This window comes from Nuphar pumila, chromosome 17 (genome assembly GCF_984573655.1).
Source record: "Nuphar pumila chromosome 17, dmNupPumi1.hap1.1, whole genome shotgun sequence".
In the NCBI taxonomy this organism is placed as follows: Eukaryota; Viridiplantae; Streptophyta; class Magnoliopsida; order Nymphaeales; family Nymphaeaceae; genus Nuphar; species Nuphar pumila.
In genome coordinates this window covers 9,462,940-9,535,028 of record NC_143265.1, presented here as the reverse complement: position 1 = coordinate 9,535,028, position 72,089 = coordinate 9,462,940, and the positions used below count along the sequence as shown (strand labels likewise).

The window sequence follows — 72,089 nt, the reverse complement described above, 5'->3', positions numbered from 1 at the left end:
TGGTCATCATGCATAAAACTCCGAGGCTAAGACCCCTGCCCTGAGGCCTATGCTACGCACACCCATGAGAATCAAACCTTAAGTGTCCGTCTAGCAGCCAAGGCCCCACCCCCCTTGGGGCATGCAGTGTGAAGGTTTGGAAAGGATCCACAGGGATCTGTAACCTTAACCTTGTCTCTGTGTTTAATAATAACGAGGTGTCCTGTGGTTATAAACTAATTGAAGCTTGTTTTTGAATATTTTGTTTATCATGCTCGAGCATATTCATGTTCTTCTTTTGGGAAGACCCACTTCAATTATTGAAGTATGGCAACGGCTAAGCATTGTGAAGAACAAAAAGAAAGGAAAAGAAAAACTGAAGGAGCAGTAAACCGGTATTTATTCTTTGTTTTCATTTGAAGCTGCCTTGTTTGATGAGAACTCTCTCATGTTAGGCACCAATTCCACACCCAAGAAATACATTATACCTTGCGGATGATGCACTTACTTCATACTAATTCTACGCGGAATAAAGCATCAGAATAATGACGATCATGCAAAAGTTGCAAAATTTGAATCAAAGGAGTTTGTTGTAGTGGGATGGGACCTAGGCCGCTAGGCAGGTGATCTAGGTTCAAATCTCATGGGCATCAATCCTTCTGCAAGTCGAAGTGTGGCGACTCCCTAGGAGCAAGGGGTAAGCCCACGGACGGCGACCGTATGTCATTCCGAGCCAGCGCTGCCAAGTCTCTGATCCTGAGAGCGGTTTCTCTGTATAAATATCAAAAAAAGTAAAAGAAAGAGGAGGAAAGTGTCCTAATTGTTTCATTAAAATTAGGGATGCAAACGGATGAGATTTGGATAAGATAAATACATAAGAAAATAAGATCCGGATCGGAAAATAAGTGATTCTCGTTTAATATATCTTGGTTTAACCAAATGGTTGCCTCATTGCCCTCCTACTGTGTGGTAACATCCAGTCACGAGGAATGATAAGCCACTTTTCCAAGCAGGCCTTGTCCAGATAAACTAGGTTCTTGGTAGCATCACTGAGAAGTGGATCCAAAACTTTCTGGTTCCCAATGATAATAGTAAATATAGTGTTTGGATTGACCTTGAGATGCTCCCCAAATAACGAAACACAACATTGGATACTAGAAAGAATCTCTAAAAACTGTAAAATGAAGTGCAGAAATACTTCCATGTCAGGAAACATGCAAGAGAGAAATTAGCTATAGGTAAACACACACTATAACTATTTATTATATTTCACTCCGATGCTTTTCCATGCATACAAACCTGTCAAGTTATTCTTGGCAAACAAGATGGACTCTTGGAAAGACAGTGACACGGTTACTGTTGCTTGGAATTGGCATCTCAAGACATGATTCATTGTGCTAGACACTAGAAAACCTCAAAAGTGTTTTAGGAATTAAAAGAAGATAAAGGAGATTTTGTAGGGAAAAAGCTGTTCATCTGTACATGTAGCGGCAAGCACATTCAGCTTTGCTTTTGATACAGTATAAAGGAGTATGGTAATCATTTTCTTTTCTTTTAGCAAACACACTTCTCCATTGCTTCAGGAAAAGTGTTATTAAGAATGAGAAGACTGTAACCTGTCTGACCAAGTATTGCTTGTATTACAAATTACCCAGAAAAAAAAAGGCTCTTTGATTGTCTTAGTAAAACGCTCACAACACTTTTAATATTAATAATATGTATATTACCCTTAGCAGCCAAAGATTTGGGAGTTCCCAAAAGAAAAATTGCTCCAGTTCTGGCTTGCATTTCACCCTCAGCAGGGGCTGAACAGTAGACAGGCTTGGAACAATTTCCAGAAAAAAAAAAAGAGCGCTAGAGATCAGCATAGTCTAAACCTCAATTATTCTTGATATTAATAATATGTATATTGTATAATGTGACTATAATAAAAGGCATAATATATAATAGTAATATTTGCTTATATGGACATGACCATCCAATGAATATGGAAATCATGGGGTACAAGCCAGATCAACTCAATCTGACCCCAAAGTTGTGTTCAGCATAGTTAATTTTCTCTCTTTCTTTTTTTCTTTTTTTTTATGTTTTTTTTTTTTGCAAGGGATGGTACCTTGGATGGAGACCTGACATCAAGAAAGCATGATATTCTCAGTTGTAAATTTTTGGTATATTGTGGACACATCTTATACTAAATAAACCATGTAGATCACGTCTTCATGTCTGACATTCCACAAAGGATTTTCCAACAGTATAAAAATAGTGTTTATATATATTCTATATGATGAGCGTACATCATCGTATACATCCCATATGGGAAAATATTAACCTTAAGGGCACGTTTGGAAGTAAGAAAATTTCTCACAAGATTTTTTTTTTTTTTTTGCCTATGATAAGTTTTGATATGCTAACGTTTTTAAATGAAGATTTTTCACTTGTTTGTTTAGCATGAGAAAAATAGAATGAAAAATGAGAGAGAAAGGGGGAGGGGGGTTGAGCTTTCCATGCTGGGTGGAAAGGTCACAATGTCAGGGTGGCCCTGGTTCTTGTTGATGATGAAGTTCTTGGCATAAACAAGGATATTGATGAGCAGGTTGGCATAGTTGTTGATGGGCTCAGACACTTGCGGGAGATGTGGTTGAGGCAGAGGTCGAGCTCATAGAAAGTGAGGTGCTTCTGGGGGTCGATGGCTGCCCGACTGAAAGGGTTTTGATCAGCCTCGGATTAGTCAAGCTCAATGGCAGCGAATACGGAGTTGTAGAAGCTGAAATCGAATGCAGTGATGGAGTGGATGAGCTTTTGCTTTTTGCAGGTGCCGACCATGATGGTCCGGCCCTTGGGGTCAAGGGCGAGGAACTGGCCAGGGATGATGTGGCAGCAGTGGCCCTAATGCAAAATTTTCTTTTGATAAGAAAAATTCCTCCACCCCTCGTGAAGGAATTTTTCTTATGAAAAATCATACTTTTTAGAAAAAACTTTATGTAACTAGTGGTAATAAACAGTGACTAATTCTTGAATATGTAACATATATATTTTACAAGATCACTTTCTTGTATTATTGTTGGTGTGGCCCCATGTCTGTTGTCCACCATGATATCCAAGCGCAGTTCTATTCTATCTATATACCAAGAAAAGAGCAAATTTTAACCATCTAAATCTTGGGGAAGTGGGAATCTTGTGTTAAAAGTTAATCATGATGATGATGAATGTGACTGATTGGTATAGTTTCATGTTCTTAATATCCCTGTGGACATGTTCTTTAGAATTGATTAATAAACTAATTAAAACACTTTGCTTAAGAAAATTACTGTGCTTAACACGATGAAGATGGATAAAAAGAATATTGCTCGAATGTGATAGCTAGTCCAGAGATCCACTGCCTTAAATCAATGGCTCTCTTTTGATATCTGAATAAAAACTCCAAGATTCTTAGAATGGCTATTTAAGATAAAGCTACACAGCGGGGTCGCCCGCGTGGCCAGCGGGGGCGTTGTGAAGGTGTTGAGTTGAAGACCCGGGATCAAACTACGCTGGCGCATGGGTATGTATGTCCGTAGCTTTCAGAGGTGGGCGATGGGGTTTTCTCTCGCTTCGGCGAGGGTTCTTCGTCATAGAAAAAAAAAGGATAGAGCTACAGATTTTGACATTTTGGGTCAATTTTCAGTTTTTGGTTTTCCCTTTCCAACTTATGCATGTAAAGTTTTGCTAAATTGTTAAGTTTATTACTTTGGGTCATGTAAGGCCTTTAGTAGCGTCTTGATTGAAAATCATGGGTTTTAGATAGGGGTGTCAAGGGGTCGGGTTTGGTTCGGACTCAGGTGGAACTAGACTTGGAACAAATTTTAGGGTATGGTATCGGGTCTGAACCCAGGTTTAATCGAGTTCAATATAAGAAAAACCATACCCGGACCCGATAAGAACTACATGAACCAAACCCGGACCATACCTGATAAAACCACATTTTTATCATTTTTACATTGAAAATTTGTGGGTCTTAATCGAAACTCGGGTAGGGTCCGAGTCTTGTATAAAAGTTCACAAGTACCCGACTCCATGTATTAATCAGACCTTCGGGTCCGCACCCGGGTCTTCTTATTTATCACTATACCCGTACCCTATAGGGTTTGGTTTGGGTCGGGTCGGGTCCGGGTAAACCCGGGCTGTTGACACCCCTAGTTTTAGAGTGTCTTTATTAATTAGCATTTTCTTAATCAAAACTTCAAGTCTATAAATAGGGATAAGATTATCATCATCATTATTGTTATTACTATCATTTATGTTATAATAATACTAATAATATATTATTATTATTAGTAGTAGTAGTAGTAGAAATGAGGTTCATAAATCTTTTTGCAGGTCTTCCTACCTTAAGGGCCTGTTTGGTTAGACCCAGTTATCCGGATAAAAAGAGGATATTAAAAAAATCAAAACATAGAAATTTTATTTCTTGGTGTTTGGCTAGAAAATCAGGTTTGTTTGAAAACCCTGAAAAAAGAAAATCAAACTGCTACCTTGATTTATAGAAAATGGAAAATTTTCCAGATTTTTTTTTACCTTAAAATTAACCCGGGCATGACCCGCTGTACAGCTTTGCCTATACCCTAGTCCTGCCCTCTCTCTCTCTCTCAGGTTTCATTGTTACAGCCAGGAGATGCCCTTTGAGTGGCATGGCATACAATTTATTGGCAGTCACAAGCAAATGTCAAGAAGTTCAAAAACCAACCAAACATGCAAAAACTGGAAGCTGGATAATTCTTCCAGATTTTGAAGTACATCCAAACACTATAATTTTTCAGAACCAAAAAGATCATGTTTTACCACAGATGTGGTATCTCATGTGGTAAGCGGGGTCCTGTGCCAAGCTGAAAGCCCAGGTTCGAATCCCTCTGCTACATGAGGCTTAAGAGATATCTGGTAGGGGTCTGCCTAACACTAGCTTGCCTTTCAAAAAAAACAAAAGACCAAGTTTTGAAAAATCTGTATAAATATGAAACTAGAAAATTGATTTTCTTGATTTGCAACCAAACAGGCCCTAAGGGCTCAAAGTCATCTTCAAGGCTTGTTTTTTGTTAAGAAGAGGACATGCTCTTCTTTTTTCTACTCTTCTACTATATGACAAAATGTAGAGGCTATCAACCTGCTTGGGTGTGGATTTGGGGTGAGCATCCGCGGGCGGGCCCAGGCCCATTTAGAGCTCGACCCATTGGGTTTTAATTGTGATTGGCTTGAAGATGGCCAGCTCATTTACTAATTGGCTGGGTTTTGTCTCAGTTCCTTAATGGGATCAGGTTTGAAGAGCAGCACATGACCCGGCCCATTGGCCTAATGGGGCAATGTTTAGTGGGTCATTCCAGCCCCTCCCAAACTCACAAGTTATTTTTGAACGTCAGCAACCCTGATTCTTAAATAAACCAATAGTCCCATGCACCCAACCAATTATCTTTGTATTTCTTATAAAATTAATGCAACTAATTAGATAAATAGTAATAATCAACAACTTGTCATGTATCCAACTGATTATGTTTCTAGTTTGCATAAAACTAATGTAACTAATTAGGTAAATGATAATAGTTACCAAGTTACTATGTAGCCAGCTAATTTCTTTTATTTTCATATTACTAATAAATTAATTAGTTAGCTTAGGCTCATCGGGACGGCCTTGTAGCTCGTGGGCCGACCCAGCCCTGGCTCATGTATATAATGGGTCGGATTTCAGTTCAGTAGCTAATTAACGGGTTAGGACCTAAACCTTGACCCAAACCTGGCTCATGATGGGCCAGGTTGGGTTGGCCCACTGGGCTGCCCGGCCCATTGTCCACCCCTACTGATGATAGGGCCTTGGTTACACACTAAATCATTTCTTTCAAGTTGTTAGTGGGATGGGGTTTTTGTCGCTAGGCAGGCGGTCTAAGTTCAAATTTCATGAGCATCATCTCTTGCACAAGCAGAAGCATGGTGGCTCCCTCGGGGCAATTGGTAAGCCCATAGAGTTTTACGCTGCCAGGATAGTGATTGTAGGTACGACTTGCAGAGCCAGCGCAGCTAGGCCTCTTATCTTGGGGCAGACTTCTCCGTGTAAATATCCAAAAAAAAAAAGTTGTTATTAGCCCTTTAGGAGTTAGGAGATGACCTCCTCATGAGAGGACATTTGGATGCACCCACTTACAAAATGGACTACCCTTTTCTTCATATGAGTGAGTGAAACCAAACACACCCTAATGGAGCAAGAAGGTTTCTTTAGACCCAATTGTAAGACACTCACCATGGTTTGTTCATGCACAAAAGGTCTTCACTAATTGAAGCATATGAAAACCTGCCTTTTAATAGGGAAAGTTGATTTTGGAATGTTCAACCCTATCACTAAAAGTTGGATAATGTTAGCACTTGGTTAATTGGGATTCCTTTAAGATCAAGGACACTAGCACTCAAATGAATCATGATCATTAGCAAAGGAATGGAAATGGTACCTAGAAAATGGGGGAATTAGAACTATCATGCATATGCATGGTCCACTTTAGTTCTATAAAATGGGGCACTTAAAAACAATTCCCAAATTTTTAAATCCAGCTGCAGGAATCTATGCCCTAACGCAACCTAGAATTCTCTAGGGGGGTGTCCATTTTCTAAACATGCAATAAGATGTGATGGATCTTTACATTAGTTTATTAACCATGAGAATCAAGGAACAAAATGTTCATTATGTAGCAAGATTAATAGAAGACTTGCCAATAGTGATCAGGGAGAGGATGCCCTATTGTTAATTTTTCTTTTTTCTTTTTTTCAATTCCGATGGTTTGAAAAGGTTGTGATTAGGGGTGTCAACGAGTTGGGTTTGGTTCGGAGCAGGTAAAACAAGACTTTGACCTGATTTGAGATGCTTGTACCGAGTCCAAACCAGGTCCAATCGAATACACCATAAGAGAAACCATACCTGTAAACTACAAGGATTACATGAACTATACCAGGCAAAATAATGTTGTTTATCCTTTTTACATTGAAAAATAGTGGATCTTAGTCGGAACTCGGGTCAGATCCAGGTTTGGTATCAAATTTTGCAAACCATACCCGGCATCATATATTAATCGGACCTTCTAGGTTCGACCTGGCTTCTAATCAGACCTTATTTATCATCAAACCCTGACCCTTAAGGATTTTATAAGGATCGGATCCGGGTCAAACCTAACCCATTGACACCCATAGTTGTGATACACAATGCAGCCATTATGAAAGCATATCACTTTAGATTGTAGAATATCATCAATTAATATTCAATCCCCACCACACATCTCACTTGAGAACTGCAAGAGTGGGCACACACATCTGCATCAAAATGAGATGTGCGGTTGGCCGGATTAAATATTTTTGATGAATCCCATGACATTGATTTATCTTTCTGAGGAATAATTAATTACTAAAATTTTAAGTCCGCATCAGATCCAAATCCAATTAACTCCCTACCCTTTCTTCTGGATCAAGATTTACACATAAAACAAGTTGAACGGATATAGATAGTCACCAAGTTTTCTTTTAGATCTCTACTTTTATTGAAAGAAATGAGTGCCAGCTTGCTTCTTTATTGTGAAAGACAAACCAGCAGATTATAGCATTGTTACAACTCCCTAAGGACTTGTGTGTCGGTTACCTCACATGGAGATTATCCACTTTGGCTGAGAATTTCATCTATATATATATATATATATATATATATATATATATATATATATATATATATATATAATGAAAACCTATCCACTTAAAAACATATCAAACATACACATCACAGGTTTTATTGTTTTTTGGTATTTTTTCATAATTCCGACCCTACAGATGTGATCTATATTCTTGTTATCAGTTTTTAGAGCATTTGATTCCGATGCATGGATAGGTTTTTATAAGTTTTAAAATTATTAGCGTACAATTTTTATAAATTTTTGAGCCTCAAAATACCATTTTTATTATCCAAAATTTATGATCCAAGTGTGATTTTTAGTAAATCAATCGTTCTGAACACATCTCTAGGGTCATAATTTTGAAAAAAAATACCAATTTTTTTTCATTGGGGCATATTTTTTTAGTGGGTAGGTTTTCATTTTCTTATATATATATATATATATATATATATATATATATATATATATATATATATATATATATATATATATATATATATATATATATATATATATATATATAATGGGTAACTGCATTGCGCAGATACCAGCCCGAAAAATCAGGGTTGTCCATTGCGGCCTTGATGAACAACCTGCGAAAAACAGGCAAAAAATGCACAAAAACATTGTTTTTGCACTTTTTGCCTTTAAAGGCGGAAGGTCCCAGCAAAAACTAGGGGTGGCAATCGGGTCGGGTTGGTGGGTCGGGTCGGCGGGTTGGCAGATCAGCATACCTCAACACGAACCCGACCCGTTTATTAAACGGGTCGGCTGTGGCAAAACACGAACCCGACCCATTTATTAAATGAGTAACCCGACATGACCCGCCTAACCCATTTAATAAATGGGTCGGGTCGGGTAAATGGGTTGGGGAGAGCACTCCAAATACCTTGGGCGTGACGATGGTTCCTGCCCTCACGGAGAGTCTCCCGAAGGCCGGCTTCTCCAGTGCTAGACCACCGTGGCTGAGGGATGAAACCCTAACCCGCGAGGGCCTTAGGCTTTCGAATGACGCCAGAGCGGCGGAAGAGGAGGCGAACGGGACGGTGGCCATGGCCTACGGAGAGAGGTGGTTGCTGCCCTCATGGAGAGTCTCCCAGAGGCTGGCTTCTCCAGCGCTAGACCGCCGTGGCTGAGGGACGAAACCCTAACCCGTGAGGACCTCAGGCCTTCGAATGGTGCCAGAGCGGCGGAAAAGGAGGCGAATGGGACGGTGGCCACTGGCCATGGCCTACGGAGAGAGGCGGGTCCTGCACACAGAGAAGAAGGAGAGAGGGGTAGAGGATTAGGGCGTGAATTAGGGCAAGAAGAAGAGCAAAGTGAAGGACTTGAATTAGGGTAAAGAGGCGACCCCGACCCCGACCCATTTATTAAACGGGTCAGCCGGGTTGGCGTACCCCTAACACGAACCCGACCCGTTTAATAAACGGGTTAGGCGGCTCAACCCGTTTATTAAACGGGTTAGTTTAAGCTAAACCCGAACCCGCCTAAGGGTCGGGTTGGCGGGTCGTGTCAGGTTTTGCCACCCCTAGCGAAAACTAAGACTTTTAGCAATGGTCAAAAATATATCATTAAAGGCCTCACTTTTTGATGAAGCCTTTAATGACAAACTTTTGACAGCTGTTAAAAGTCTTAGTTTCTGTTGGGACCTTACCACTAATTGTAAAAAAGACAAAAATGTGTGCATTTTTTTTGTGGCCATCCATGCCTGTGATGGACGACCAAATGAGTTAGTCTCGTAGTTGCTTTCCTAAGGGTTGCGCAGTTAAGCATTAGTCTCTCTTTATATATATATATAAGAGAATGAAAACCTCCTGTATGGAAACCCTATCAAACCTTTCAATGAAATATTTTTGTTGGTTTTTTTCAAAATTCTGACCAGATGTCTTGAGGATGATTTATTTACTATAAATCAACACTTGGATCATAAATTTTGGATAGAAAAATTGGTATTTTGAGCCTAAATTTTTTATGGAAATTGTAGAAAGCTATTCATGCATAGGAATCAAATGCTCCAAAGAGCTGATTCACATGAAAACAAGCTTATAATCACATATGTAATCATTACTATATATATATTGCGTAATGTCGTTAGCTCTTAGCGTCGGACTGTCATCATACTTGTGCTGGCCGTCCTACGTAAAATCAAAGCGTCAGCTCTAGGACTGTGGTTTTATTTTTAAATATTTTTTATTTATATTTTCTTGAAAAAAAAATTATTGTTTACATTTATTTTTTATTGCAAAGATTTTACCAAAAATACAAAAATTTTAAAACAAATTAAAATTCTCACGAGTTTTTAAGTGCCGATATTTTGGGAGTTTTTACTTTTGTCACTATGGATCTGCCAAATCACTTTGAGAAAGTGATTTGACATCCTCACGGTTCATTGTGGTGATAAATGGTCATTATTTTGACTACCAATGATGACATCATCATTAGCTTTTTTGTGGGGCCCACAACTTGCACAAGGGACCCGTGGGGATGTCAAATTCACTTTCTCTGATATGCCCTCGAAGATTTGGATATGGGTAGGGCTGGTAAACTTGGCTTGTTTTTGTGATGATTCCAGCTGAGCTAGAGCTCATGACGAACCCAAGCTCAACTAACTGAGTTTGAGCTCGCTCGTTCCTTAAACGTAGGCTATTTCAAAGTTGAAATTAATAGATTTTGAACTCTAGACCAATTGGCTTAAGATGGTTCTTTTGCATAGAAAATACTTATATCTCAAAACTAGAAGCAATGTGAATTTTTACTTTAAACTATCGCTTTGAAGCCAAATACTCCAACTACTAATTCCACCCTATATGGAAAACACTCCCTTCTCATTCCTTTTGGAGTAACTGAGCATGTTCTTGTTTGACTTACTGCACTTATTTTACATGTCTTAAGAAGTTGTTCACTAGCGTCTCGGCTCATCTCGTTTCTCAGCCTTAGAACGGGGCACCCAAATTCTTGTTTCCTACCAACAAAGTATGTATGTGTGTTTATATGAAAATTGGAATAAGTTTACCAACCAAATATGTTTGTTGGTATGAAAGATTTTCATAGACTTTTTAAAAAAAAAATCACGGTACAGATGTGATCTAAACGCTTGGTTTTATAGAAACGGACTCTTGGATCATCCAATTACTATGTATAAAAATGATCTTTTAAGAGTTGATAATTAATGGCTTAGAATTTTCATAAATATTCAAGGACAATAAAATTGCATTTGTTGATCTAATTACGATGTTCTAACAATCAATTCCTAGCAAATGGATCAAGCTGAATGTATCTACAGGGTTAGATTTACAAAAAAAATAGTAAATATATTTGGTTTGTAAACATATTTTAGTTACATTATATATATATATATATATATATATATATATATATATATATATATATATATATATACACACACACACGAGGAATGAAAACCTCCCCAATGAAAACGGTTTCAAAGTTATGCAATGAAATTCTTTTGATATTTTTTTCAAAATTCTGATGGTACAGATGTGTTAATCATGATTGATTTACTAAAAATCAACACTTGAATCATGAATTTTGGATAGAAAAAATGGTATTTGGAGCCTCAAAAAATTATGAAAATTGTACATAGTTGATTTTGAAACTTATAAAAGCCTATTCATGCATTAGAATCAAATGCTCCAAAAACTGATTCCTATAAAAGCAAGCATGTAGATCACATCTCTACGGTTGAAATTTTGAAAAAAATAACAAAAATCCAATAAAATGTATATTGGGTGGGTTTAGTAGGGTTTTCCATTTGGTAGGTTTTGATTCCTTTATATATATATATATATATATATATATATATATATATATATATATATATATATATATATATATATTTATATATATATATATTTATATATATATATATATATATATGTGTGTGTGTGTGTGAGAAATGAAAACCTACAAAATACAAAACCTATTAAAAATGAAACATGATAGTGGATTCTTGTTTTTTTTTTTTAAATTGTGACTCATGGATATGTTCAGCACTATTGATTTAATAGAAATCGACACTTGAATCATACATTTTGGATTAAAAATAGTATTAAATTTAAGAAAATTCTAGGTTGTTGGTTTTTGAAACCTCAAAAAACCTATTTATGCATCGAAATCAAATGTTAGAAGAGGTGATTTTTTATAAAAACAATCACACAGATCACATCAAATTTCAAAAAAACACTAAAAAATCATGAAAATCTAAATAACGTTTTATTTAATAGGTTTTGTATTTTGTAGGTCTATATATATATATATATATAAAAGAGTTAAAGAGAGAGTTGACTTACGAACAGAGCTCTGCTTGTCTGGTATTGCATGTCACCTTGTGTTGGTACGTTCCTGGTGGTTCAAAACCCAATGGTATAGTTGTATAACTGATAGCGGTCTGCCTAACCTCAGCTTGCCTTTAAAAAAAGAAAAAAAATGTGATAAATTCGACGTGAGCTGTGATATGATATTGGAGGTACAAATGAATCGTCGTTTCTCACCAACCATATCCACAAAATTATTCTGAATCAAATCGGTGGCTGTGAACAACTGAAGGGCACAGAGTTGTACACCCGTGATTCTGTGCATGTCAGCCTCCCTCCCTCTCCACCACAACCCACTCAGCGCCAAAACCTACTACACTCACGGGCCTAAACATAACACCTCTCCCTTTGATTATTTAAAGCCACGTTGAGGCCACCCATTGAGCAGAGCCAGTGTGAAAGTGAGTTCAGCACACAGTCTCATCTCATCAACAATGGAGGCCAAGGTGATGATCATGGTGCTGCTGGTGGCAGTGACCCTGAGTGCAGCAGCTGGGTTCGGTCTGGGTCCCCTAGGAGGTACCCAACCAGCAGCAGGCCTGTGCAACATGAGCCAAGATGGGCTCATGGCTTGCAAGCCATGGGTCACTGGGCCTACATCCCCGGTAGCAGACCCATCTGCAGCCTGCTGCGCCGCTCTCGCTGCAGCGGACATGGTCTGCCTCTGCTCGTACCGCAACTCCATGGTGCTGCCTGCTCTTGGGATTGACCCCAAGCTGGCCATGCAGCTCCCTAAGAAGTGCAACGTCATCCCACCACCTCAATGCTAAGGTGTCAATTCGTCTGTGCATTGTGCTGCATTTTTTGCCAAGTTTTGTGCATTTCGACTTCTACAACAAGATGAAGAGGAAGGATAGGTGCTATGTAATTGCACACTTTTATTGTGCTGCTGCACCTAATCACCAGCCTGTCAGCGGACAGTGGGTGATAAGTGCAGCAGCACACAATCACATTGCACCTGATTTGATCACACGAATGAACCACATCCAACACCTCTATGGTCTGACCTAGTCTGGTCTGATCACATAATCCATAAGATCAACCCTAAAAAGTACTTGCATAATAAAAGTGAGGCATGCTAGACTCAAGTGATGGGCAGTCTTGGTTCAAATACCATGAGCAACACCCCTAAGTGTGTCAACAGGTCGTGTTTGGTTCAGACCTAAGTGGAACCAGACTTAGAACTGTTTTTCTAGTATGGTATCAGTTCCGGAGTCGGGTCTAATAGGATTCATTATAAGAAAACCATACCCAATAAAACCATATTTTTTATCATTTTTACATTTAAAAATTGTGGGCCTTAATCGAAACTCGGGTCGGGTATAAAATTTTACAAACTATACTCGGGTCCATATATTAATCGGTCTGAACCCAGTTCTTATTATTTATTACCATACACAGACCCTATACGTTTTTGTTTGGGTCCGATCCGAGTAAACCCGACCCATTGACGCCCCTAATTACTCCCTGTGTAAGCCGAAGTTTGGTGACTCCCTGGGTCGAGTGGTAAACCCTAAGAGTTTTACATCGACATAGACCATAAGTACGGCAGGCTGAGCCAGCGCAGCTAAGCCTCCACGCCTGTGGCGAGACATATACATTTATCAGCTAGCCCATAGGCTCATAGTAATCGAACCCACATGTGAATCACCACACTTGGAGCAGAAACAAAGGTTCACACCATGGGCTCATATAAGCAGGCCAAATTAAACTTGATGGAGAGATATTTTGCAATTATCAAGAACTTATTTAATATTTTTACTTTATTTTCTTTTATTGCAGGGGATTATCATCAAGTGCATGGCTGAGCAACTGGAGAGAGCAATAGGTGTATGAACTAGTTCATCTCCCTAGCTATGACTTTATTGTACTTTTCCCTTGGGCTGTTTCATGTTATCTAAGATCAGACTTGGTTTGGTGGTTTTATATTTTCTGTGAAATGGAAAATATATGTTGATCCTTCCATACTCTTTTTCATATTTTCTGTTTGGATTTGGACATCTGAGTGCTGACCCCACGTGGTTGGGATAAGGCTTGATGATGATGATCAGGGCCTTCCGGTAATGCTTATATATATATATGGGCAGGTCTGGGTCAACCTTGACCTGACTCGTTGAGAGCTAACCCATAACACCGTTATGTCTATGGTCTTTGTCTCTTCTCTTTGTAAACCCTTAAAAAAACTAGAGAGGACCATAGCCCTATCGTCACATCATTTTTCTTTTTTTTTCAAATTTTTAATGCCCAAGGGAATCACCCTCTACATAACCACAAGAATCATATCCGTTCCTCCTTTCTTTTTTGATAATCCAAGGGATAAAACCCCGTCACTAACTTACATTGGCTGGCCTTCGGTTGGTAAACCCTTGAGGTCTCTCCTGCTGGGGAGTACACCCAACTTCGACCTTGCAGCAAGCAGGGGCGTAGCTAGGATTCATGTGAGAGGGGGGGGGCAAACAGGGGTGTAGCAAAACTAAATAAATTTGGTGTGATAGTCTGGGGTTCGGAGGCAGCAACCCAAAAAAAAATTGAGATAAAATAAAAAATGGCTACAATTATTAATAAAAATCTATTTCATATGGACAAATCAAACTATTTGCTCCAGTCTTTCTCAACCTCAACGGAAAGTTCTTAAACATTATCTAATGGCAATATATAACACTGGTGCGATAACTTGAACTTCATAAAAATACATAAATTTTATTTATGACAAAATAAATCAAAATACAAAAGTACCAACTAAAATGGACCCCGACGGTTACCCGCAGCATAAAATTCATCTATAAGAGAATCTATAACTAATTAAAGTCATAGTATATTCTCGTTCGATGTACAATGTGATACAGTCAGCAAGAAAACCGTCGTCCATTTTGTTACGAATTTTCGTCTTCACATGCTTCATCACTAAAAATGTTTGTTCTGTAGTGGTCGTAGAAACTGGTAATGTCAATACAAAATGAAATAATCTAGTTAGCATGACATAACTTTCTGACCTTCCACTTGCAACCAACTTTTGATACAAATCAGGTAGAGTAGGTACTTGAAATCGAGGATCAAAAACCACATCAATCTGATAATATTATAACTTTGCTTTCAAGTAAAATATATCTTGTTGTATAAAATCTTGAAGAGAGAACTTCTCTGCAAGCTTGCAAATATCAGCTATATTAAAGGATTCAAATGAGTTTCTAGGATCCAATGTCGCACTGAGTGAAAGAAGTTCGACTAAAGCTCAGAAAAGGGCTATTATCAAGAAAAAGAAAGCAATAAAAATAACATGCTTTATCTTCTGTCGAAGAATACTCTAGCCAACGAAATGTATCATACCAATGTTCTTGACATCGACGCACTTGTTTACCACATTGTCTACTTGGGTATTGTGCAAGTTTTGGTTGAAAATGTCTCGCCCTCAGATAAGCCCGTCTAATTCGATCTATTTTATTAACAGGGTGATCACACATACGCTTTCTTTTACCTTGATCTCTTTCATTATAAAAATCAAATTCTGAAGTTGGATTCAGAGATGGAATATACTCAAGTGATGAAGGAATGGTTGGAGTAGGACTTGGAGTTTCCTCGACTTGTCCATCTGAAGAGTTGTCTAACTTAAAAAAAAATGATAACAAGTTTTTTCTTTTCTTAGTGCTTGAAGATTGTCCTCTTTCCATTTCAAATTCTACAAATAAATAAGATACTACATGAGCATAGCTTTGACTGTTTCAACTTACAGAAGTATTATTTTAATTGTTCAACCTAACAATTATACATAAGTACACCGAAACAGATATAATTACTGATTGGTGATAAATAAAAAAATAATAATTGAATAACATCATATTAAGGTTGTGAAAAAAACTAGAAAAAAACAAGTATAAATTTTTCACCGAATCAGATACAATTAGTGATTGATAATAAAATTATTAATCAAACACGTAAACTATCAATAATCTACATAATTAATCATTACAATTCTACACAAATACACTGAATCAGATACAGTTACTGATTGGTGATAAAATTATTAATCAAATACATAAACTATCAATAATTTACACAATTAATCATTACAATTCTACACAAGTACACTGAATCAAATACAGTTACTGATTGGTGATAAAATTATTAATCAAACACGTAAACTATCAATAATCTACATAATTAATCATTACAATTCTACACAAGTACATTGAATCAGATACAGTTACTAATTGGTGATAAATGACAGAAAAATACCAATATAACATTATGAGTCTATACCAATTAACAAATTAACACTATAACAATTAACACTTAACAACTATAACAAACTAATAATCGTGTATAGGGTATGAATCAGGACAAATAACAACAATAAATTTGTAAATTGCAACTATATAAGAGTTAAACATATACTCACAAGTCATTAGGAGAGTAACTAGATAAGAGTTAGCACCGCTGAAACGATATTCACTAATTCACAATCTGCAAATATATATTTTTGTCATTCAAATAAATTCACTAATTCACAACATTCTCCTACTGTCCAAAGATAATTAATTTAGATATCAAAATATTAAAACACAAGTTAGAAGTCAGGACTTTTCTATCATTCTATATAATTTGAGTAGATAAAGTAGATAATTGATTCTATAATTCAGAAATCGGGATTTATTCTAAAATTCAGAAGTCACTTATTCACAACCTTCTCCTAGCTTTGTTCTAACTAAAATGAGTAGATAAAGTAGAATTATTGCACCAAAAAACATAAATTATCATCAACAGTCAACAGTCATCTTCCACTTTAATTTAATTTGTGAGTCAAACAATTAACATGAGATAAAAGACTAAGAGACATATATATATATATATATATATATATATATATAAGATCTCATTCAGGAACAAAAAATAGGATTTATCCCCAAAATGGGTAAATTATTTTTCATTTTAAATAAAATTTTATAAAAAATAAATGCAGTGAATTGTTTCAGGTCAGGATCAACCCTACTTTGGAGTTGATTTGATTAAATCCAGTCCAATTCACTCTAATCCACCTATAATTTGATTAAATCAAACTATCACATATTTGATTAGTCAAATTACCCAAAAGATCAGTGTCTCGTCGTTATGCTCGGTCAGTATCTCATCATCTCGCTCACTTAGGAGCATGGGAGCAACGCCAGAGGCTTCGAGGAGAAGCGTGGTCGGCCGGCGTCAGAGGAGAAGCTTGGTCGATGGGCGGTTGGGCGACGTTGGATCGATCGTCGAGAGTCAGGGGATTTGGGGAAAGACGAGGGCAAGGGCTAGGTCACTCAAAATCAAGATCGAAAAAGAAGAGTGGCTGAGGGGTAATAAGTTAAACGGGTCGGATCCAGCATGGGCGGGTGCCCACCCTTGCCAGGTGCTGGATCCCACCCGAGAATCAGGGCTGGGCTTTTAAAAAAAAATTAACTGGGCCGGGAGGCAGGACTGGGCTACAGCCCTCACCAAAATGCACCAGCGTTTATTGTTTGAAATGACGCACATGCACTCCTTGTTGAACAAAGGTAGACTGCAGCAAAAAAAAAATTAACTAGGCCAGGAGGTAGGACTGGGCTACAGCCCAGCCTGCACCCCCTCCCAGCTTCCACCTATGTAATCTGTGGGTCGGATTTGACCTATGATTATTTTTGGAGTCCTGACCCATGTATTTTCTATATATTTTTAGAAACATTCAAATTACATGGGTTGAGCCCAAACATGACCAGACATAACCCTAACCCGGCTAGGGATGTAAACGATTTGGAGACAGGTTGGATGTGGCCAATACCATATTTGACTAATCGAATGTTGGCTAAACGGATTCAAGTTCGGATCCATACTCAGATGGTGAACAACTCACACCAAACCCGCTTTTATACATGCAAATGGATTCAAATATCCATCAAATTCGGATATTTGTGGGATTCAGTAGCAAAAAGTCAAAACCCTATCCACATCCTGTAACAAACAGATATGGTTTTGTCTTGCCAAATTCAACTAAACATAATCAAATTCGGTCGGATATTGAATAAAATCTGATTTATTGACATCCTTAAACCCAACGACTTGTCATTTGGGCGGGTTCAGGTGCACCTTGCCGGATTAGATACCCAACTCATTGACAGCTTTGAGTGCACTTGGGCACGAAGAGATTTTGAACAACTAAAAATCCTTCAGTTTCATTTGAGCCAGGGGTACCGCATCTAGCTTAGGCTTGTCTTGTTATAGTCAGCAATTTATCGTGAAAAAAGTAAATTTACAGCCGAAAGTATGTAGTACCAAAGACTAGGGGTGTCAACCGGTCAGGTTTGGTTCGGACCTAGGTGAAACCAAACCCAGTCTAGACTCGGGTCCAATCAGACCCACCATAAGAGAAACCATACATGGGTCCTATATGGATTACATGAACCAGACCCAGACCATACATGATAAAATAATCGAAACTCAGGTTGGGCTCGGGTTTGGAATGAAATTTCACAAACCATACCTGGCTCCATATATTAATTAGACCCTTCGGGTCTAACCCGAATTCTAATTGGACCTTCTTATTTGTCACCAAACCCTGACCCTTTAGGGTTTGGTATGGGTTGGGTCTGTGTCAAACCCAACCTATTGACACCCCTACTAAAGACATCCTAAAAAATCAATCTCAATGTGGCAACTGAATCCATCAGTTTTTGAAGAATGGCATTTTAGTGTGAAACCTATGGGTTTTGAATTTTAGGTTTTCTGCTCAATTACATCTCCGTTAATAAAATGGCTAATTATCTTTTCTTTCCCTTCACACACCAAAAAAAAGAAAAGGACTAACCAAAGAGGGAAAAAAGCCACCTTGGAGGCTTATCCTTTTCAACCTACTAATCAGCTATTACAAGGAGTCCATGCGTGAAATGATTATAAGTTAATTGGAATATATTATAAGTAATGGGTAGGTACAAAATGATAGGTGCTAAATGAGTTTTTCAGGGTATTTTTGTTTTATTTTTAAATTCTGACCGTACAGATGTGATCTATGTACTTGATTTTAGAGGGATCAACTCTTGGAAGTGTTTTGTTCCGACACATTTCAAAAAACCAATGCTCCAAAATCTTTGTAAATTTTGGAGGCTCCGAATATCATGTTTTCATCAAGAACACATGATCCAGGTGTAGGTGTAGATTCCTCATAAATCGACCATGCCCAACACATTTATGGGGTCGTAACTGAAAAAAAAGCACCCGAAAGACAGAAAAACTCATTTAGCACATATCATTTAGCACGTATCAATTTCACACCTGCCCATTACTCATATATTATTATTAACTCCCATCATGTACTTATGCTTCTAACCTCTCACAGAAGCAAATTTTCAAATCTAATTTCTTTGATAAAAAATCATTTCAAGGAATGAATATGACCAACATGAACAAACAATATCTTCCATAATTTTTACGGATATATATATATATACTGCTTTCCGCAATTATACAACTTGCATACTATTGGAAACTACACCATGAATACTTCTTTAAAAAACTAGAAAGATGCCTGATCATTTTTAAATTGATCATCACATCTAACTTTTGCATCTTGTAAAATATAAACAAATTTGTAACTCATCTTGAGAGCCACAAGTATCATGTTGCTCCTGTTAAAAGACAAACACAGGCAATTTGTGGTAACAAGTTTTAGATCATTTTATATTGATTATAACTGAACCATCAACATATGAGCCACATGTTTTAGCATATCGATACTATATTCTATTACTAAATAAACCAAGGGCTCATATCTTATCCAGTTAAGACCAAATTATTCCTAACCCACATGGTTAGTGTCTACCCCGTGAGCAAGGCAAGCATGAGTCCAATTTGGTGTCACGGGCCTTAAACCTCTACAAAGGCTATTTAAGGCCATATGGGATCCACAACGTTGAACATAGTGAGCTAAGTGGTAATTAAGCAGGGTAGAAATGGAGATTAAGCTCAGGGTGATAGCTGTGGCTGTAACCATGTTGGTTGTGGTGCTGAGCACATGCACTGCAGCTCGAACACAGGGCTTGTGCAACATGACTGACCAGGGGTTTGCAGCTTGCAAGCCTGCGGTCACTAGCACCGGTCCGGCATCACCGCCAGAGCCTTCGGCAGTTTGTTGCACAGCTCTAGCTGGAGCTGACATGCCTTGCCTTTGCTCCTACAAGAACTCCAGGATCTTGCCTGCTATGGGGATCAACCCTCAGCTTGCTATGGAGCTTCCCAAGAAGTGTGGAATGCCCCTGCCATACCCATGTTAAGCTTTCCAAGTAGGTATATTTTATGCATGAGTCCATGCATGTTTTTCATGAGTTTGTTTTAATTTCTTTGTTCAAGCACAGTTTATGTTTGCCCCAAAAGGGGTTAGCCTAGTTGGAGCGGCGCTCGGCTGTCATACAGGCAGTCGGGGTTCGATTCCCATGGGAACTTCCCCTTTGCGTGAGTCGACGCCCAGCAAGGGCCTGGGGGCAAGGGTCCTAGCCTCGGAGTTTTATGCCACTGGCTTTCTCTGGGTTATAAGAAAAAAAAAGTTTATGCTTTCAGTAATTTGTTTTCTTCATCTTGTGTTTATAGATTTGACATGGGATTCTTCAAGCTTTGGATCTGAAAAGGCTCAATTGAGCTGACCCAAGTCGAGGACAAGCCTATGTCAAGTTGGTCAATTCTGAAGTGTATATGGTTCAACTAACTGACCCATGTAATTTTTTATTGCAGAACCATGCAGCCGGAGGCTTGCACCGACCAATCAAGCTTTAGTTTGTGGACTCTTTCAGGCTGACTTAGTTGAGTGATAGAGCCAGTGTTTTGTTGTGCTTCATTTGAAGTGTAGGTTTTTTCAGGATTAGGGTACTGCTTACTAATGTTTGTCATAGAGTGTGATCGTTGTTAGTCTAGTCTACTGAATGCCAAGTGTTATTTTGCCTTGTAGAAGAACACATGTAACGGTGTTAATTAAGTTAGCAGTTAGTTCTCAGCTTCTATTATGCATTTTGGTTATCTGTTGTGCCTTGGGTTAAGGATTTGATGAAATAATATCCACATGGAACAACCTTACTAGACTGCCTTCTATCTAATGGAATTCATCACTAAGATCAAAATTTATGCCTTCACGTAAAACCGTGTACATCATATTCAAAACATATATAAATGAAAGTATATGATGAATGTTGTAAAATACACTCCAAAGGCTTTGGATGAAGACTTGAACCTTCAATCCTTTGAAATTGCACCGGCTGTACGTGATTCTTGATGCATGACTCAAATGTACTTTGTGGCCCTTCTTAAGTATGACTTAAAATAAATACTTGAAGTGAAATAATCGGACAATGACATAGATGTCCCTAATTTTTAGCACAATACCATAACTGACCGTGAACCAGAAAAAATAACAAACTTGGCCAATTTGCTTTTTTTTTTTTTACTTTTTCTCTTTTTTTAGTCAAAATCTTGGCACATAATTTTTTTAAGCGACAACTTACATGGCACCATAGTGACAAATATCGTGAGATTTATGAAAACCTTGCGATAATATTGCGTGAAAGTTTAAAACAGCAATTTCTCATGAGATTTTTAAAATATCATGAGATTTGTGAAAAAAATATAAATACCACGATTTAGACGCGATATTTACGTTTTAAACGGCTATTTATCATGAAAAAACATGTATTTTTATTAATATTTTCTTATAAAAACTAATTTTAAATTTTTTTTTATGGCTGAGATTTTGCGGAAAAAAATGCGAGATTTATGAAAAAAATTCAATTTCTCACTAGTTTTTGAAATACAAGATTTTGGAGATAAAAGCATTTGTCACTATGCATGGAGCATAATTTTTCCAGACAAGTACAACTTACATGGCACCTGATTTTTTCAGGTCACAACTTAGACAAGTGGTTTGAGCAAGACGCCTAATTTTTCAGGTGACAAAAGGGTTAAACCATCAAGAAAAAAACCAATTAGCCAGATTTGTCATATTTTGAGCTGTGAATTGGCTATGTTTGTCGTGTTTTTTGGGGTCATGATAGAATGGTGCCAAACCTGTATTGAAGATCCAGATTCTGTTAAAGGTTTTACGCCAGCACAGTTGCCTCTTACGGCTCAAGATCATCATAAACAGGATATACATCCTAATCCCAACGAATCATTCACCTCTGTCAATGAGGATAACGATAAGAGATTTGGGAAAGGATATACATAGAAAGATATCATGCCTCTTTGTATATAAATATGCTATCTAATGCATATTCCCATGTATCAAGTTTTCTGTGTGTTCAATAGAAGGAGGATAAACGTGTTCTACCGTGGACGTAGGTTCTATTCCAGAACCGAACCACGTAAATAGTTTCTTGTGTGGTATTGTTGTTTCTTCATGGTATCAAAGCCACAACAGTGATTTTTTTTTCACTGTTCATTCCAGATCCTAGAGTCGTCCTTCTTGAGACACCTCTGGTTTGTGTGTCATCTCAGGCTTACGCAATGGCTCAGCTTCCTCCAACTTCATCATATCCATATCCTGCTGCTCTGAACATCTCCAACTTTGTCTCATTGAGGCTTAACCATTCAAATTTTCTGCTGTGGCGTACCCAGATCCTTGCGTTGATCGAAAGCCAAGACATGCAAGGATTCGTCAATGGAGAGTTGCCGTCACCAAATCCTGTCATAGAAGGGCCTGAAAAGCAGGCTATCGTTAATCCTTCTTATGTGCTTTGGAAGAAATCTGACCGCTTACTTAAAGGTTGGATCACTGCCACTTTATCTGAGTCAGTTCTTGGCCTCGTCGTAGGTCTTGAAACTTCAAAAGAATTGTGGGAAATGTTGATCACCTCCTTTGCTCAAGATTTGCAAGAGAGGGAGTTCTGTTTAATACAACAACTATCCACTGTTAAGAAAGGGATAGATTCTCTCACAGACTACATCAGTCGTTTTAAAACGATATGTGATGATCTGGCCACTATAGGCAAACCTGTAGAAGATAAGGTCAAAGTTTTTTGGCTCCTGCAAGGCTTAGGGCCAGGATACGAAAATTTCGTCACCAGCATGCTCAAGCCACCGGTTCCTTCATATCGAGAAATCATGCCTCTGCTGCAAAGTCATGAAACAAGAACTACCTTGTATGATGTCACACCACAAGCTGCGTATTATGCAAATCAAGGTCAGTCCAATAAACGAAAAAACAATTTCAAGTTCAATAGTAAAGGAAGAGGTTTTCATCAAGGACAAAACAGTTTCAATAAAAGTGCTGCAAATGAGTCCAAAACTTCAGCCAACACCCCTCAAAATACCAGTCAGAATAAGAACAAATTTTTCGGGATGCAATGTCAGATATGTGGAAAAAGGAATCATTCTGCCCTTAATTGCTATCATAGATTTAATCATTCTTATCAAATGGATGATGCGCCTAAAGCCCTTGCAGCTCTATCTATAGCCGATTCCCAAGATAATGAATGGTTTGCGGATTCGGGAGCTTCATCACATATGACAGGCGACGCTAGTAAGTTGTCTAAATTAACTCCATATCATGGCCATGATTCTGTTATAATTGGGAATGGAGAAAGATTACGTATTTCTCATACAGGAGACGCTGAACTTTTAACTCACCCTCTTTCCCTACAGCTCAAGGATGTTTTATATGTTCCAGATATGAAGGCTGATTTGCTCTCTATTAGTAAACTTACATCTGACTTTCCCTATGAATTCGTTTTCTCATCTTCTGGTTGTCATGTTAAGGATCAGAGAACCGGGCAAATAGTAGCGATGGGAAATAAGAAAGGGAGTTTATACTCCATACAGGATGGACCAGCGGCCTTCTTCGCCAACCGATTTCGTCGGACCACCTTGGAACAGTGGCATGCGCGCCTTGGACATCCTCAACTCAAGACGGTTTCTTTTCTGCATAATAAAAGTCTTATTTCGGTTATTGGAAATAAAAATAAGTCTCATATTTGTTCAAGCTGTCAGTACGGGAAGGCATGTCGCTTACCTTTTGAGACCAATAATGAACGAAGCAAGGAAGCATTTATGAAAATCCACTCTGATCTCTGGGGACCAGCCCCTGTTATTTCAAAAGACCATTATAGATTTTATGTGATATTCACTGATGATTATAGTCGATTCACTTGGTTCTATCCTCTAAAGAGAAAGAGTGATTTTTTGGAAGTTTTTCAACATTTTCACAAAATGGTCCAATGTCAGTTTGAAAAATCCATTAAAATTTTTCAAAGTGATGGCGGGGGTGAATATTCTAGTACTATGTTTTTGCGATACTTAAATGAACATGGAATCAAGCGTCAAGTTTCATGCCCGCATACTCCTGAACAGAATGGGGTTTCTGAACGAAAACATCGCAACATCACTGAATTAGGACTTACCATGATACATCATGCTCATATTCCAAAAAAATTATGGGTTGACATTTTTTCGGCTGCTGTATTTCTTATTAACAGATTACCCTCATCAAGTTTGGGAATGGCTACGCCGTATTTTCAGCTGTATCAAAAGAACCCTGATTATTCAAGTCTGAGAATCATAGGGTGCCGATGTTATCCTTTTCTTCGGCACCACACTAAGAACAAGTTTGATGCCAAATCCTTACCGTGTGTCTTTATAGGGTATGACATGGAACATAAAGGCTATAAATGTTTCTACCCTCCAACTGGCAAAGTTTATGTCTCATGTCATGTTGTGTTTGATGAAGATTTTTTCCCTTTTGCTAAACCAGGATCCTTATTTCAACACACTATGATAGAAGGCGATGCTGCTACTTTCTCACTGGAGAATAAACCAAGTTTCCTCAAAGTTGTTTCATCTTCTCCTTCCTTGCAGCTCACTAGTTCTCTCAATGAAACATCTATTGAGTTATCTTCATTCAGTTCTCCCACTTTAGCCAACAGTCTTCCAGGACCGTCAACACTTCCTGAGCTGTCACTTCAACAACATGATGTCTCTCATGAAGCCACTCATGAATCTCCTTCTCCACATGATGATGGAACTCATGAAAATAATCACTCACCGTCATCTACAGCTTACTCTGGTTCATCGCATTCTACAAGATCCATGGTCACCAGGAGCATGCATGGTATTCATAAACCTAACCCTAAATATGCTCTCTTACATACGGTTGATCCCACCATTCCTACAGAGCCACATAACGTGAAAGCAGCTCTCTTGCATTCTGGTTGGAAAGCTGCTATGGATGAAGAAATTGCGGCCCTATCCAAAAATGATACTTGGGATCTTGTTGATAAACCTCCAGGAGTCAATATTGTTAGTTCGAAATGGGTTTTTAAAACCAAGCTGCATGCAGATGGCTCTCTCGAACGTCTCAAGGCACGACTCGTTGCTCGGGGATTTACTCAAATCGAAGGAGAAGATTTTCATGAAACTTTTTCTCCAGTAATTAGGCCTTCTACTATCCGTCTAGTCCTGAGTGTTGCTCTTATGGCTAAATGGGATATACGCCAGCTTGACGTTAAGAATGCTTTTCTCCATGGGATTCTTCATGAAGAAGTTTTTATGACTCAACCTCCTGGCTACAAGCATTTGGACTATCCACATAAGGTCTGTCATCTTAAGAAAGCTCTATATGGTCTTCGTCAAGCCTCTCGGACATGGTTTGATCGACTCAGTTCTTTTTTGCTGTCCACTGGTTTTTTTTGCAGCACCTCTGATCCATCCATGTTCATTTGGCATCATAATAAGCAGACTATGGTCCTTCTCATCTATGTTGATGATCTAATCTTGACAGGAAGTGATTCTTCATTACTTCAATCGTTTATTTCTTCTCTTGGGACACAATTTGCCATTAAAGATATGGGACCTCTTCACTACTTCCTTGGGGTTCAAGTTGTTCGTGATTCCAAGAGCATGTTCTTAAGCCAACATAAGTATGCTTTTGATCTTTTGAGCCGCTCACACATGGCCGACTCCAAGCCAGTGAACACACCTATACCACGAAAGTTATCTGCTGCCGAAGCTAACTCTGCGCCATTCCAAGACGTTACTCTTTATAGAAGCATCGTTGGGGGTCTCCAGTACTTGACCATCACTCGGCCTGAATTATCCTACAGTGTGAATTTTGTCAGCCAATTCATGCATGCCCCCACTCTGGGACATTTTCAACTTGTCAAACGCATACTCCGCTACGTTAAAGGAACAATTGACCTTGGGCTTACGCTTTATAATTTCGGCCAACCTCAACTGTATGCCTTCTCTGATGCAGACTGGGCAGGCTGCCCCATCACTCGTCGATCTACCACTGGTTATTGTACCTTCTTTGGCAATAATTGTGTCTCATGGAGTGCTAAGAAGCAGCGCACGGTCGCCCGCTCTAGCATCGAAGCAGAATACAGGGCTATGGCATCTACTGCTGCAGAGCTCACTTGGTTGACTTATGTTCTTCGTGATCTTGGTTTTAGTTCACCCAAGCGACCCATTTTGTACTGCGACAACATTAGTGCATTACATCTTACCATCAATCCAGTCTTCCACAACAAAACCAAACACATTCAGATTGACTATCATTATGTGAGGGAACAAGTTGCCAACAACAACTTGGAAACATGTTATGTCCCTTCCAGGCTCCAGCTCGCTGATATTTTTACAAAACCCCTTTCTAAGGATCACTTTGCCAGTCTTCGCAACAAACTTGGTCTCCTTCGGCGGCCATGTTTGAGGGGGCCTATTGAAGATCCAGATTCTGTTAAAGGTTTTACGCCAGCACAGTTGCCTCTTACGGCTCAAGATCATCATAAACAGGATATACATCCTAATCCCAACGAATCATTCACCTCTGTCAATGAGGATAACGATAAGAGATTTGGGAAAGGATATACATAGAAAGATATCATGCCTCTTTGTATATAAATATGCTATCTAATGCATATTCCCATGTATCAAGTTTTCTGTGTGTTCAATAGAAGGAGGATAAACGTGTTCTACCGTGGACGTAGGTTCTATTCCAGAACCGAACCACGTAAATAGTTTCTTGTGTGGTATTGTTGTTTCTTCAACCTGGATGCCATCTAATGGATTCTTATCAACCAATTTTAATTCAGGCAAAGTGCTTGAATGGAGGTTTGGGTAACCATAACCATTTACAAGTCTAAGTGTAGGTGGTTTATTTTTTCATGAAGGACCCTTGGGATCAAAGACCTGGTTGTGCTGGTTCAGCCTAACGTACTTATTCTCTCTTTCCAGACTGTAAACCTGTGGCACACCCCTTGCCCCAAGAGAGTCGCCTAGCTTAGGCTGATCAAAGGAAGGGCTTACCCCTTTGGCCAAGGCCCCTTCTACTGGATCAAACCCCTTGGGGCATCTAAGTATAGGATCAACCACTCATGTGACATAGTCAAATGATTAGATCAACCATGCACAGCACAATGGTGATGCTGAGTCAGCCATTCGTGAGCCTTGCCCTGTTGATTCTGGGTCTGCCTTGGTGCACCCATCTAGGTCTAGTGAACCAAGTCTTCATATTAAGTTGTGTGTACCATTTAAGAATTTGGTGTGGATTCATTGTCTTCTTTTTTCTTGTTTGATAATGATGAACTCTCACCAAGAACCCGATCACTTAATGCACCTGCCCCGTACAAGGCAAACCCCAAATGGTTTTACCAACACCCATTAGTTAAGGCACCCGTACAGTCAAACCTGAGACGAAAGGGTCAGCACCTTCTCCCTAGGGCATGTGTGGATTCATTGTCAGAATGTTCCAAAAGAGACTGGACCCAGTGGTGTATATGCCTTAGTGACTAGGTATGCTGGCATCAATAACTCAGTTAACTCGGCTTGCTAGCTAGATGGCATCCTCAACTCGGTCAGATTTTGGTAGGACCCTGGTGGATATAAGACATGGTCCGAACATAAGGCAAATTAAAGAACTAGGTCCATTAGCCAGTTGGTGAAGGTCCACATTGAGTTTTCTCAACTGGGCCCTGACCCCAGTCAACATCATGACCAACTGAGAGAGACAGAGAGAGATTGGACTTAATTAATCATGGAAGGAAAAAAAAATCAATTCTGTAAGAAACAATTTATTGTACATGTTTACTAATTATTTCATCTTTATCCTCTTCAAATCATCACCAGATCGACATAACATATGACATAGCAAAGGAAACATGAATCCATGAAGAATTATGAATATGTATTTTATTCAAGACAACGAAAAAACAAAAAATAATGTACGTTATACCCCCACCTCTGCATGTACCAGCCCATCTTAAAACTGCTATACCGTATCCAATAAACAATCTATATCTGCCTAAAATAGTACTTCCACTTTTATACAATCCACTATGTCACATGGACACGTCAAAAAGGACACGAGACACGCTGTTTTTTGTTCACTTTCCTATCGTATAAGATGACATGACACGTGAGTATGTTGAAGGATCCATGTGGCATAGCTTATTAACTCAGCACTCCTCCACATCCATAGGCAAATCGAACCGGCACAGAGGACATGAAAGATGTTGCTTAAGCCACTTGAGTATGCACTTGTTATGGTACATATGAGAACAAGGAATCACGGTTGCACCCACCCCTGCCCTAAACTGGCTCAGGCAAATGACACAAACCTCCCCTTCGCCACGCCCTCCGTCGATCTTTACCTTCCTCAAAGCTTCGACCGTAGATCTCGACTCAGGCGCCGGCCTCATCTCCTGTTCATGGAAAGATGCTTCCATCAACCTTGTGATATCTTGATCAGGGGTATGCACCGACTCTTCTAGTTGCATGGGTGATGCTGCCATGGCTTGGTCAATGGTAGTGACTATTCTGACTATGTTCGGTCCCCGCCGCATCGATCGACGATGATTGGTGGACCAACTTATGGATCTCTTTACAGACGCTTGAGCTTATTGCATTCACAAAAGCAGAATCCACGTTCATATTTGTTAGGATATTAGACATCAAGAAGATGGCTTCACCTCTAGTCTGAAACATTTTGAGACCCAAGTTGTGGACCCGCTGAACATCGGTTTGAGCCATCGGTGCCGAGCCTGAGCCTGAGCCTACTGAGTGAGTCAGGTAGAAGTCAAGGTGAACCCTGACTCGTGGCGATGATCTCCTCCTACTGCTGCTCCTCTTAACACATCTTGGCTCCATAATACAACAATCAACTCTCTCTCTCTCTCTCTCTCTCTCTCTCTCTCTCTCTCTCTCTCTCTCTCTTTAAAAACAGCATAGGAAAAGGCAACTTTCTTACGAAAGGAAAGCTGTAAGAATTCTCATGATGATAGAGTTCTAAATTTAATAAGTTTCGTGTTAGAGAGGCATCCAACATCTTCAATAAAAATCACACACATATATATATATATATATATATATATATATATATATATAGAGAGAGAGAGAGAGAGAGAGAGAGAGAGAGAGAATTCTAATTATGATAAATTAAGTTCTAAATTTATCAAGAATCGAGTTAGATAGAGGTATCCAGACGTGCTTAAAACAGTTTTCTTTTCTTTCTTTATTTTTTCTGTCTTTCCACCTCTTTTGATAAGGCGAGTTTAGATGTTCAAATACTAGATATCTTCGTAGACAATGCAACTCTACATGGTCCAGCTAGATTATATATTTGAAATTAAGGCTACAGGGCATTGTATTTGAGACTTGGTCGAGAAACGGGCTCACTTAAGTAAGCCAAGTCCTGTGAACTTGAAGAATATGGTCAACATAGCTTGATCACTCGATATGATTTCACATATAACTAAGTTGATTCGGATCACTAGATGAGGCGAGCAGGTTGTATGTTCCCCCCGCGAACACAGGGCCGTGTGTTCGCGGGTCGGAAGTTATGTACGGAGGAATATCTTGGGATCCGCAATATTCCTTCGTACACACCCAAACTGACGAATGAGTGCCAACGTGGCACTCATTCGAACCCCCGAACACGCGGCCCCGTGTTCCACGGGGAACATACACCACCCTCTCCTAGATGAGTGTTAAAGAACTTGATCGCCCAAAAGCAGCGCACTTCGAGTCCAATATTAACTTATAAGCTGCCAGGTCTTATGGGTACTTGTCCAATATATACTATAGCAAATACGGATTTGTGTGGTCTTCAGCAGACATTCTATTTAGGGCTTCCCCATTTGACTCTTTCAGACTTTCAGGACCCAGGTGCATCATGACATGGCATGACTTTAGGGGGGCGTTTGATTGTGAGGACGGTGGTGTCCGCAATCTGCACAATGCATGGGGCTCACGTGCAAACATGGGACTGGTGGATGGGCAGGACACCTTTGAAAAAACAGATGCTTTTTCTCCCCCTTGGAGCAGGGGAGGACAGGACACTCTGGACACTTTTGAAAAAAAAGTGTCAATGTCCAGGGCTGTCTACAGACAGGGCAGGACATGGACTCCTTGACCAGGCTTGAACATGAAGCCCCCTTAGGGTCTTCATATTGAATCCAAGTATGGGTCCATTATTGGCAAAGGTGCTTTACTTGGCTAAAATCCTTTTTGTCCCAGTTAACGTGTACACAGTTTGGATTTGCTAGAATCTTGGGGCAGATGTAGTCCTATTTCAGAAGCAAACAGAATAGGCTTAAGGCCTAGGTATGTAAATCATTTGGATTCGGTTCGGATGTAGGGATGGCAGTGGACAGGGGAAAACGGGGCCCGGGCCCGCCTTGCCCTGTTTGGATCGGAGATGGAGGACATGAAACGGGGATGGAGGCTGGGATGGACTTATGCTTTTCCCTGCTACACCCCGCCCCGCCCCATCTCTGTCCTCGATCCCCGCCTTGCCTCGCCTCGCCCCGCCCCGTCCCCGATCCTTTCTTAGAGATAGCAATGGACCGAGGGAAAACGGGGGGCCCCCTTGCCCCGTTTGCACCGGGGATGGAGGACATGAAACAGGGATGGAGGTTAAAATCAAAACCCATGCGAAGATGGAGGCAGGGATGGAGGGTAGGATTTTGAGACGGGGAGGGGGTGGAGATGTAATAACCGTATTTTTGTTATTTGTTTGATTTTTTTATTATAATGCATAAATTATTTGATTTGGGCCTGGGATCAAAGTTTTGGATCCAGGAGCCATAAAAGGATCCATAGATAGAAATACATATAATATCATGTAAACCTATTAGAAAAGAAAGAAATATTTAAATAAATAATATATATATATATAATATAATAAACATAGAAAATATATATATAACTCAAGGATCCACTGTTGGATCCATTCAGATCAAACTTGTGGATCCTCATCGTATGGGTGAGGCGCGGACCCAACTATATATTGGTTTTCAGGTCTCGAGTCAGGACCCGGACTGCGCCTTGCTTAAAAAAAATATAAATAAAAGAAGGTAAGTAAAGGCAACCCGATACGGGATGCCCAATAAAATGAGAGGGTTAGGGTTCAGAGTGAACCCTAACCCCGCAAGAAAGAAATCGCAATGGGGAGGGGGTCGGAGCGTAGCCGCCGGGAGGTAGGTCATCTCCTCCCTTTCTGGGCTTTCCCCTTTCAAAAGGGGGATCCCGAGTTGGTTCCCCTCATTGTACTCTCTTCCTCCCTCTCTGTCGACCTCACCTCTCGTTGTCCCTCTATCTCTCGGCCTCTCTCTCTCTCTCTCTCTCTCTCTCTCTCTCTCTCTCTCTCTCTCTCTCTCTCTCTCTCTCTCTCTCTCTTCCTCTTGGAATCCCCTTCACGGCATCAGAGCAGTTGAGGCCGGTGGAAGCACTCTCCTTCTCGCAACAGCCGCAGCCCCCAAGCATTGAATTTTTGAGGTACGGGTTTTTCTTTTGGCTTGAATAGGAAAAAAGAACCTAGATTTGATTTAGGTATTGTTTTAAGGAATCCCTGAAAAAAATCTGAATATTTGTTTACTATACTTGAGTTATGAGAAAACAATATCTTCTATAGTGTAGGTGTAGTGGGTTCTTCCTGTTGTTTTTCAGTTATAACTTTTTCTCTGAATTTGCGGGAAGGTTCGGTTTATTAATGCTTGTGCATGTCGTGTCTTGATCAACGGTGGTATTGTTGTATGTCGGGGTGCCACATTTGTTGTTCACTAAATTTCATTTGTATGATCCTCAATTTCCCATAATGATCCCCTCTTCTGCTTGGATTTCAACTTTTTGTGCCCACCATGAATGCGTGATGAGATTGGCAAAAGTTGGTGCGAGGGTTGTTCATTTTCTGATAAACATTAACATGCTCGATGTGTCCCATTCGTTGCCAAGTCAGAGTTGGGTGTTGTGAACTTCCACATTCCCTTCTTTTTCTCTATTTGTACATGAGCTATCTGTTATTTTCTGTTGTAATTTTTAGTTTTTGAATATTGTGTATGAATATTCCATGACATAAGGATGTCGAGGGGTAGTGTTCTGATTTGCACCCGTACAATGTGGTCTCGCCATCATCTTACCTTATCAATTATTAATTTTCATATTGCTTGGATCTTTTTCTTTGGATATTGGGTAAACTATTTAATCAATACTAAAGTTTATCTAAATCTTGTTTTTCATGAATCACTAACTGAGGATTAGGTTATAGCAGTCTTAACCTTTGTTCCCATGGATTTGGTGATTAACTGTATCATGCACTTTCAACTCTCTCTCTCTCTTTTTGTATTGTGGGGAGGATTAAGTTACTGGAGTCCTAAACCATGGGTTTGATGGTTAACAATATCACACATTTTCACTTTTATGGGGTATACAGAGAAGAACCTTGAGATCCAGAAAGACTTGTATGATTTGGTGTTATCTTGCACATAGAAATATTCCTTGGCAGATTAAGCACTGGCATTAGTAATAAACTCTGGTGGCAGTTTTGATAACTAAATGAGGAAATTTTACAATATGCAACTGTAACCACAGTTTAAATTTCTCTGTGGTCCTGTGAAACTAACCTTTCTAATTAGTTACTTTTCTTCATCCTTTTTTTTATGATATTGCAGTTATTCAGTAACTATGTTTACTGCTACTTGCCTTACCAGGGGATCCATATCTGAGTGTTCATGTTGTTCAGTCTTTTGTTCCCTTTCTCACTTACCTTGTCCTTCTAGAGTGCTTTGAAGGGATTTGTGTAACCAAACTTCTAATAACTGTATTTTGAAATTGTTCTATGAGTAGAATCATGCATTTGCAATCCTTGAATCATCTAGTTATTGGTTTGCACTTCAAAGCCTCAGAGTTAATATTTTTTCTAGTTTGAGTTGATTGAAAATGATAGTGGTGGACGTGGCTACTACATTTTTAAATCCCATATGCAGGGTGCAAAATCAAACATTACTTAAAAGATGAAACAGTATAGAAGTCGGAGGAGACAAGCTAGAATGCATAAGAGTGAATAAATTGTAAGAGTAAGCTTTAACCACCACACATGAAAAAAAAAACCATTCCAATACCGCAAAAAATAGTCTAAGAGTTTGAGACACTCTCGTGTTGATAAATTAGATCATTCTGCTAGGTTTTAGAAAATTATTTCATGTATTATTCTTACCTCTGTCATATATCAAAGAATTTACGGATAACTTCTAAGCTCAAGCTGATATTTGAAACATAATGTTGATATGCTTGGTATGATACAAAATTAAAAAAAAAATAGGACATGGGACACAGCTTTACGTGTGTGTGTAAAACATTAATTCTAAAGCACTATAGTTATGTACATCAAATAATAAAACTAAGTTGAAATCAAAACTTAATGTAATTGATGACAAATTAAAAAAAATGAACTCAAGTGAATACAAAATGAGCAAATAAGATCATAAAGAAAATAGATAAAGTTGATGACATAATATTGATTGGGTTATGTGTAAGTTTCTAAGCTTGTGAATGTTTATGTCCTAATTTTTGCAGTTTATTTTATCCCACTTGTAGATTGCGTAGATGGGAACTCATGCATGTGCATATGTGTAGTATTATTTCATGCACATTTTTAAATTTTTATACTTGAATGTGCATTGAAAAGCATATGGAAAGAATGCATATTGGCATGTTATTCATGATTTTTACATACGAATGCATCGATGATCAGACGGATCATCCTAGGTTGTATGAGCCTCGAGCATGAGTTGCTCTTTGTTTTAGTTGTTATATGCATTGCAGAAAAATCAAATGTGATATTATTGTCTTTATTGCATTGTTCCATGATGCCACGAGTTGTGGTCCCATGAAGAGCTTGGCATGCTTATTTGCAAGCTTATGTTATTAATTCTGCATGTTGATTTGCAAATGTAAAAGAGATGAATTAATAACAAGATAAAAGAAAATGAAGAATAGTGTAATTGATATTTTCTTGATGTTCCTTCTTTAGTATAGAAATCTTGGATATTGCGGTTTTGGGAAAACCATGAGGATACAAAAACTCTGTGTGCACTATTGTTACTTATGAACCTGATATTGAGGTTTTTTCTCCTGGCCATGATTTTAGAGAGAATCTGCTACTTTGCCTGGGGGTGGTGTGTAGATACAAATGTTGTTTTGGTATACCAAGAAAGTGGCGTCAGTGGATGCTGATTTCTATGGTGTCCCCGACATTGGATGATGATTTTCAATGCTCTGATAGATAGTGTTGTTTCCTGATATCGGTCGAGGGCTAAGTTTAGAACCCAGTATTAAAATACAAATTATGTGCTAAACTACCCTGGGAACCTAACTTGACTTCAGAGATTTTTCTCATTTGGTGTATCCGCGGGCAACGGTAATTAAAAAGAGGAACTTAAATTGTGTGCATTTAATAAGGACATGCATATGAAAAGAAAATTCTAATAAGAGGTAATAATTTACTCATGCATCGCATTGAAATCATGTATATTCCTGCTATGCATTAGATCATGCATGTTTTACTTATTTCCTTAAATGTGATATATTGATGAATGCATGATGTTGCTCATTAATGCATGTTAAATGTCGTTAATGCCTAGATTGTTATCTTTGTTGTATTTAAATGTTCGCTCATGCCTAATAATTATTCTCTATTGCATGAATGATTAATTGAATTATGAACATATTATATTTATGTCCCTCTAAAATATTGCATGAATCTTATTTATGTTATTTTTACTTATTTGATTCATTAGAGAAACCTGTACGCAGGATTCTTTGGATTTTGACACCCTACTTTTTATATTTTTCACAGCCTCAAATGCTTAGTGGGGTGACTTGCTTTTGAAAAGAGTCACGAGGAGACTACACAACTACATGGCAGATTCTTTGGACGGTGTGACTTTTTTCCTTTTATCTTTCTTTTGCTTTACTTTCATTTAATTATGTCTCAGATTCTTTGCATTTTAATAAATAAAGTTTGGGTTGGTTTGGTATGAAAGATGAGTATAAGATCCCTTGTGGTGGTGGTTGTATTTAATTGTAAGGCCCCGGGTCGCTGGAATTGTTTTCACACTTGTAAAAAATAAAATACATTTTCAAGGGTATGAATTAGGTTCGTTACAGGTTTGGTATCAGAGCCTACCATAAAATCTTATATTGTATCATCTTTTTGTACCAAAATTTCTCTTTTGGTAAGTGAGTCATGTCCAAGAATGTCAGCAAGTCGTGCCTCGTACTCTAGAGCGGTCTCCTTCACCGGTAAGGCTATGAGGTACTTTTATGAAAGTATGTAAATTTCTTATATTTAATTCATGATTTTGAGATACTAATTAAGAGATGTTGTTGTGTGTATAATAATTATAATTATGGTAAACGTATGTGACCAATCCTAAGGGGGGTAGGTTTGGTAAGGGTCAAATTTTGTCCAAAAAATATATGCATTATAGATGTCGTATTCACGTAGAGGTGCTTCATCCTCCATTGGTGCTCCCACGAACTAGCAGGAGCAGAGGAATTTCATGATGGATGTCATTGACACCTTAACCGAGACCATGATGGCATAGGCGACGCAGACAGCACAGGCCATGCAGGCGGCACAGACTGCGCAGGTAACTGCGCGTGACCCTTCTGTTGAGGTTGTTCTGAACATAGGCGACATTTCCTTCAAGAGGTTCCTAAAGTTAGACTCGTCGACTTTTGTGGGCAAGGCCGACCCCGAAGCAGCAGAGAGCTGGGTTGAGGAGATTAAGCGAGCGTTTGACGTCCTACCTATCCCTGAGGACAAGAAGACAATTTTCAGCATGTACCGTCTGAAGGGCTATGTCAAAAAGTGGTGGGACACCCTGCGAAGTGTGAAGTTCACTGACCTTAACGTGATTCCCTAGGAGGTGTTCAGGGATGAGTTTTTGGATGCTTATTTTTCCTCTTACACCAAGGAGCAAATGCAACTGAGGTTCCTCGACTTGACTCAAGGGAACATGAGTCTGGTGGACTACACCACTAGATTCTGGAGTCTCGAGAGGTACTGCCCGAACCTCTTCAAGAATGAGAAGGCGAGAGCGATGAAGTATGTACGTGGTTTGAAAGATAGACTTAGAGTGCAGATGTTAGGAGGCTGACCCACTACATTGGCGGAGGTGATTGAAACTGCGGCGGTCCTGAACGAGGAATGGAAAAGGTTCAGGGGTGACTCGCAAAAGAAGGGCAACAATAGAGCTAGTTCGGCTGGTAATGCGAGAAAGAACCCACCCGCAGGTGGGAAGGAAGAGGGAGGCAAGAGGCAGCGGACCCAGGGGAAGGTCAGCAGGGCGCGCAACAAGGACGACCTCAGCAGAGGCAGCAGCAGGGGAAGGCACAATCGATGTGTCGTAGGTGTAACAAAAGTCATTCTCAGGGCTTTTGTCTGATGTTTAAGGGGGTTTGCTATCAGTGCCAACAGCTTGGGCACATCGCTCCCAATTGTCCAAACCAGCCAATGACCCAAGCGAGACAACAGCAACAGCCACAATAGCAACAGCCATAGAGGTCTCAACCGCAGCAAGGTCAACGAAGAACCAATGGGAGAGTTTATGACATTATGACCACTACGTAGGATGATCAGATTGATCTGATCGAAGGTATCTTCTTAGTTGTCGATTATTAGACTCGTGTGATATTTGATTTTGGTGTTACCCACACTTATTCGGTAGGTTCTAATTTTGAGGACGAAATTCTTTCAAAGGGGTAGGAATGTAATAACCGTATTTTTGTTATTTTTTTAAAAAAATATTATTATAATACATAAAATATTTGATTTGGACCTGGGATCCAAGTTTCGGATCTAGGACCCATAAAAGGATCCATAGATAGAAATACATATAATATCATGTAAACCTATTAGAAAAGAAAGAAATATTTAAATAAATAATATATATATATATATATAAAATAATAAACATAGGAAATATATATATATATATAACTCAAGGATCCACGGTTGGATCCATTCAGATCCAACTTGTGGATCCTCATCGTATGGGTGAGGCACGGACCCAACTAAATATTGGTTTTCGAGTCTCGGGTTAGGAGCCAGACCGCGCCCTGCTTAAAAAAAATAAAATAAAAGAAGGTAGGTAAAGGCAACTCGATGCGAGTTGCCCGATAAAAAGAGAGGGTTAGGGTTCAGAGTGAACCCTATCCCCGCAAGAAAGAAATCACAATGGGGAGCGGGGTCAGAGCGCAACCACCGAGAGATAGGTTGTCTCCTCCCTTTCCGGGCTTTCCCCTTTCAAAATGGGAATCCCAAGTTGGTTTCCCTCGCTCTACTCTCTTTCTCCCTCTCTCTTTGTCGACCTCGTCCCTCGATGTCCCTCTATCTCTCGGCTTCATGCCTTCTCTTCCTCTCAGAATCCCCCTCCACGGCATCGGAGCAGTCGAGGCCGGTGGAAGCACTCTCCTTCTCGCAACAGCCGTAGCCCCCAAGCATTGGATTTTTGAGGTACAGGTTTTTCTTTTGGCTTGAATAGGAAAAAAGAACCTAAATTTGATTTAGGTACTGTTTTAAGGAATCCCTAAAAAAATCTGAATATTTGTTTACTATACATGAGTTATGAGAAAACAATATGTTCTATAGTGTGGGTGTAGTGGGTTCTTCCTGTTGTTTTTCAGTTATAACTTTTTCTCTGAATTTGCGAGAAGGTTTGGTTTATTAATGCATGTGCATGCCATGTCTTGATTAACGGTGGTATTGTTGTATGTCGGGTGCCACATTTGTTGTTCACTGAATTTCATTTGTATGATCCTCAATTTCCCATAATGATCCCCTCTTTTGCTTGGATTTTAATTTTTTGTGCCTATAGTGTAGTCCATAGTCCATACTCCCAAGCACTGAGCACTGCAACATGACAATAACCAGATCCTCATAGCATTGGGTCATCAGAGAAGCATCTGAATCTGAACTCTCCCCCCTCGTTATCTTCACTGAATCTTTTAGGTAGAAGCCTAGATGGACCGGTCCTGTTGGGTGTGATCCTATCAAATCCCTTCCCTTAGACTCTGGTGGTTGAATGCTAACAATTGCACTCCTCACATTGATGTTAACCTGCATTTTCACACCCACACTCTTTTTCTCTAGCCTAGAGCTTTTAAATCAAGAAATGCTTGATAGAAGAAAGGTTAGGCTCTTTTCAATCATGAAGTACGAAAGAAGCTTGTCTCAAGCAAGATAAAGATAAATATATATATATATATATGTATATATATTAGTCTCCAAGGTCTAAATTGGCAATTGGGTTGGGAAAGTTAAGTACAGATATTTGCTATCTTCACTAAGATAGCATCTTTATAAGTACTTTGTACAAGAAAAATTGGAAAAGTCAGTTGTGTTATTCAGTATCATAAAAGGTGTAAACCACAAAAGCAGTTTTACTGTAGCATTATAGAAAAGAATCCTCACAGTTGCTGCAAAACATGGATCAAGTCATGGCATATGATGGGCCTTCTCATGATATCCCAATCTTGACCATAGATATCAAAGCCGAGATTGTGCCGCGTGTGCAATCGGTTAGTGAGTTTGGCCTTGTTGGAAATTTTCTGGGGTGAGGACCACGTGGCACAATCTGGAGGTCTGTTAACAGTCAAAATTGACATATGATGGAGGCTCATCATATGCCATATGATCTGTTCTGCCTCGGTTTCGCAGCATGCTCACTTGGGTTCCTGGGTTCTACTGTTCCCCAGTTTCCAATGTTGACATATCCCAATGGATTTAAACCAGATTCCTTCTTAGAGCCGTCCCACTTTGGGATCGACGGCAGGCTGGGACTATCTTTTGGGTGCTCAGCGTGTGGCTTGAATTGGATCCCACTTGGAGCAGGACCTGATTACTACATCAGCCATGATAACATAGTCCATGGGCCCTGACCCGCGGATTCACATGTAGTTAACTGCACCATCTTGGACAAGGGTCTCAAGTTTGAATCTCATTGGGACCATCAGTTTGGCTAGGAAAAAAAAAGTTACTACCCATCAAATCAAAAAATGAATCCTTATGGACTCGGTTCTTCTGCATAAGCTGGTGGGTCTTTTTATTTTTTCCTCTTCCCAAACATCTAGCAACCAATATCCAACTCTATAAGTATGTTGTCATCATAGCTATGAAAATAATCCTATCCAAGCTGGTATTATATACTTCAGCGTGGCTATCAAGATGAAGAATAGCTCCTAATCATATTCTTTGGCTAGAAAAATATTTTTCCAAGTGGCCTGTTTAGGGCTATAAAGCCATGGTGGACTTGGGTTAGACCCAAGTGGGCTAATTCTTGAAGCCAACTACGTAAGGTCCTTTAATTAAGCAGGTCTTAGCTAGTAAGCCAGGTTGGATGTAATTAACTTCTAGCAATCCGGATTTGTATTTGTACTCATCAGTTTTTATTTTGACAGAAAAAACTGTGGTTAGGCAGACCCCTACCAGTTATACAACCATACCATTGGGATTCGAACTTGTAACATCCCAATACAAGGTGACGTGCACTAACTGCTCCTGCCAGACAAGCGGAGCCCCCCTTGGTTGTACTCATCAGTTTAGTGCAAATGGTTTTTTTTATGATATAAAAATCTTCATAGGCACACTGGTCACTTAATGGGCTTGACTCCCTCCAAAGTAAGACCCGGCCTTACCGGACCCGCCTAGATAAAGATTAGCATGGATGTTCATAACATGATTTACATTTTTTCTAGATTAAAAAAGATGTAATTGGGCAGCTAACAAATCAAATGTCATAGAGAGGAACCTATTCAAACTGGCTGCCATTGGAGAAAACAGGATTTGGATGGATAAAGCACCTAAGTGGTATCCTATTATCAATGGTCTGCAACGAATTGTATTAATTAGTTTCTTGGTGTACTAGTAAGGTCTGTGATCTGCCTAACCCCAGCTTGATTATCCCCAAGAAAAACCCAAGAACGATTTCAGCTCATGAATTATTCACGTCAATGGATTTGATCAAATATTTGACATAAAGGAGTCTGGGCCAAAGACTTATTCATAAGTTGTTATCAATAGAGTCTCTGTCTTTTATTTTTTTTACCGACGGGGGCTCCGGTTGTTTGGTATGAGCAAATAGTGCACGTTACCTTGTGTTGGGACGTTGCAAGTTCAAATCTCAATGTTATCATTATACAACTGGTAGGGATCTGCTTAACCCCAGGTTGCCTTTAAAAAAAAATGATGTCTTTTCTTTTCTTTTTTCATAACCAGGAGAAACCACCCCTAATATTTGGATTTTGGATGTCTTAGTGTGGGCCCAGAAGTGCCACATTGATCGTGGTCCTGTTTCAATGTCTGCTGTGTAAAACTCCATGAGCATTTCTCTCATTCCTTTTACCATAATTTAATTGTCTGGCCCAGCGCAATTTCTTATTTTATATACGAAAAATGACTGTGTACGCCAAAAATTGCATGTTTCTTGAAATGTTTTATAATTTTTAAAATTTACCCGATGTCTAAATTCATAATTTTTTGCTGTAAAAAAACATTTTTACCCTTTGCACAAGAGAATTTTTTTCAGATATGTGAACTTACTTCGAAATATTCAAATATGTGAATTTTCTCCTACACATTTGTGAATGTCATGCCTGTGTGCCATTTTATTAAAAGGAGGCTTGCACATTTTTGGGGATATTTGCAACCATGAGTTGCTAAGGACCCTTAAAATGTGTGCACCTTTTCACATTTGGAATGTCGTGGCCTTCGCACACAAATATCCTCGTATATTTGTGTATAGTATATATATTATTTGTCACTGATGTAGGTAAGGAACTAATGAGCTAGAAATAATATGTGCAAGTTCTGTCAACTCAATCTAACCACATAGATGTGTTCAACATGGTTTATTTGCTAAGGATCAAGCCATGGATCATGTTTTTTTATGTAAAAAGATGAATTTTTGAGTTATGGCACATTGTGGGCTGTTGATTTTTTAACCCTTCTAAAAAACCTAATTACTTGTCATAATCACATTATTCAAAACAAATTTCCAACTAAACAAACCATGTAGATCACATACATAACATTTGATCTAAGTAACATTGGAATTTTTTGAAGAAAAGATTGATTTTTACTCATTAGTTCCTTACCTTTATTAGTAGCCAATATAAATATATATATAGGCAAACATGTATCGTCAAATGCGTTGGGCGTCGAATGAGGTCAAACGCACCCAGTGTGTCTGCGTATGTATTTTTTCAATTTTTTTACTTTTATTGGTGGTCTCAGACCGCCACTAAAGGTCCAAAATGTAAAAAAACAAAATATGTGCAGCTCATTGTGCACGATCGGTGGTGTGCATTCATTTGATTTAGCATCGGAAAAGTGTATGGGACATCCGATCTAAATCTAATAATTTTTTGTTGTTATATGGATCTTAAAGTAAAGTGTGAACATATCTCAGGATCATGTTTTGGATTATGTTGAAATTTTTGCATAATCCGAATGGCAACCATGATGATGACAATAACCACATTTACTTGGAGGCAATGTAGTATGGTGTTCTATTAAAAGCTACAATTGTCCCTTCGGGTAAATTGGGTGCAAAAGGGTTAACTGCAACTTCGCTTTTAGGATACAACTAAGCTCGCACCTCTCATGATTTTCTCGATCACATTTCGCACTAAGGTAATTGAATATCATGACACGATTAGCTTGAGCAGACCTACAGAAAAAATAAAATAATTTTTTATTCAAAAGTGAAAAGAAGAAGAAAAGATTCTACATCAGCCAAGTCACTCTGTCTATGGACTAAGGGACCTTCTAGGGTACATATAGACCTAGATTAGATGGCTAGTCAATAGGTCCTCAGAGGTTCATTGACCACAGCATTTACATGTCCCATAATGACTCTTAAAGCCATTGCATGCACCCATTGTAACGCCCCAATTTTTAAACCAAAAATTTAGAAAAAAAATATTTTTTAAACCCCTTTACACAATTTTTAAGAAACATAGCGGAAACTATTTTTAAATATGGTTCAAGTCTTGGGCAGGTTATATATACCACACATAAGAAGACTAGAATAACTAAATCAAACCATTGTTTACATTTAAAATGCATCAAATACTAATCTCAAACATTATCAGAATTAACAGGACTTAATCAAAATGTCAAGTCCTCTCAAAGTCATAAAGAACTGTGACCCTCTTGGTGACATCCTGAGCCTACTGTCATCACCCTCCAGCTTACTCATTACCTAAAATATTATAAGTAGAGGCATAAGTTTAGAGCCTCAATATGTAATCACCAAAACACGTTAACACAAATATTTTAATCACATAATAGGCATTGACATAATTGTAAATATCATCTAAATCATGCAACATCACAACATCAGAATTAAGCATAAATCACATATTTATAACTAATCATGTTTGCATTCATTTTACAGGATAAACATGCTACAATGCATTATACTAAAGAAATAATAATTTATGCACAAACAAAAATACTTCAATGATTCCATTTTGATTTCTTATATTCTACTTTTTCTCCTGCCCAAAGGTACACTCTCGAGTTCCTAACTTCGATTCAACCAATTCAATGATGGGTATATTATGTCATGTATTTTATTAACCTCATTGAACTGAAGAATCTGGAACCTCGCACTGAGGTTCCACTTGAGCAATCTGTAACTGAGAGAAACTCTTAGTGGTCCTTTACAAAATTGATTCCTACTCTACAGAGATTTTGGATATACCACCTAGGACACATAGTAGTTTGGGCCCTCGAAGACCAGAGACAGGGAAACGAGAGACATCGTCACTATCCAAAACAAAATAACGGTCAACCGATCGTGTGTACCCTCACTCTCTCCAAAGTGGATCTCAGTCCAAATGATCTAATTTGAATGGGTCATGGGTATTATTTAATTATTAGGCTCATAAATTAAATTATATGTGCTCATGACACATGCACTCAGGCTCACATGCCCAATCTCCCTATTGGAGATTCTCTAAGCAAGTCTGTTTTGACCCATTCGGATCCTACAGATCACACTGTGAGCCCGGCCTCCACGAAAAAATTATATGATTTTGTGCATGGATATCTTATCTATCTCTGGTGCACCATAGGCACCCATAGGTTCTACTAAACCTTGGCTCATACCAAGCCACACACATGCTTATATCAAACATCATTATCACCATATTATATGCTCACATGCATAAATAAAGGTTGCAACCATAAGCAATTCATGGTCATGCTTAAACAAACATATATAACAATTTAATTTACACTAATCATTTCTTATGATATCCAATGTTTATTCATGCATGTCATATGAATGATTATAAATCAAGAATAACATAGAATACATTCAGTTTACATGCATATCAGCTCAAATTTTAAGATAAACATCCATAATCATGCTACATAATATAAAATACATTTAAGCATCCATACATATCATAATGTGTAAATTCGGATCTCTATTAACCTATTTTTTAAAAACCCACTAAAAATCACAGAAATTGAATTATATTTTTCCCATTTTACAAGAAATGCCTCCATGCTTCAAGAAAATAGTCTTAAAAAAATACTAAAAAATTTATTATAATAAAATTAGGAAAATTTTGGGATTAAACCCTTTTAAGAAAAAATGTAAGACAGACCCTATCAACTGTAAAAATTTATCCCGGTTTGGAGAATTTCTCCATACCTATAGAAAAAACTTTTGAGAAAACCCTTCATGCAGGATCTTTTTATATATGCTACCTTTCACCTAATTTTTTATTTATTTATTTTTATCAGTCTTGGTTGGGTCTTTAAAATCATCAAAATTGTAAGTTGTCATAGTTTTGCAGATAGGGCAGAAAATTAGTGTTATATTGCAATAGACATTTCAACCTCAATACTGATTCAAATGAAGAGAAAAAAAATCTAAATTTAAGCCCTGGGTGTATAGTACACTTCAGTATTTTTATTTTTATTTTTATTTTTATTTTTATTTTTATTTTTATTTTTATTTATTACCTTTGTTTGCATGAAGATATCAATTTATTTCTAAAATAGGTTAGAATAAAAAATGAGGACGGAAAAGCCAAAATTCAAACTCATGCAAGATCCATAAAGTAAGAACAAGATTCAAGATAAAAATCTATATAATCATGATTTTTTATGCTCTAAATATATTTACATAATCATACAATACATATTTGCTCAGATTCATGCTAATCTTACTAAAATAATAACATACATCATCCAAGAATCATAAAACTTTTAAGAAATATCTCAAATAAGATTACATCTATGCAAGAATCATAAGAAACCCTAAACAATTATGAAAACATAGATTTTTTATACATTAACATGTTTAAGCATGTTAAACATGAAATAATCCATCATACATACTCAGATCAACTTTCTTTATCAAAAACATCAAAACCCTAAAAACATTTTTGCCAAAACCTTTTGTTAAAACAATTTTTTGCATGCAAGAATGATTTTATTTTTATTTCTTATGTTCCACTCTTTCTTCTACCCAAAGGTATACTCTCGGGTTCCTAACTTCAATTCAATCAATTCAATGTAGGGTATATTATGTCATGTATTTTATTAACCTCATTGAACTGAAAAATCTGCAACCTCACACTATGGTTCCACTGAGCGGTTTGTAACCGAGACAAACTCCTAGTGATCCTGTACAAAATTGATTAATTCTTACTCTACTGAGATTTTGGATATACCACCTAGGACACATGGTAGTCCACTGAACTCTGGTTTACATCAAGCCACACACATGCTCATATCATACATTATTATTACCATGTCATATATTCACATGCATAAATAAAGGCTACAACCATATGCAATTCATGATCATGCTTAAACAAGCAACAACATGTGTAACAATTTAATTTACACTAATCATGCCTTATGATATCCAATGTTCATTAACATGCATGTTATGTAAATGGTTATAAATTAAGAATAACATAAAATACATTCAGTTTGCATGCATATCAGCTCAAATTTCAATATAATCATCCATAATCATGTTACATAATATAAAATACATTTAAGCATCCATACATGTCATAATGTGTAAATTCAGATCCTTGTTAACCTGTTTTTGAAAAATTCATCAAAAATCACAGAGATCGAATTATACCTTTTTCATTTTACAAAAAATTCCCCCATGTCTTAGAAAAATAGAAGTAAAAAATTTATTATAATAAAATAAAATAAAAAATGGGACTAAACCCTGTTCAGAGAAAATATAAGAGAGATCCTGTCAACTGTAGAAATTTATCTCAATTTGGAGAATTTCTTTAAACCTATAGAAAAATCTTTTGACAAAATTGTTTCTAGAGAATCTTCTTAAACATGTTACCTTTTACCCAGATTTGTTTCAATTTATTTTGATCAGTCTTGTTTGGGTCTTTAAAACCATCAAAATTATGGGTCAGAACAGTCATGCAGATAGGACAGAAAACCAGTGTTCTATTGCAATGAACGTTTCAGCCTTAATACTAATGCAAACGAACTAAAACAAGATTCTAAATTGAAGCCTTGGGTGTGTAAAATACTTCACTATTTTTATTTTAATATATTGATTTTGTTTTCATAGAGATATCAATTTTTTTTTTGAAACAGGTTAGAATAAAAAATGTGGACAGAAAAGTCAGGATTCAAACTCAAGCAAAATCCATAAAGCAAAAGCAAGATTCAAGGTAAAAATCTCTATAATCACAATTGTTAATACTCTAAACAGATTTACATCATCATACAACATATATTTGCTCAGATTCATGCTAATCTTGATAAAACAATAACATACATCATCCAAGAATCATAAAACTTTCAAGAAATACCTCAAATAAGATTATATCTATGCAAGAATCATAAGAAAACCTAAACAATCATGGAAACATGGATTTTTTATACATTAACATGATGTTTAATCATGCTAAACATGAAATAATCTATCATACATTTTTAAATCAACTTTCTTTATAAAAAACATCAAAACCCTAAAACCATTTTTGTCAAAACTTTTTTTAAAATAATTTTTCTCATATAAGAACATAGATTCAAGCGTATAACAAATTTTAAGAACTTATAAAACTTATATTTCATTAATATAACCTAAAATTAATATATTAAACATGTTGAAATAAATAAGATCTAGAAAAGAACAAGAAATAAGTTTTTCCCAAATCATTTTTCACAAAAAAAGCCCAAAAATCATTCTATTTCTAAAATCATTTTTTTATGGTAACAAAGATCCATAAAAACATGTTCTCTAGATTAAAAATCAATCTTAGAAAGGTGTTTCAAGGTCTGATCCATCATTGCTTCAGATCTAAAAATCGTTCAATGTATTTAGAAAAATTTATACCTATGTGATTGATGTACCTACCTTAATCAGGTTCTCAAATGTAGATCGGCCTTCGTCTCCCATATTAGAACCTTAGAGGAACTTCAATGGCTATTGAAAAAGCTCAAAGAAAGAAGAAAGAAAAAAGAAGAAGAAGACGAGAATAAGAAATAGACCTACCTCTCTTTTTTTATATTAGAAAAGCCCACCAAGGGGAGATCCCCTCCTTGGAGTTCAACCCTAATGTGATAGTAGCTAGGCTGATCCTTAAGAACCATATTTCAAAGATACTCTAACTAATCTCTTAATTAATTAAGTAATTAATTTAATTAACTATTATTTTAATCTTAATTAATTCCTAATTAATCTAATTTATTATGGATCCACTAGGGGGGCGTCCCACCCTCTCAAAAATCCTCTAGGGTTTAAAGACCTTTCCAATAAGGTCTCTAGAACTTGGTATGGATCCCACTTGGGTCTAGATCCAAAAAAATGATTCAGATCTAAAAACCTGATTCATATCCAAATCCGATCAAGATCCAATCTCCAGTTGATTTGGATCTAGAAACCAAACAAAAAGATCTAAATCCAAAACCAAATTAAAGATTTATATCAAAACATAAGATCCAAAACAACACTGGATCCAAACTCAGGTTTGGATTCGAAAATAACCTATCCAAGATCCAAATAACCCTGAGTCCCCCCTGAACCCCCGTGAGCCACCCTAACCATACTTGACACCCCATTGGACTAGGCATGACCCCTCTTAGCCTCTCATGGACCCTAGTTTGAGTCCAAAATACCGCTTAATCAACTTAGACTCTCAAATTTTGCCAAAATTAGAAACTGATTTTAACATTAATTTAAAAGTTAAATTAAAGCAAAATTATAGATGTTACACCCACTAATGCCCAGAGCGTTGGGCTAACCATTTAGGCTAGGTAACACACTCAGTTATGGTCCAGAATGACCAAGTTACTCTATCTATGGTCTAAGGAACCTTCCAGCGCACATATAGATCTAGATTAGATGGCTGGTCAGCATGATCTCAAAGATCCATTTATCATGGCATTTATGTGTCCCATAATGGCTCTTAAAGCCATTGCATGAACTCACTAACGTCCAAAATGTTAGGCTAGGTAGCGTACTCAGTTATGGTCTAGAATGACCCTTGATTGGCTGGTCAACCTCTTAAACTGTTTGGTGTTAAATCTCTTTTAAAGAGGTTTTATGAGGTCTAAATCGAAAAAAAAAATGGTTAGATATGAGTTTAATTGACAAACTTCTTGAGGGCCTTGTCTTCTAAGTCAACTCTGTACATTTTAAATCCATTGTGTTTCTCAAAAAATGTTCAATGTGAGACTAATCATATTTTATAAAGTGAACTTTTCCTCCAAAACTCAATTTTCAAAATCCTAGGCCAAAAGAGAGTTATTTTGGCCAAAGAGTTTGATTCAAAAGGCTATAAATTTTGAGTCAATCAAAACATATTATATTATTGTATTTTTTATCCAAGGTAAAGTGATCTTTTTTAAATATTTATGTTTTGATTCTTATCTAATCCAATCTATTTACAATTTCCGCATCTAAAATTCTTGCTTACAGCCTTTTTTCCTTTGGATTTAACATTAACATATAAAATTCGGTCTTGATTGAACTCTACTGTGTTGGATTTAGTTCGGACCTGGATTTGGATTCAGAACTTGTTTCTTAAAGTTTAGATTCATATTCAAATTTAATTTGTTATTTTGGGAAGGCAAGAGGCATGACCTAATTAGATCTCTATTTTATACTGTTCACAAGGGCAAGAGGACTCAATTCTTGATTGGGAACAATCTCTTTATCCCACCCAAATTGCACATTGGATTCTCGATCATTTATAAAAGATGGTACAATGAAATCTGAGCCATTTATGAATCCCAACCCCACCGGCAAGGAATGAAAAAAATCATCAGAATGCAGATGCGATAAATGGTCTCCGGGATCCAAGTCCAAACAAGCCGATCCATATTCAGACCTGATAATGCAAGATAAGATTCAGCTCTGCCTAGAAGTCAGAGGAAAACCAATACAGCCCCTTTATATTTTGCACTATCCATATAATCCATAACCCATTATTCTAACAATTACGGATACATAAGTTCAATTTGGTTTGAATGCGGATAGTGAACCAGTTTGGAAAAAGCATTACCAGATCTGGTTCCAGATAGCTTTTTACCCTAACTGGCTTTGACTGTGCACATAAACGGATTCAGATAATGATGGGGCTTCGATTTCTTGTGATTTGGTTATTGAAATCTCGGACCAGTTTAGAAATATTCAGTATTGGAAGGTGTTTAGTGAAACCGATCAGTGGGTGCGGGCACTGGACCTGGATTCAGTTCCACTGACATGATGGATGAAAGAATGTAAAGGGGTTGGGCTCAGGTTGGATCTAGGCATTACAGAATCTGACCTAATTGGATCAAACCTAATCAGACCGAGATTCAAATTCAGAGTTGAATGGGATCAGCTAAAATGGATCCGGATCTGACTAGCTTAAAATTTGGCATTTACACATATTTGGATTCCGATTTTAGTCAGGCTGGGATCTTAGTCTGGACTCTAATTTAGATTCAAAGCTTGACAAGGAGCCGGGATCTTATTATGAATCGGATCCGACTTTGGCGATCCAATCCATAATCAGTTTTGGATTCGGGGCGGAAGTCGGACATCATACGACCCATTGACATGGGACACGTTAGTCATTTACCACGAAGTGGAGGGCCTCTAAGGAAAGGGATAAACCGGTCAACTTCGAAATTCCACGTCAACCTCAGATCGTGACGTGGCAACACTTTCCTAAACAAACAGAATCCCCGCAACCTTTGGACTGTCGGGTGGCACTCTTTTGTCCCGACACTGTCGGGGTGTTGGGAAACCGAGTAACGACAAAAAAACGTTCCCAACAATTCTCCCACCAAAAATTAAAAATAAATAAATAATCGGTCCACTCTCTCTTCGACACGTGTCCTCATGATGACGTGGCGAGAAGCTGTTGGCTGGATATTGTTAAAAAAAAAACTCAAGAAAAGAGTGGCCGTTCAAGGAGGAGCTGTTTGGCCTCACGAATATCAAGGTGCGAACGTTCTATGTGTTCTTTTTCTTGTTTCATATTTTTTTAATTAATTAAGTATCCATTACTATTTTCTCATTTTATTATTAGATTTATTTATTTGTTATTTAAGAAATATTAACATTAGCTCCCCTCACAATTTTGCATGGCATGAGAAGGTGAAATCTTGCTTCTCCTCCTAACAATTTTTCATTTAATTTTGTTTTTTTTTAATCTACTATTCATTGACTTGTGAAGAAGCCTCGCTTTAAATCCTGATAATTCGTGTAATTAACCATCTTGTTCTTTCTTTAACATTTTTTTTTGTCTCAAAGATTAGAATCTAAGAATCTTTTTTTTTTCTGTTTTGTGTTTTCTGACACTCTTTTTCCTTTTTTTTTTTTGCTCCATGGGCGCCATTGTTGGATTGAAAGATGCTTTTTGTTATAATTTTTTTGTTTTTTTTCTTTTAATTTGATGGGAGTTTAGAGTGTTTCCAGGATTGAGGCATCGGTATCAAGAAAATGGGAAGAGGTTTGATCTTGGTTCTTTTGATGTTCCACGTTGCGCTAGCTCAGAAGTCGCCGCAGAAATGGAAGACGCTGAGCGGTACGTGCTGCCTAGCTTTATGATCTTATTTTCTATCTTTTTATGTTTTGTAATTCTAATTTTAAGATTGAAATTTTGTTTGTCATTGTTAGCACCACAGCTAAAATTACTAAAGAAAGGACGTCTAAATTCACAATCATGGATTTTCTGAATTTGGCACCATGAATTCCAGCTGTTGTATTCATTTGATGCGATCACATATGATCTTTTTTTAATTTATAACCCAAAAAAACCACACCCGGCATGAAGATCTGGTCGTGCCAGCTCAGCGTGCCATACCTACGGTCGTCATGCCGGCAGCGTAAAACTCCGAGGCTAGGACTCCTGCTCCCGAGGCCTATGTTGTTCATTGGCTTGCGCAGAGGGGCGATGCCAATGATGATCGAACCTTGACTGACCATCTAGCAGCCAAGGCCCCACACCACTACGCCAAACCCCCTTGGAAAAGTAGAAAAGTAAATCGCATATGATAAAAACTTAGAAAAGTATTTCCCTATCATGGAATTTCTAAATTTGGCTCCATGTGTGGTAAGAGGGCCATATTGTACATCTAATAGATAGGCATGGTGATCCAAAACGCCCACATCACAAACATTTTTCAAAAACACTCTCCCATTCCTTACAACACTGTTTTGCTATGGTTTCATAAACCATGTATCTATTGATCACTGAATGGGATATTATTTTACATTTCATATGATCATAATAGCCACTATTACAATTACATTTCATATGTTCATAATACAGGTGATGCACCAATGATCATAGCGCGGGGCGGATATTCGGGGCTGTTCCCGGAATCCAGTAATCTTGCATATGATTCTGTTGGTTCTATCAGCTTACCTGGATATGCTATTTACTGTGACCTGCAACTCACAAAGGATGGCAATGGCATATGTCGAAGTGATTTGAGGCTGGATAACTCTACAAATATTGCAATGGTTTACCCCAAGGGTTCTAACACTTACAATGTCAATGGGAAACCAGTTAGAGGGTGGTTTGCAATTGATTTTACATCAAGGCAACTATTCACCAACGTCACATGTAAGTCAGAATTCTGTCTGTGTTTCATCAAACTTGATCTCTTTACTTATTTGTATCTTCAAGATGGTGAATTTTTATCGCAAAGCTCGCTGAGTTCCGATCGAGATTGCTGATCATGATTCAGATGATGGCTCTCTTTGTTGTGGAAACATCATTCTTTGTTTGATGAACGCATGTGCATTGCCTCTGTTTCAAGACAGCTTTGGTAGTGGCCTGAATTTTGTGCCTTTTCTATTAGCCAAGTAGGAGCCAATAAACAGACATAATCAATTAATTGCTATTTTATTCTTCTACTCATGAACCAACATTTTCCAATTTCTCATTATTTGTTTTGTTATCATATTTCCTTTCATGCAACAATGACCATGTAAATAGCTAGTGTTTCTTATACTCTGTTTGGAACCTAACCACATTTTTTTATTGTTATGCCTAAACAGTGATCCAAAATATTTATTCTCGACCAAGCATCTTTGATAATCAAGCACCAATGACTACTCTTGAGGATGTTGGAGGACTTAGAGCACCCCACCTCTGGGTGAATGTGCAGGTGTGTTACACCTATATTGGTCTGCATTGTTTCGTATAGATTCATGCAATTGCTAAGGCTGGTAAACAAACCGAGCAGCTCATGGCTTCACTCAGTTCAAATTACCAAAAGCTCATTCAGACTCGGCAAATAAGCTCAGGGAGCCTAGCTACAACCAGTTCATGTAGTGTAAAAGAGCCAAGTATGAACAATGGGTGTTCATCTTGGCTCAGCTCATTTGAGTGAATTTATTTAAAGTTTATGTATGTTAAATGTTAAAAAAATAACAAAATTCACTGATTGGATGTGACCTGCACCTAAAGACGAGGTTGAGTTCAATTTTCACTTTGTCCTTGTGAAAAAAGAGCTTTTTTCTTTTAAGAGTCAGTTTGTGTTTGGCTCATCAAGCTTGAGCTCATACGTCCTCAAGCACTGCTTAGCTCATATGGTCTAGACAAGCCGTGCCTGAGCGAAAATTGGTTGTAAACAAGCGGAGCCTGGACAACATGTGTTTGGTTTATTCGGCTTGTTTACCAGCCCTAGTCACTGCTTACTTTTGCAGGACTAAAAGCCAAATTTTCTCATCATTTTTCATGTATGAGATATGCAATTCTTTATGTTCTTAGAAATTTTCCTTGTGTTCTTATTGCAGTATGACTTGTTCTTCAAGCAGCACAATCTAGACATGTCATCATATATTATATCTGCGACAAAGAGTATGAGCATTGATTATATCTCTTCGCCAGAAGTTGCCTTTCTCCAAAGTATGCAAGGAAAAATGGGGCCGAAAACAAAGTTTATATTTAGATTTTTAAAAGCAGATATTGTGGAGCCTACAAGAAATAGCACATATGGTTCAATGGTAGCCAAGCTTTCATTCATCAAAACATTTGCATCTGGGATTCTTGTTGCTAAGGAGTATATATGGCCGGTTGACACTAAGGGGTATCTGCAGCCTGCAACTACCCTTGTAAATGATGCTCACAAACTGGGATTGGAAGTTTATGCAGCTACTTTTGCAAATGATATCCCTGCTAGCTACAATTACAGTTATGATCCTATAACTGAGTATTTACAGTTCATATATCATTCTGACTTCTCTGTAGATGGCCTGCTTACTGACTTCCCGCCAACTGCTTCGGAGGCAACTGGTGAGAGTTCTTAACTTTATCTTATTCTTTGCATTTTATAAATTGGTTGTCTAATATGGCATGGAATGAGTATATAAAACACCTTATAACTAGTGTTCTTTTCTAGCTTTTGCTTTTATTATTCAATATAAATTTTTTTGAGAAAAAACTTAATTATTAACTTTCTATAAGATTTTTGGAATTTTAGAAATGTGATAAGCTCACTATTCATACAAACCAACTTTATCTTTTTCATTGGTCATGATCATGATACTAACAGTTCCTATAAATAATAGAATACACTCTTTTTTAATATTGCTATAATTTTCTAAACATATCTTTACTTGAAATGTTCTTAATGGCTTTACCTTTCAATCAATATTATAGAATATCCCACAATTTATGTAACATGCAAGTATAAATTCTTAATTGAGAATTGTAACCATGTACTTACATTTTATAAGGAAACATGTTTGGTTATGAAAAAAAAATGAAACATGTTTGATTAAGAACCAATAAATAAGATAAAACACTCTTTGTTAATACATATATGATTTTTATATACCATTAGTAAGTAGTCATTTATAGTTTACTCAAAAAATATCAAAAGCTAATGCATACTTTGGATAATCTATACCTATGATCATTTTATGCTACCAATGACCATTTTTTTTGTTCATTCTGTCCTTTTAAGTTTTTTTGGTGATGTTGAGCTTAACTTACTTTTTTCATCTTTGTAGGTTGCATGGTCACTAATAGCACATCACCTAATGACGGTGAGTTATATTTTACATAGTGTCTATATTGTATGTATGTGTGTATATGTGTGTATGTGTATTTCCATGCTTGCATGCATGTTTGTTATAAAATACTAATAGACAACTTTATTTTCAAAGAAAAGTACTTATATATAGCCTTAACTTAATAAATGTGCATTGATTTCAGGAAAACCTTTGGTTATAACACATAATGGTGCAAGTGGAGTGTTTGCTGGCTGTACAGATCTTGCTTATCAACGAGCTGTAGATGATGGTGCTGATATCATTGATTGCTCTGTTCAAATGACAAAAGATGGTGTTCCCATTTGCTTGAGTAGCGTGGACCTCATGGTTGGTACAACAGCAATGAGTTCATTCATGCCCCGTGCTAGCGTGGTTTCTGAGATCCAAGAGAAGAGTGGCATCTTCTCTTTTGATCTCACATGGAATGAGATACAAAGCTTATCGCGTATGTATCTTCCAACTCCATTGTTAACAATGGCTTTCACAAGGAGTCTTACATTGAATTATATAAAGAAGAACTATTTCCAAGTAGAGAATTCATTCTTTAATCATGTGCATTTTGTTTCACCATCACTTTTTTTAACAAGAAAAAATCTTGAGGTTTTGTTTTTAATTCTAGTAGTCATATAAAATTTCAAAAAGACTATCGACAAATCTGTTATTTTTTGTATCTTGGTGCTTATACTAAAACCAAATAGAAGCTCATTGATAGCAAGATCTTGAAATTCTTCTTAACAAAGTATTTCATTTGTTTGAGGGGGATGGTAGTAAAGTAAGTTGGCATTTGATATGTTTGATTGATTCTATAAAAGGCTTACCACTACTCTGAAGTGCTTTTAAATTAAATTGCCTAATCTGTTTTTTAAGTTACTTTCAAGCTCTCGATGGTATTTTATGAGTTTGACATTGTTTATTCTACAAAGAAAGTGTTATCTATGACTATGACTATATCTTATTGAAGTTAATTATTTGTATTTAAAAATCCTTTGTCACTCCATGGACATTAAGTTCTTTATCCTCACCTACATTCTCTCACTAGATTAACAATTATGCTAAATGCCTTCATATTTTACCCATATTTATTATTGAAATGAAGATTATGGGAATTTATATTTTCTTGGCTAATTAACTTAATAGGTTTTAAATGTACTTATAAAACTTTGATGTGCACATGAATCTGCCCATGTGTATATGATGATGAAACTATATTTTGTAAGATTTATGTTAAGATAAATATGTTCTTCTATAGATCTACACCTCAAAACCTTGATAAAATTTCATCTTATACTAAAAAATTCATGTTCTTTCTATTTAGTGAATTAAATCAAAGAGATTAATTCCATTGACAGTTGATGCTTTTCATTTTGCAGCTGAGTTGACTAGTCCATATGCATCACAATCTGGCTTACAAAGAAACCCTGCATATAAAAATGAAGGAAAGTTTATGACACTAGCTGATTTTCTGGCCTTTGCAAAAGAAAAGTCAATTTCAGGTGTCTTGATTAACATTCAGGTGAATGTTTTTGGTGTATATCAAGATTTTTTTTACTCATAATAACCTTTGGAAGTGAACCTTACCTAAGGAGAAAAATGCAATGTATATACAATAAGAAAAGGTGAAACAAGAATACAATTTTCTTTTAAAAGAGTCAAGATAAAGGGATGAAATAAACCCATTTGGCCCAGCAGAACTGACAAACTTTTTTGTAATTTAAAGGTTGTCAGTAAATTTTTTGTTAGGTATAACAGAAGCTAATCTCAGTGTATAAAGGCTTGAAAACCTATTTATTGACATGTTGTCCAGTAATTTGAGCAACGCAATCTGATTTTGCATGTTTGAGTTGTGAAATATCCTATTTGATTTTATGCATTCAGTTTAACATATTCTAGAAGGCAAGTCCTAATTGCTTCGGATATTTCTATTGTAACAAAATTCTATCTTCTTTTTCAAGATAATGTTTAATAGTTATAAAGTATGTCAAGTGATATGTAGCATGCATTTTTATATAATTTCAATAGTATTTTTTTTAACTAATTTTAAATCTCATGTATAGAATGCTTTTTACCTAGCATCCAAAAAGGGACTCAGTATAACAGATGCAATTATCAATGCCTTACACAATGCAAGCTATGACAAGCAAACAACTAAAAAAGTCCTGATACAATCAGATGATAGCTCTGTGCTTTCCAAATTTAAACAAGAAAAAAGTTACGAGAGAGTATACGCCATTGATGAGGTAATCAGCAGTGCTAGTCCATCAAGCGTAGATGATATCAAGCAGTTTGCAGATACAGTTAATGTTGGCAAATCTTCCACAATGACAAGCTCGGGCTTCTTTATCACAAGCTTTACTAATGTTGTGGACAAGATGCATGCAAAGAATATCTCTGTTTATGTATCTGTGCTCCGAAATGAGTTCATCACTTTAGCCTTTGATTTCTTTTCTGATCCATCAGTCCAAATAGCGACTTTTGTTCAAGCATTGAAAGTTGACGGTCTTATGACTGAATTTCCTGCAACTGCAAGCAATTACCTGAGTAAGTGTCAAGCACATATATGTTCTTGTTTAGTATGACTTCCATGCTTAAAATTGCAACATATTGATCATATGATTCATGCTTATGTGTGTGAGTGTGTGTGGGTATGTTGATCAAGTGTTATGATTTGCACATGTAGACAGTTGTTCATTTAAGTTTATATGGATCGGAAATGTCATAATTCTATGATCTTACTATTATATGTACATTGTATAGGAAGTTCATGTTACAAGCCTAACAAGGACACAAGATACACCATTTTACCTATTGGGCCAGGTTCTCTGGCTCCACCCGACTCCTTGCCACCTGCCGAAGCACCAGCTCCAATTTTGAGCGTTGCAGACATCATCGAGCCACCACTACCACCAGCATCAATTATGCCTGATAATTCTTTGTCACCTGCCCCAGCAGAATCTGCACACGCCAATCAGCAGCCAACAGTTGAAATCAACATAGTGTTGTCTCTAGTCATGCTGGCATTTAGTATTACAATTTTAAACATATCTATGTTATAGCTAGAATGGTTTTAAGTTTTAACTAGCTTCTATTGTAATTTTGTTAGTATACATTATTTTCACATAATTTTTTGTTAGGTTGATTTATTGTTCAATATTGTGTGCTAAAGCTCGAAATGTAGAAAAATCCTGTTAGAATTCATCATTTTCATATAACATGTTTATGATTAGTTTTTTTTCAAGTGCTTTTTTATATTTGGATACTTAATAGTAGAAGGGAACAACTTTAAGAACTTAGAATAACTAATTCTTTTACTGAATTTAGAAGTTTAAAACATTGGTTGTCAAAACCTTCACATCTCTTTTCGTATACACGTAATTATTTCTCAACATGTTTATAATATAGAGATTTATGTTAAATAACTTGGATCACATATATCCATCTGATAAGTCGTGCCAGAGACATTCATGGCTGGTTGGATTCCCTACAGTTGCTTGATCAGTGCAAGGTTTCAATCAAATGCAAATGTTTGAGCAGCCACATCTAGTCTCAAGTTTGCCAATTCTTTTTCTTTTCAGGTTAAATGATTTTTTTACTTAAATGGTATTGGGAAAAAATTCTGTGATGGAAATCCTTCTATTTGCCTACAACTAAACTATGGCTCTTGCCTTTCGGAAAAAAAAAAAAAAAACTGTGCTGCTCTTATCATGGGGTTTCTGTTTTCTTATGATTCATGTGAAGGAAATGTATGAAGTTGTGTCATGATGTTTGCTCTAGTATGACTGTGGATTACATTCCAAATTTGTAATTGTTTATGCTAGAGGCCATGATATATGTCTGGTTCATATGATTCTTACTCCAAAAGACAGCAATTACAATTTCAATATGAAACGAAGAACCATGGTGACAAAAGCTAAAAACAGCCAAAAACTCATGAGAATTTGATTTTTTTTTAAATCTCACAATTTTAGCAAAATCTTGGCAATAAAAAATTAATTAAATATATAAAAAATTTATAAGAAAATATAAATAAAAATATTTAAAAATAAAACCTATATGGTTTTTTCATGATAAATAGTCGATAAAAACATAAATATTGAGTTTAAAATGCGATATTTATGTTTTTGGTGAAAACAACTTGCGAGAAATTGGGCAGAACACCAGGGTCCCCTCTTTAACAGGGGAGCTCCACTTTTTTTTTTTTTAGGAGACAGCCACTACATGTCTCCCTCTAGTTGGGCAGAACACACTTATGAGTGTTCTGTCCCGAACACTGGATCTGCTACCAAGTTGGGACCCCACGCATACAAATGTATCTCAAAACAAACATCCAATTACTTCAAAAAGAAAAAAAAGAAAAGAAAAGAAAAATCTACCAAGCCTATAATTTAGGATCAAACGATGCATGTGAAAGGAAACGTTTTCTCGAAAGTATTAGTTGGAGTATTTATAGAATAAGTGATGAACATAAAACAAAGGCAAGTTATGCATACCTTTCTCTAAAATTATATTCATCCCCACGAGAGTGACAAATATCGTGAGATTTATGAAAAAACTTGCAAAAATATCGTGAGAAATTGCCTGAAAGTTAAAAACGGCAATTTCTCGCGAGATTTTCAAAATATTGCAAGATTTATGAAAAAACGTAAATACCGTGATTTAAACACGATATTTGTATTTTAAATGGCTATTTATTATGAAGAAAACATGTATTTTATTTTTAAATAATTTGTATCAATATTTTCTTGTAAAATATATTTTTTAGATTTTTAAATATATTTTTTATTGCCGACATTTTGCCTAATAATGCGAGATTTATGATTTTTTTTTTAATTTCTCGTGAGTTTTTGAAAAACGAGATTTTGCCGATAAAAATGTTTGTCATTATGATCCCCACATGGAATTCTTTCTCTTCTTCAGTCATAACTTGCCAGAAATCAATGCCTAATTAACGCTGAGGGCAAAGTTGAATGGAACTCCTTGAGTAGGGGTGTTAACGGGTTGGGTTTACTCGGACCTGACCCGAACCAAACCCTATAGGGTCTGGTTATGGTGATAAATAAGAAAACCCGATTAAAACCCAGGTTTGGACCCAAAGGTCTGATTAATACATGGATCTGGGTATAGTTTGTGAAATTTTATACCAGACCTGGACCCGACCTGATTAATTAAGATCCACAATTTTTTAATATAAAAATGTTAAAAAATATTATTTTACCATGTCTGGTTCATGTAGTTCTTATCGAGTCTGGGTATGGTTTCTCTTATAGTGGACCCGATTAGATTGGGGTCTGGACCTGATACCATACCCAAAAATCAGGTCCAAGTTTGGTTCCACCTGGGTCTAAAACTTCAAGGATATGCTTGACCCGGTTTGACTAGAATGGTTCGCAGCCAGCTTATCACAAATTTAGATCAACGAAGGAGAGAACCGGATCGGGTTTTTTACCAAATAGCGATACGCATGTTGGAACTACGCTCACAAACTCAGAATGGGCATCATATTGTTGCTTTGAGTGAGCTTCTATGTAGACAATCCGATGTCCAGATCCGACGGTCTTGATTTGTTATCCCTTTGTAGGCTGTTTTATTTAGTAAGCAACTGATTGATATCCATCGCATAGCTTCCAGGTCCAACTTCCAATTAGGGATGTCAATGGATTGGATTCTGAATCCGAAATCTGATTGGTCCGATTCGGTTAAGAAATCTGAATCCGATTATTAATGGGATTTGGATTTGGTATGATGATTTCATGACCCAATCCTGAATTCTGTTACATGCATTCTTTTCGGATCCAGTATTAGCATTTCCTCATCCCAATTTGATTTTGAGTCCGAGTCCAATTAGCCAATATCTGAATAGTCGGATTTGGTACCCTATTCTGAACCGTCTACATCCCTACTTCCAATAGGTGTGGACTGGACACAGTTTTTAATTGCCGTAGAGCACTGTACCACTGGACCCAATTCTTTTTTTTTCAGAAAAAAAAGAGATCTACCAAAGTCGTCTGGGTCAGATATCCGAGCCAAATCCAGGACGTTATTTTTGGATATGCATCTTAAAGTCTTCTGGCTTATCTGGATAGGATTAATCATACGTATATGATTGGAATTCTTACGTTCTAATTCCTACCAATAATTTCTATCAGATTTGTATCTGGATCCCATTAAAAATTGAAGATTTTGAACTTTTAGTAAAACCCTATTTCCAAAAACCCTTTTTTCACTCCAGTACTTACACATAAAATTTGGATCTGGATTCAATTACTATGCATCATATCTAGTTAAGATTCAACTCGGATCTGAACCAACTTAAAATTTCTATTCGGATTCAGATTTACCATGATCTGGCCAATATCTGACCCTGTTTGCACCCTTTGTTGAACATAGTCCATCCCGCTTCTGATCTAATCCATACCCACATTGAGAAACTAACTACATATGATGTCCAAAACTCTCAAAACACACCCCAAATCAGTTGGATATCCAAACGAATATTGGATCTAGCTTAAATTCAGCACCTGGTTGCATACGGTTTGGATCTGCCGTTAAACCCTATCACCAATGAGCGCCCTACCAACGGTCCCGATCATATCTCACACCAGGTATATGAGCGTAGAGACCATCCAATCATTCCCCACGTCATCCCCCCCCCTCGAAAGAAGCAAAATAAATAAAGAAAGAAATGTGGTGCACGTGTAGATTACGGATCACGTCAAATCCCGCACGAGTGGGAGAATTTCAGCACGAGGCAGAATTTCATAACATAAAAAAAAAGGATAAAGCGAAGCGGAGAATTTTTAGTTCCCATTGAGTAACGATTACGTGGACATGTCTCTCACATATCTTGGCATAGTCTCCGATGTGAATAGGGTTATCAACTGGTCGGATTTGGTTCGGACTCAGGTAGAACCAGACTTTGACCCGATTTTTTTGTATAGTATCAGATCCGGATCCATGTTTAATCGGGTTTACTATAAGAGAAATCATACCCGAACCCGATAAGAACTATATGTAATAGACTTGATAAAATAATATTTTTTATTATTTTTACATTGAAAATTTATGAATTTTAATCTGGTTGGGCCTGGGTATGGTATAAAATTTTGCAAACTATACCAGGATCCATGTATTAATTAGACGTACAGGTCTGAACCCGGGTCTTAATCGGATCTTCTTATTTATCACCGTACCCGGACCCTGTTGGGTTTGGTCCGGGTGAACCGGACCCATTGGACACCCCTACATGTGAACCGCCAGATCCACGGGATCCACCAAGGGAGTCTAGAAGCGTCTTATGCACCGTTGATTTTTAATATCGGACGGTTGTCGGGTTTTTCCGCTTGATTTGACGTGGTAGCCGCACTCACCGAGTCGAGAATCTTGCTGCTTTAATGACGACAACGGGTTGTGGGGGCCGCTCCTATCCGAGAAAAAGGGAGCGGCAGTTGAAAAGCGGCGTCGTTTTTTCGGGTCGGTTCGGTACAAATGGAAACGGAACGGAGTCCAGTTTCCCTGTCGAGATGGAACTCTTCCTTGGCGACGTGGTTCGTTATCTCTTTTTTAATTTGTTTTTTTTTTTTTATCTTTTTCTTCCGATTAAATATATCGCAATATAATTGTTTTTTCCTAGTTCCGTTCGCTCGCTCGTTCGTTCGTTAGAGAGAGAGAGAGAGGCAGTCTAGGGCTTCTTCTCTTATCAGAGATTCTGGTTATCTTCCGGCGCTTGGTTTCCCAGCGATACTCCGTTCCTGGGTTGCGTTCTCCCTGTGAGTTCTTCTTCTTCTTCTTTCGTTTTTCTTATTCTTCGTGGCTTCTTTTTCTCGGTTTCTTTCTGTTAGGATTTTTCTTTCGGTGGTGTAATTGAGTAAGAACGCGGGTTTTCCTTCTGTTCCTCTTTCTTGTTCTTCCGTTTGTTTATTTGTTGGGTTTCTGTTTTTGTTTTGGTTTTTCTTATGTTCTTTGTTTGGTTTTGGTTTTTTTAGTTTGTTGGGGTTTTTCTTTGTATGTGTTCGAGGCGTTGTTTTGTGGGCTGAATTTTTGGTGTTTGGGGATTAGGGTTTTTGGGTATTCGGAATGCGGCAGGAGGAAGGAAGGTGGATGGGTTTACCTTTCTTCTTCTTCTTCTTCTTCTTCTTCTTCTTCTTCTTCTTCTTCTTCTTCTATTAGTGGAGGAAAGTTTTGGTCGGTTCTTAGGGTTTTCTTTGTTCCCTTTGTGATGAAATATAGCTTTAGGGTTCGTCCCTTCTCTCTGTTAGTTATTTTGATTGATGAATTTGTTTGTGGTTACTTTTTTTCTTTTTGCTTATTGGGTTTTGAATCAATGTGTGTTGTTTGGCGTGGCTTTAGGTGTAACCAGGGGGCTTTTTGGTTTCTGAAACTCCGGAGGGGTTGGGTCATTTTCGGGCAGGAATCATCGAGGAATGACCGAAGAGTTTTGAAGCATTGCTGTGGACTGGGAACTGTCCCGGGGAACTTGATTTTTTTGGGGTTTTCTTGATTGTATGAATAACGTTTGGCTTCAACTTCGCTTTAGATGTTATATAGGATTTGAGTCATCTGCTGGTTTCGAGCGGAAATTTTAGGACAACGGAATAGTTCTATGAACTATTGAGATTTTGCGGTTCATTTGGAGATGAATTGGTTTTCTTAGTCCGGATTCCGGAAGTAATTCGATGTGATTTAGATGAAGTTGTAGGGAAGAAACCATTGTGCGGTCTTGCCAGCTTCTTCAGCTCGAGTTTTTTCAGTTGTCTGACTGGATTAGCGGCTGCTTCTTGGGTGCATTGTTCAGTTCCTCTCATTGATTGAGTTACAGATGTTTTGAGTGTGTGTCTTGGTTCGATTAACCAGTTCCAAATGCGGATAGGGTATCATGTCTTCTAACTACAATGGATGGGAGTGAACCTAAGTTTCTTCCGGAGTGGCTTAAGGGAACTGGTGGCACAAGCAGGAATAGCTCATCATCTCATTGTGGTCTTTTTGCTTCTCGAACCAACAGAGGTAAGACTGATATGCAAGTAATTTCCACTTTTAGTCTCTATTGCGATGTCAGAAATGTGGCATCGCATTTTGTATGTAATGTGTCTCATGGAGATTTTCTGATGTTTCTACTTTTTATTTTGCTCCACCATATAACTTTTTAAGTTTGGTTGTTGCATTATTTTTCGGCTAAGATTATTTTCATTTGTTACCATCCATCAATTTTTTGGAGTTGTGGTCCTGTGGCGTCATGATGTAGTATTACATGTCATTGAGATTTTCAGTCCATAGTGCTTTTCTTTTTTGTTTTAAGATTGATTCCACATTATTCCTTGTTGCAGAGGTTGGTGGTGGTTTATCTCTGTGCCGTAATAGATATGGCCAATCACAGACTACTTTTTTAAACACTTCAGCTCATGATTTTCTGAAGAAGCCAACTGAGATGCTGTTTGCAAACACATCTTGTAGGGGTAGTCTTAGTAATGCTGGAAACCACCATGGTCTTTGTGAACAGGATGGATTTTCTAATTCACAAGACTATGGTAGCTTTCACCGAAGCTCTTCAGCACTTTACCAGGAGCCGAAACATGGGAGTGATCTGAATGCACTTCACCAGGATAGAATGCCAGGTGCTCAGATGAATCTTAATTCTCGTCATCATAAGACCCACAGTGATATTTCTCGCAGATTATCTGCTTCCCCCCTTGGAAATAGGACTCAAAGCAATTCATTTTTAAGGCGTTCGAGATCTTTTGCCTCAGAATCTGGATCAGAGAATGGCTCTGAAAAGCCTCGGACTGACAACAGGAACTCTGGTGCTAATCATACTAATCACAGTGTTTTGCCGAACAAAATGCAAAGGGCTTCATTTGATAAAGATTTTCCTTTGTTGGGAGCTGATGTGCAAAATAGAACTGTTGATTTGAGTCCAAGAGGTAGCCATTTGTGCGCCACGTCAAAGCTATGTTCAGGGAATGGTATTTCTGGCACACAAGACAGCATCATGCCATCTCCATGTTCTTATTCCCAATGTGATGGATCTTCTAGCATAAGGTATGATTGGAAATCCGCTTTGGCAGAACCTCCATCTTTTGCCTCAGTTGCTCCATCACAAACCCACTTCAATTGTAATGGTTCTACACAAAATGCTTCCTCTGATATGCTTGGGGTTTTGACCCAGAAGACTGGTCGGGAGGGGAGTCCTCAGGTTAGGATTGTGCCCAACTAAGAAGACTATTACATCTTCATTTTCCATTTCTTTAATTGTTTTTTCATAAGCATGTATTCTTTCTGTGCAGTCACAAGCTGAAGAAATGGCTCTGAAGCAGTCTAGACAGCTAATTCCAGCAACTCCTTCAATGCCTAAAGGACTGGTACGAAATTATGTTTCTCAATATCTTTGTCTTAGAGTGCAACGTTACTTATTTCTTGCCATATGTATTTGCTTTCAATCCCATCTTCTCATTTGCGCGCACACACACACACACACTGAATGCATGCAAATAGGGCAAGTCCTTTACCAATATAACATTTTGATGCACTTTCCATGAATACCAGGTTCTCTACTTTGGGCAGCAGCTAGTGACCATTATTCCTAGTGCTCCTGGACCTTTTTAGTTCAAATGATTCTACCCTAGCATATAGTCTTAGGGCCTTGGTACCCATTACCTGCAATGATTCAACCCTTGACTGTGGTCAGAACTTTCATCAAGTTTCACACCTACCATAAGCCCACATGCATTTTCTGTCTTAGCAGCCATAGTTGAAAAGATAAGATAAAATCATAAGCAAATCAAAAGGCTACCTAAAGATGAGCAGTACTGCGGCTACTGCCTACTTTGCAGCTTTCCCATCTGAAGCCTTCTACTTAAATGATCACCCCTAACTTGAGAAATCAATATGGATGATTTTTTTGTCACTTCCTGGATGCTTTCATTGTTCAGTTAAATGGTCCAAATTTTGAATAGAAAAATGTTTGGGAAATTGAAAAAAGGAATTTAGAAATGTATTGCATAAGGAAATATGTAAAATGGTAAGAATGAATCATTGTACAGCTTAATAAGAGTTTGGTAAAACCTGTCTGATCATGTGGCAATGGATGTTGCATAATTTGTTGCAATGCAAAATCTAGATATTTAATTGATTATTTTTTTTTATGTATGCTTACTGAGTACAAAGCCTAACAAATGGCTCTGTGTTGCCAAACCACAAACCATGGCTTGACTACTGGGTGCCCAACTTGTTATTTTACTGGTTGTATTTCTTGGGAAAGTTTCTTTATAAGGGAAAAGGAAGAAAGTCTAAGAGGGTGAAGGGAACACGACTTTTTAATTTTTCAATAATGAAGGCAAAAGACAGTAAATAGAATGTGAAATACAAAAAAAGTATACTATATAGGAAGCATTGAAAAGATGGAACTTGACATTTAGGTGCTGTCTGGGTCAGTTTGTCAGATTCTTCTCATTGGATATACTTGTGTCCTGTGATTGCATTTGTTTTTGTTTTGACCTATTGTATGCAATGATGGAGATGGAGTACTTGGGATCAGCAGAATTCTCAAATTATGGACCCAACTGATGTCACACCACTGTACTCCATCTGAACTACTATTATGGAATAGGATAAATTAAATAAAGATCAGTAGAGAAAGGTGATGATAAATGACTAAACATAACAAAAGATAAAAATATTAATTGCTGATTGTGTCACATGTAAGACAATATGCAAATTTGGATGCACCTCTCCTCTTTTTGTCAGCAATATGACTCAAGGATTTATTTTCTTCTCTCACCATAATCACCACCTCCCTTGCCTAACACATTTAAGAAAGCAAACCTATTCACATAATACTGTTATTTCTCTTAGTGTTGTCATTCCTTTTTTGTCTCATGATCCGTTGTTGCCCTTTTTTACTTTCTGTCCACATTTTCCCATGGCATGGCCAGGACAATCAGTAAATCCACCAGTGGGAAAATAGTCGAGATGACACTCTCCATGTTGGTCGATGCTGTCTGATTTATTCCTGACCATTGTTGGCCATATGTTCTCTGGATAGAGGTCGGCTGATTGTAGGTCACATACGAGGACAGAGGATAAAGGGGATGTGGTAGGGTCGACCTCTAAAAGGTGTTTACCTCTTGAAAAAATGAGGCCCCCCCTCAATCCTGGGTTTTGGTTTTGGGAGAAGGTAGAGTTGGTTTCCACAACACCTGCAAACACTTGAAGTGCCATCCATATGCCCTCTTAAAGGTGTCCACTCAAAATTGATCTGAGAGTAAGCTTGGACTTTGGTGTTGTTATAACCGTTGTGAACAGGAAATGTAACAACATGGCAAAAGAACAAGTGCATTAAGGGGATCTAAAAGTAGCTCCAATAAAAGTGCCTGACATTCATAAATTTTTTGTTGGTTTGAGGATGACAATGCTTTAGCAGGCATAGTAGAATGAAAAATGTTTTTTAGAAGTGTTTATGCTTCCTTCTGCCTTGAACCAATACCCACCATAAAGCAGAAGTGATAGTGTGTGGAATTTGGTCACAAGATATGCAGATTTATCTGTCATAATCTCACGGGAAGAAACATTTGTTTTATTCATAGTTTTAAAACCCAGTGACTCATGATTTGACTCATCATGGGTTGACCCATGACTCGGCCAGGTCATGTAAACTTAATATTTATATAAAAAATGTAAAATATATGTATATAATATGTAAGTTTTTTAGTATACTTGTATATTATATATAATATGTATTATATGATATTTTTATAATATATTTATTATACAATTTTATTAATATATGTATAACCATCCTTTTATATATAATTTACATAATATGTATATTATATTTTACATAGCTAATATGTGTGCCTATGTTAATCTTCCTTAAATGACTTGCTGACTTGTTAATCTTTCAGACATGCCAGAGTGCAAAGCTTGGCACTTGGTTTGTTAATTTGTGCTTCGAGTTTGATTTCAATTTTCCTATTTTCTTATCAAGATGGTCTTTCAGTTGATTTCTTCGGAAAATTCCTGGTCTGTCCTAAAATATAGGGTTATAATTTCTTTTTTTTTTGTGCTTGTGTTTATCTTCATGTTCTTTGTGTTTTGTTTTCTTCATGTATATTATCTTGTCCGTGGTTTGCTTTCTTTTCCTTTGTCACCTTTATGTTATTTTCCACTTGTTTTTCTGCAAATATGGTTCATTTGGGTGACAGACACAATTCAGGGTTTATTTCTTAACTAACAGGTATTTGATGAACTTGTTTCATGTCTAACAATTATACAACCTGCAATATGGCTAGAAGCGCACATGTAATACACAATCCATTTGGACGTAGGCATACATGTGCACATGCATGTAAAACACAACCCATTTGTGGTGCACGTGCATGATCCATCTTGTCTTTTGAAAAGCTAATGTCAGTCATACCTCATATCCTGGAAACATTACAAGGAAAACATTGAATGTAAGCAAATAATTTTCCCTTCATAAATGTAGCATCTTCCAATTGAAAGTATGAGCCAATTAGAATGGAACATCACTCACATGGTAGCATGGATGATGGATGTATCATACTGTGGTCACTCATCCTTCTCCAAGATGCAGAGACACAAGTTGGATATAACTTTGATCTCTGATGCTGTCTCTACATTTTCGTTCTTACTGTTCATTTTCAGTTTTGAAAATGTTGTGCTGGTTTTTTGGGAAAACTAGGTTGAATGTGTGTGGCAACCTTGTGGAAACTTTTTCCAACAGCTAAGGGGATGTGTTTTTTTCTTTGGGAAGAAACTAGTCTTTGATTTGGACATCTCCTTATGGTCCATGTCCCTGTTTCGGTGTCTGTGGTGTAAAATTCCACCCCGCTAACCCCTCCTCTCCTACCCATAGGGATAGTTTCACATAGGCTTCAGCCTTGTGGCAAGGGACATGCCCCTCGATGTGGTGCTTCTTTCGAGTTAACTAATAACAACCTATGTTCCAATGCAATTTTATTTATTAACCAAGATAAACTAAGCATGGATTCTGTTCACTTGTTATGCTAAGGGGTCACATGTATGACAGGATTGCTAATCTACATCCATTTGTTGCCACCTATATTTAAGATCTTTAATTGTGTCAATTCTTTCAAGTTTTCTTACTTCTTTGGGTCTGAATAAGTACATAAGATTGTGGTTTGCTTTCTTCTTCAAAAAAAGAAAAAAAAATGTTGTTTACTTTTCTCATGCAACTTTTCATCGTATAATTCATAACTGAATTTGAGTAATGCGTAAGATTATTTATATTTATTTTTTTCATGAAACTATTCATCATCTAATTCAATAGTCATCGGTGTTGCATGATATACGTTTATGCATCTATGGAGCTGCATATATTAGTGGCTAGGTGAACATGTGATTGTGGTTGCATGATATATGCTTATGGTATCTGTGACTTACAAAGATTAAGCTATTAAATTGCAAAACTGCTGTGGTCTCATCAGAAAATAAGAGAAACATTTACATACAATTATTTTGATCAATTGATTTGTTTCACATCTGGAAGTTTTGCACTGCTGCTTGATTAATGTGCAAGTTTTGAGTTATGATTCTTATGAACTATTATAGTATCCTTCATCGGCTTTCTTCTGAATATAGTGCATCATTTTGTGTCGATATCTGCCATATCCTTGTTCATGTGTGTCATGCGCTATAGATTTGCTAAGTTTATCTACCTTAATGTTTAACGTGGATTTTGCAGCATGGACTTGGCTTTTCTGATCGAGCAAAAGGGAAACCATCATTGCTTGTGAATACAATGAATGCTACTCAAGCTACAAAGCCTTGCCACTCGAATGTGCTAAATTCTGCTAAATCAACCCAGGGAGGAGGAAAATTACTCGTTCTTAAGACAGCCAATGATCTTCCTGTTGCTACAGATAGACCACTAAATACTGACAAACTGAAAACTCTAAGTGGTTTCAAATCCAGCAACATTGGTATGGCTGATAAGCATATTGATACTGCAAGTGCTAGTAGGGAATCTATGCAGCAAACTTCTGGAATAGCAATGAATCCCTTCTCATCTTCAACATTAGAAGCAGCTGGACGTAAGGATTCTCTCCATTTATGTGCTGAACAAAATAGACCGACCAGGCAAATTATAAAAGAAAGAAATGATTTTTTCCATTCACTTAGACAAAAAGGGGCAATTGGGAATACATCTCTGAACAGTTCTGTGCCTGTTTCTGAGACCCCTTCAACAAAGCTGGATGAATGTGATGACAATTCAACTATTCAATGCGAGAAGGATGAAGCTTTAGATGATATAGTGCTTCCGGGAACTGTAAATAGTGACGATAACAACGTAGGTTTTAACAGTATTGTGGTGGAGACAAGTGCTTCTGCTGTCAGTAGCGGATGTGAAAGAGAGCCGTTTTGTGTGAAAGTTAGCTCAGAGGAGGAAGAGGACAAAGTAGGTTTTAACAGTATTTTAGTGGAGACTAGTGCTTCTGCCGTCAGTAGCAGATGTGAGAGTGAGCCGTTTTGTGTGAAGGTGAGCTCAGAGGAGGAAGAGGACAAGGTAGGTTTTAACAGTACTGTAGTGGACACAAGTGCCTCTGCAGTCAGTAGCAGATGCGAGAGTGAACCGTTTTTTGTGAAAGTGAGCTCAGAAGAGGAAGAGGACAACGTAGGTTTTAACAGTATTGCAGTGGAGACAAGTGCTTCTACAGTCGGTAGCAGATGTGAGAGTGCACCTGTTCGTGTGAAGGTGGGCTCAGAAGAGGAAGAGGCTGCATTTTTACGTCGTTTGGGTTGGGATGAAGGTGCTGGAGGTGATGAAGCTTTGACAGAGGAGGAAATAAATGACTTCATTCTACAGGTGAGCAATTTCAATCTTCTTAAATGGATGACAAACATGCTTTACATTTGCGAGTGAATTTGCATCCCCTTCTGCAGTTTACTGCCTGTTCAAACTTTTGAAGATGCATGCTATTGTTTGCTTGGGAAAATGACAGGCTATAATAGACTCAAGCTAACCAATTTGATCTGTTGTTGAACTTATTGATGCTGCGTAGTGTGCATGAATTTAAACCATGCTATCTTGAATGTTTTGTACCTAGTTTATAGGACCTACAGAATTAAGCAATAGTAGTCTCTAGGTTCCTTGTAATGGTTCTAAATCACTCATTATTTGTTGTGTGATATTCTTGATTATTGTATTTTTCTACATAGGTTTCCTATTTTGCTTATCTATTTATTTTGTGCATTAATTCACTTTTTTCCTTTTACCAGCACATGAAGGCAGTGCTTTCAAAGAATCTGCTCCGAGGCAAGAGCGCATGGAGGTTGAGTGCACTTAAGATGCACGAGTTGCATGTAGGCAATGTGGGTAGTGTCTCTTCAGACTGACAAAAAACAAGTTGGAATTTTGGTACACCTCCACAGCTGATGTTTGCTGGAGTTAGAAAGGGATTGTGGGTGGAGAGAACATTCTCATGACTTGCAAGTAAATTGAAATTTGAACTTTGTTCTCCATCTTCTATTTTCCCCCCACCTTAAAACTCTGGGATCTAGCTTGCAGGACTCTCATTTTTTTAAGCCCATTTTTATATTTATTTTCTGTGTTATTGATTCTTTGATTTTTCCGTTGCTTCTTTCACATCATACCTTGATTTGTATTTACGAAGTAGCAACAAAGGGAATGAAAGTGTGGATAGTTATTCATGGCATGCGCCCAGTCTTTGCTTGCTTTGCTTTTGATCTTATTCGACCTGTACTGCTTGGAAAGGAATGCGTGTATATGTGCGTGTTGAGAGAGAGAGAGAGAGAGAGAGAGAGAGAGAGAGAGAGAGAGAGAGAGAGAGAGAGACTTCAGGAATGTAAGGTTGGTGGACTCAATGGACATTTAAGTGGTCCCACCTACCAAGGTTTTATGCATTTTAATGATATCTTGAATTCACTCGTGATTGGTGATACTGCAATGGCCTCTCACGGAGAATTCATGTGCAGTTCACCAAAGAGTTGGTAATGTGTAGTTTTCCTACGTGCCTTTTGCTTTGCTACCTGTTCATTTTTATGCCAGATCCCTTCCACATACCAACACCACTTGGCAGGATCCAATCCCAAGGAACCCTCTTAAAACTTCTCTCATTCTACGAAATTGTGCACTTGTGGGGAGGGTAAGCGGGTTCCATGATGTGGACAAAGATTGTCTTTTTTTTTTATTCCCTTATGTACCCAAATAAGCTCACTGCTGTGAACCAAACTGCGTTAAATCATGAGTGGCTTAGTTCATTTACCAGGCTTACCAAAGAGCCCGTCACTCGATTGATTTCACATGGAGGGAAGAGCCATTGTGGTGTAAAAGCAGCTCTCTCGTGAAATTGTTTCATTTGTTGACTTAATACATGAGTTATTGATAAGAAGTACTATTAATATCAAGTGAATATTATTTTACCGTGGAATTTTTTAAACTGAAGTCCTCTTTGGCTAGTTTTAGAAAACCCAATGCGCCTTTTGATCCCAATGCGCCTTTTGATAAAGTACTTATCCTGTTTTTCTGGTTGGATGTTGAATTTGGACTCAGATCAGATATGGGTGTAGGCCCAGGGTCACAGGCAAGCCAGATCTTAAACGAACTTGGACACATTTTAAAGCTTGGATGGGTAGGGCTTAGGCCCAATCCGATGGCTTATCAGGTTGCTCAAATGTGATCGGACAGATTGGCAGCGTTGGGTCCGACCCGATCCAATGTCCCCCTCTGTTGGTTATACAGAAAAGTACCATGAGAGATGGGTTCTTAAGATGGCTCATTTTAGGCCCATAAGAGCATTTCATACCTGGCTGGATGGGTTGGCTTAAGGCGTACTTCAAACTGAAGGATGTAAAGAGTTTGATACCCAGAGTGTGCTTCCTTTGCTGCTTATGTAGGGATGTCCTTTCATCTTGTTGCTATTTATGTAGGGATGCAAATGGATCAGACCCAGAACAGGGGAGTTGGATCTGGAACAACAAAGAAAAATTGCAAAACCTCCATCCTCAGTCCAACCTATTTGCATCCCTATAATTCTTTTCTTTTTGATAGGCAAGCTGAGGTTAAGCAGACCCCAACCAGTTATACAACCATACTATTGGGATTTCAACTTGCAACCTCCCAAGGATCATTAAAAACAAAAGATCATCCCAACACAAGGTGACATGCACTAATCGCTCCTACCAGATAAGCGGAGCCTCCGTTGGTCTTTGCATCCATATATTCATGAGTCGCCCCTACCAGATGGGTGCACCAAAAAAGTGATGATGTTGGTTAAGAGTAAGATTTGAGC

General features: G+C 37.7%; 2 protein-coding genes and 1 pseudogene across 2 annotated transcripts; all 3 read left to right on the top strand.

The window, feature by feature from the left end:
• The first annotated feature begins 12,417 nt into the window (after nucleotides 1-12,417).
• On the top strand, nucleotides 12,418-12,753 carry LOC149811590 (putative lipid-transfer protein DIR1 pseudogene; annotated as a pseudogene).
• Nucleotides 12,754-36,252: 23,499 nt separating this feature from the next.
• On the top strand, nucleotides 36,253-56,861 carry LOC149811589 (glycerophosphodiester phosphodiesterase GDPDL6-like). Its single transcript, XM_089992880.1, has 10 exons — nucleotides 36,253-36,341; nucleotides 50,207-50,326; nucleotides 51,036-51,370; nucleotides 51,808-51,917; nucleotides 52,549-53,047; nucleotides 53,767-53,802; nucleotides 53,972-54,253; nucleotides 55,179-55,321; nucleotides 55,863-56,346; nucleotides 56,563-56,861. Exons 1-10 carry the CDS (start codon nucleotides 36,253-36,255, stop codon nucleotides 56,859-56,861), a joined length of 2,397 nt encoding a protein of 798 aa, XP_089849006.1.
• Nucleotides 56,862-62,190: 5,329 nt separating this feature from the next.
• Nucleotides 62,191-70,493, top strand: LOC149811588 (uncharacterized). Its single transcript, XM_089993291.1, has 5 exons — nucleotides 62,191-62,805; nucleotides 63,126-63,991; nucleotides 64,083-64,157; nucleotides 68,522-69,643; nucleotides 70,057-70,493. Exons 1-5 carry the CDS (start codon nucleotides 62,694-62,696, stop codon nucleotides 70,171-70,173), a joined length of 2,292 nt encoding a protein of 763 aa, XP_089849417.1. The 5' UTR covers nucleotides 62,191-62,693; the 3' UTR covers nucleotides 70,174-70,493.
• The last annotated feature ends 1,596 nt before the right edge of the window (nucleotides 70,494-72,089 follow it).

Excerpts from the sequence above, each read along its gene's own strand:
- LOC149811589 (XM_089992880.1), top strand. The coding sequence starts at position 36,253 with ATGAGTCTGGTGGACTACACCACTAGATTCTGGAGTCTCGAGAGGTAC. Across the intron at positions 36,342-50,206 it reads GAGAAGGCGAGAGCGATGAA|AGTGTTTCCAGGATTGAGGC; the intron begins GTATGTACGTGG and ends ATGGGAGTTTAG. Across the intron at positions 54,254-55,178 it reads TGAGATACAAAGCTTATCGC|CTGAGTTGACTAGTCCATAT; the intron begins GTATGTATCTTC and ends TTCATTTTGCAG.
- LOC149811588 (XM_089993291.1), top strand. The coding sequence starts at position 62,694 with ATGGATGGGAGTGAACCTAAGTTTCTTCCGGAGTGGCTTAAGGGAACT. Across the intron at positions 62,806-63,125 it reads TGCTTCTCGAACCAACAGAG|AGGTTGGTGGTGGTTTATCT; the intron begins GTAAGACTGATA and ends TCCTTGTTGCAG. Across the intron at positions 63,992-64,082 it reads GTCGGGAGGGGAGTCCTCAG|TCACAAGCTGAAGAAATGGC; the intron begins GTTAGGATTGTG and ends CTTTCTGTGCAG.